Below are 72089 nucleotides of genomic sequence, written 5' to 3'. Positions count from 1 at the left end.
GCAAACCTGTCCTTTTAAAAAACAGAACACAGCATTAGAACAGAGGAGGAGAAACCGGTTGGCCATGAGAGATCCGATTTCTAGATTGCTTTCGATCAGGGCAGAATCTCACGTTGAGTCCTGACCCAACAAGTCACAAAGTTTATAAAAAAATTAAAATTACACACATACTCATACACACACGTGTGTGTGTGTGTGTGTGTGTATTGCCCTCCAGATGTTTTGGATGACAAAAAAAAATCTCTCTCTCGCTTTCTCTCTCTCATATTTCAAGAAGACTTCCTTACTTAGCCAGCCACGATTTCTATCGGAATTCTGTTTTTATAACAACTTTTAATATGGTATATTATTCTTTTTATTGTTTTACCTTTTATTGGTCACCGCTCCAGAAGCTGTTGTGATGTGGAGAGGCATATAAATGTTGTAAATGAACTCCCATCATCCCTAACCACTGCCTGTGCTGGCTGGGGCAGATGGGAATTGTTGTCCAAAACATCTGGAGGACACACCAGATTGGGGAAGGCTGGGATAGTGTGATAAAAGTGGCCTGGTGAACAATGCGTTTCAATTCCCTGTCAGGTAGAAAGTGCTTTACAGGATGGTTGTGGAGATAACTGGATAACGGGCATCATCAGATGAGCATTTTATCTCATACTTGTTACTCCCCACTTACAGATGTTTGTGGGTCCTTTTGACAACAACGTCTGCCTGCCATGCGTCTCCCGCTCCTTCTTGCCTTCTTTCCGTCTCAAAATAGACTCCTTTAAATCTGATTATTTTTTTTGAAACGGAACATGCTGCCACTTCCTGCTGTGTGGAGGAAAAGTGGCGTGATAAAAACAGCCCTAAGTGGGCCACATGATCATTGTTTACTTCCTCTTTCTTCCCCTGTGTAAAGAAAGAGGGAGTATTGTAGGGCAGAAGTGACGGTAAGGAAATGCGATTTTCCCCCATCTGATGACGCTCAACAACTGTGGATAACAAGCTCTTATGGATGCAATCCTAAATTCCATGGAGGAATAGTGGAATGTGTCATAATAATAAGTATTTAAGAAGAGTTTTCACTTATACGTATTAAAGGACTAAACTTGAAGGTCCCAGAATTGTACCATTTTGAAATACTTTTTTGGATAGTTACTGTACATACTGGGATTCTTTTTTCTTTTCTTTTTTAATAATTTTTATTTTTTAAACATCCAAACAATACAACAATACAATATAAAACAGTGCCCCATAATACACAATAATATAAATAAACAATTTAATAAACATATGTTCTAACTTAATTCCATTTAACGTAATCATAATTAACAAAAGTGTGCTCCCCCCAACCACGGGGTCTTATTCATATTTCCAAAATCTCATTACTTCCTCTGGAGGTGTTTTCCCTCTCCCCTTTAATAGTACAAATTCTAAAAACTGTTTCCATATTCCTTCAAAATCATTCGTTTTTAACATTCCTTTTCTAACTTTCATGTTACATGTTAATTTATCATTAATAGCAATATCCCACACCATGTACACTGATGGTGCTATATAAATAAATAAATAAATAATAATAATAATAATAATAATAATAATAATAATAATTTCTTTATACTGGGATTCTTAAGGGTACAATCCTATGCATGTTTAGACAGGAAAAAGGCTATGCGGGCTGGGGACTGCTGGGAGTTGTAGGACTTTTTTCTGTCTAAACATGTGCCTTATGGGGATTTTGGATTTTCAACAAATACTTAATAATGGGGGTCACTCAGGGCTACTTCACACACTGCATTTTTTTCGAGCGTACATCTAAAGCCAGGGTGGGCCACTTGTACCTATCCAGCTGTTGCTGGACTATAGCTCTCAACATCCCACCCCATTGGCTGTGCAGGCTAAGGCTGATGGGAATTGCAGTCCAACAACATCCAGAGGCTCACAAGTTGCCTGATCCAAGTTATTTGAAGTATACACTGACCAGTGTAAAAGCTGAGTGTGGCAAATAAGTGCATCACAGAGTCATGTTTACCACAGAAATATGAGTGTTGGCTGACACTGAGTGGGAAATTTGGGCTTAAAAAATAAGAACGTTAGAAGAGCACCCGTTGGATTGTATTAGAAGTCCATTTAATACAGCATCCCGCCTCCCACGCTAGCTAGGCAGATGCCTGCCACAGGCAAGGGCATGAGGACAAGAGCACTGTGGTCACCTAGCAACTGGAATTCAGTGGCACACCAGCTCTGTATGTGGAGATTCCATATAGATACTATGACTAATAACCACTCATGAGAAAGACCTGAAACAAAGACTTGCAGTGTACCCTCATGTCATTGTTGGGTAATAGGAACAACTCGCCATGCTTCCAGACACTAGGCGACAATAGAGAATGTCCTTGTTGTCTGACCAATTCCTTTTTCCTGTTCCCTCCCCTTCCTCTTCCTTTCCCCTCTCCCTCTGCAAGAAGCAGCAAGTACCATGCATCTCTCTCCCTGAAGGGAACAAGTAACCATATTGCATGTCTTCACTCACTGACACTCACACACCCAGCTTTAGAGGGTGCTTGTAGTAAAACACTTTTAGATCGTCATCTCTGATGATGTGTATAAAAGCAATAATAATGTAAGTTGATTTGAACTTCTTTTCAACTGACTTTAGCCTCTATGTATTGTCTCCAATCGTGTGTTGCCATGCTTTCTCTACATAGGGCAACTCTGCTGTAAGTCACACTAGACTTTACAACAGTTCTAGCAGAAGTGCTCCTGTTCAGGGTTGAAGCCAACTATGCCTCTCCAGGATATTCCATGCCATTCCCCTGTTTCTGGTTTTCTTTTCCAACTGACACTCAAGGCCCTATGGCTGCTAAGCATGTTCAGCCCTCATTGGGCTAGGGTTTTTGCCATCTATCATATATCAGCAAGCCTTTGGGTTCCACCAAGAGAGCATGCTGATTCCTCCATCTTGTTTTCCAGGGGGGCAGTTTTGGCACCATTTCTGTCAGCATTCACCACCTGAGTTCACTAGTATAGTTATTGATATCCATTCATCTATAAGAATATATACAAGTTTGCCTATTAAGTATGAAATAGCTCTCATGCAGGAGAACAGTTACTTATTCCACAGTTACCCAAGATTCTGTACATGTTATTCATGTAATGTCAAGCTCTTCAAGAGTTCCGTGGAAATAGGTTCAAAAGAATTAAGGCTCCCATACAGCAAACAAACCATTTATTGCTTCAATTCGAATCCAAGTCAGGTACCAGCATACTCTCCATACTAGGATCTGACTGACTCCCAAACCTTGATTAGTTAAATACTCTTCAGCTGTGCTGGAAAACAGTTTATCTTAAAGAAAACAGTTTATCTTAAAGAGACATTACACCACATCTCCCTGGCCACAGAGGACAGAGACACAAGCGAGGCTTTTGCAAAATTCTCTTTGAATGCTAATGAGAATAAGGGCTCTCCAGAATTGATTCTGCTGCATACTTCTCAAATTTGTATGTAACTTCACTCTACTTCTTTGTATGTGTAAAGTCTGGTTGGTGACCATAATAAAGTTGATGAATACATACCATTGGCTTCTAGGCCACCATACTTTGGGCCAGCTTTAAAAATGTGCTCATTGCAAGTACTGTGGGTACCACTGAAATTGTGGGGAAGACAAAATTTCAGAACCATTTGGAGATTCCTGCTTTGGCAAAACACCCAAGGAACTTTGGGAAAAGCCAAAGGCATTTTGGTAAAAGTAGTCAAAATTATCAAGGAGTCATGCAAACATCTAAATTTCCACTAAATCCTGCCTACAGTGAATTTTTGAGGTATATTTGGAGGTTTTCATAAAAAGGAACACCAGAGGTGCCCCCCTTCTAAATAAGACTAGCAACATTTCTCAAGCTGGCTTAGCCATCCCTTGTAATAGGGAATCTCAAGCTGTGGCCTTGTTTATTTGTTTATTTATTGCATTTATATCCCACCTTTTTTCCTCCAAGGATCCCAAGGTGCTGTACATAATCCTCCTCCTCTCCATTTTATCCTCACAGCAATAACCCTCTAAGGTAGGTTGGGCTGAGAGTCTGTGGCTGGCCCAAAATCACCCAGTGAATTTCCATGGCCAAATGGGGACTAGAACCCGGCTCTCCTGACTCCCAGTCCAACACACACTACACCACACTGGCTCCTTAACTCAACCCAGTTTGATAGCAATGTTCTCATAGGATAGTGAATCCCCTTTAAATACTAGTTATTTTCAGTATTTCTGATAGAGCTACATTTTTCATTTAAGTTGTGTTGCAGCATTTCCCGTGGTTTGTGGCAATCATGGGTTCAATTACATTTTTAAATAGCATTTGATAAGATTGGCTTAACTTGCTCTCCTACAGCTCTGCGCCATCAAAGAAAGGTCCCGTTTCTGGAGAAATCATGGCGGAGTCTTAACAGTGAGGTTACAGAGATCATGACCTTTTGTGGGAAACCTGCCCAAAGGTTATGGTTTGCATCACAAACGTCACGAACATGACAGACATAACCCTTGTTCGTGATTCCCCCCCCCCCCGAACCCACCCTTTTATTTAAGTGTTTTTAAAGAACAGCCTCTAGCTTGTAACATTAATCACTGATTGGAAGTTTACATAAATGTAGAGGTGGTAATCTAAAACCTGCCCCAAATTAGAAAAATGTGATGGGGAAGTAGTTAATGTGGAGTTGGAATTTTTCTGATTACACTATTTATCAGGTAACATTTCAAATAATTAAACTGAGCTGTGAGGAGAATTGAAGGAGGATGGTTAAGGTCCAGCCTGGCGGTTGTGTTTTGTTTTAATCCCCGAACTACAGAATCAGTATTGGACCTAAAATATCACATATACACGCAGGGGTGAGGAGTCTATGTAGAACAGGCCATAGAGACATCTGGAAAGGAAGGGCAACTTTTCAAAATGTGCCTTCACAAAAGGAAAATGACATGCATTTGACCAAGGGTTGCCTGGAAAATTAGCAGCAAGTTAACTCCATATTCACTGGAAAGACAGGGACTTCATATCAGATCTACAAAAAGCCTTTCTGGAATAGATTCAAGACACTGAGCTACACTTAACAATCATTTCTTTTACATCAGATGCCTTTTAACAGCACTAAGGAACAAATACAGAAATCTAATATTGGACATGGGATTACTCTGCCTGTCAATCATTCTAGCTTGTGCTACTTGTATTTAATATTGTTGTTGTTGTTGTTGTTGTTGTTGTTGTTGTTATTGCAGTTTTCTGGATGCTAAGGCTAGAGATAAATGATTGATTGAGCATTAAACACAGTACGATAGAAGCATTGTTGCTTATATTATGCAAACTTGGTGTGTGGGGTGGGTGGGTTCTGTGGGTTCCACTTATGATCTCTGTCAAACAGGGCTTTATTTAATTAATTGTGGTAGAGCACATGTTTTGCTTGCAAACCTGAGCATCTCCAGGGTATGTGGGGTTTAGGGTTGTTGGGTTTTTTTTGTGGGGGGAGGTAAATAGGGCCACTTTGGTGATGGGAAAGCCCTGCCCAAACGCTGGTGAGTAGGGATGGGGAGAAACAGTGATTCGACCAAAAATTAATGAAATTGGCTCAGTAATTTGAGGTTATTATTATTATTATTAAATGCCCCTCTTCCATGCCAGGCCTGTCTCATATAAAAGTGTGACAGCTTGGAACAGTCCTTTAACAAGTTTTTAAAATGTTGTTCTTGCCGAGAGAGGAATTAGAGTGAAGATGGCACAGAGAAATATTCAAGAGTTCCCTTTTGATATGTTTTCCAGACAGGAAGTTGTATACTCTGTGGTAGATGGCAGCTCTTTTAGAAGGGACAGGAAAAGTAAGTTCTGGTTTGGTAATCTTCATATGAGACGTTTGCGTAGACGTCCTTCTTTTGAGGAATTCATACTTAACAGATGTGTCCCATGATCAGTAATGATGTAGTGCAATGTCACAATTTGCGCTTGATGCTGCTGATTATTATTATTATTATTATTATTATTATTATTATTATTATTATTATTATTATTTGTATCCCGCCTTTTGCCCAATACTGGGCCTCAAGGCTTACAAGCAACAAGTAGACATGGGTCAACTCACAAGAGATTTCCTCTAGCAATACAGTAAGACACATATGCTTGCACAAGACAATAATGGACCAGGCCATCATGGGACCAGGCCATCCACTCCACCTGGACTTGGGCCTCAAAGACCAAGGGAAAGTGTGGGTTTTCAGAGGGTAGGTTGTCAGCAAGCACAATTTGTGACATTGCACATCATCACCACTGAGCATGAGGCACATCAGTTAAGGCATCAGCCTTAGCTTCCAAAATCCTGGCTTGGTGGAACTTGAGCCAACATGAGATAGCCTTAACTCTAGACTTAAAGTGACAAATGTTTTTTTTAAAATCATTATGTATATAGTAGCTTAGATCCAGTTTGGCCATTGTGTGAACAGAAGGGCTCCCTCCTGTCAATGGAGTCACTGGGAACCAGTGGAGGCTCTCCACTAGAGGATGGGGGCGAGAAGGCGATTTTCCCCCATCCCCCTGCAACCCCCTGTGTTACTCCGGAGGGTCCCACAGAGCAGCTTTTCAGGAGACACGGGGTGCTGCAGGAGGAAGAATCCTGAACATTGCCTCCCCACCTCCTTCCTCCAGCACAGGTGGAACTTGAATAAAGCATGACTCTGGATCCAAGCTTATGTAAACAGAAACTGAGCCAAGTAACAGTTTCAAAAACGTTTATCTGTACTCTTCCACCTACAGTATCCTGGTATGGAACATATCTGGTGAGTGCTTATCTTTTAGATGTATCACAGTATAGGACATTCTTCATCAATACCAGAATTCTTAACTGAACTGACGATAATTGAACATGTATGAATGTGATGAACATTTTGTTGGCAACGAGAACTTCTCATCTGTAGGTTTTTAAAAGTTTTAATGTTTTAAAGTTTTTAAAACTTTTAATTAAATTTTAAAATGTTTTTAAAGTTTTAAGGATTAATGTTTTTATCTACAGTTCATTTAAATACAGACATTGCATAATGATCAATGGCCTGGGTTGCAACTTTCCTATCTGACCATGGAAGACAGAAACATTTGGGTAACACTAAGGGGAGATACTTGTCCAAAAAGTCAATGAAGAAAAATTCAAGAAAATTGGCAATGCCTCTTAGATAACAGTTTCCACAAAATGAAAATTAGATCATTCATTGTTTGCTTCATCAATACGATTTCAATCACTGGTTTGATAAATCTGTTAGAGTGATTGTCACTAGTGATGGCACCGCAGGAGTAAATTTTGGTCACTCATGGGAAGACAGAGTTGAAGTTCTGTTTTCTTAATGACATTTAGCAATACAGTAGAGATCACCCAGCTGTTGTATGTAGTAGCTGTGTTGGTTACATCATCTGATGCACTGGAATTTAATTTGGGTCGCAAAAAGATTTTTATGAAATTTGATGGAAAAGGGGGAAATGTGTGTTAAAACATTCAGCTATGAAAATATTGGAAAACATTATGAAGCATGTAGTACTGCATGTACAGATCCCTTTGTTGATCAACAAAGAAAGCATAGATGAAAGAAACAGGAACCGATGAATATTCAAGTTACCATCTATTCTTGCAGCTGGAAGCTACATTAGGTCATAGATTCGATTGCCACGTTTTGGTTTTGAAAATTGTCCATTGCAGAAGTGGATGTATTACCTGATATTTATAATAACCATACCTACCCCAAAAAGACATAAATCCAATGATCATTTCAAGTAGTATGTTAAACAGTCCCATTGTGGTGGGTTTGGATCAGTGTTGCAACATAGTTTGAGAGTTGGATATAATGCATCGGAGAAATAATAATTACAACAACAACAACAACAACAACAACAACAACAACAACAACAACAAAATTCAGTTCTATACCGCCCAATCGCCAAAGAGCTCTGGGTGGTTTATAAAAGATTAAAAACGTTTTTAAAAAATGTAAAATATAATATACAAAGTATTTACATACGGAAACAAAAAAACAATTTAAAACAAACACCAATAAAAATCCCAGGACTGGTTAAAACATTAACCTATGCTGTCAAATGCCTGCCAATAGAGAAAAGCTTTCAAAGTCTTCTTCACTGGGGAGTGTGTTTAATAATTGGAGCGAGGGGAAAGTATGAAAAAAGCCCTCTCCTTTGTTACAATCCCCTGAACCTCCTTTGGGGGAGGCACCTGGAGGAGGACCTCAAGTAACAATTGTAGTGCCCAGGTGGGTTCATACGGGAAGATGTGATCTGTCAGATATTTCAGGGACTTGGGTAGGACATAATATAACTAGCTATTTAGATTGACTGGGAGAGCAATTCTAAGCTTCCAGAGAGGGTGTCTAAGAAGCTGCCAGACGTTGCAGACCTTCCTTTCTGCTGGCACAGACGGAAGTCTGCAGGCACAGGAAGTCCACTGCTAGAGGCCTCCTTGTCATGGCGGCTGAAAGCGCCAATGCCATTGCTGTCGCTCCTCTGCCATTGCTGCTTGGCTGCAGTAGCAGGCGAAAAGGGGCATTTGGGGGGCAGATTAGGGGAGGCTTTGGATGCACAGGATTTGAAGCCCTCCAGTTTTTCCAGTGAGGAAGAAAAACTACATGGTTCCCAATGGGAGGGAATTTTATTTTATTTTTTAAGACAGCCAAGCACTTCAAGGGGGAGAGGACGTAAAAGGATGTTCCCTAATTTCTGTCCAGAGAAGGGTGAGCCTGACAGGAAGTGATGTTCCTCTGCAAAGGACTTCACCGCCCCTTCCCAACTTCCATAGGATTTCTCTGCCTGAAGAAACTGATGAGATGCCTTGAATGTAATTGGAACAATAAACTTGGTGTCTTAGACAAGCTCTTATATAAACATTATGCAAAATTAACCAAAATAGATGCCAAATTAACTAAAATAATTTGAATAAAGTGCAGAATACCACAACATGCAACAGAAATATATATATATATATATATATATATATATATATATATATATATATATATATTTTCAAGGTTAAAGGAGGGATTGATACCAAGAAAAAAGAAAGAAAAGAAATAGTAAGTGTTGATCCTTTTTTCTCCAACATCCTCTGGCAGGAGTGTTAAACTCAAATCGGTTAGAGGACCAATCACCCCAAAGCAATAGTGGTTGGTTTTTACAAAGCATCATTGATGGTGCACTAAAGAAGCCTTAAAAAGAAGAAGTGGGCATTGAAAGTGGAAACAACACATCCTTCGTGAAGAAAGCATGACAGACAGTTAACTTATTTATTTCTATTTAACACACTGCAGGCTTTCTGATTTTACAGCATTACATGTTTTGAACCTTTTAGTAAAGTGGAGGTTTCTCATTTCAGTCTAACTGCTGTTAATTTGTTCCAAATGTTAACATTGCAAATAAGGTCTGGTTACCATCTCGACATTGAGTCGATAATAGGAACAGAACTGATCAGCATCTGGTTTAGTTCAGAGTACAACACACCGCCTAATACTGCAAAATTTGGATTGGAAGATCCTGGCCATTTCACGACCACCGAAAAAAAAACACAAAAAAACCCAACAAGCCTGAACAGCACTCACATACAGTCATGTGTCATTATTTATTGCTTGATAGGTTTGCTAAATATGGAATATCACATTACTAATTTTGCCAAATTCCACAATACATAAACAGGCCAAAACCTCTTAACATAAATTATGGCAGAGCTGTCTTAATGATAATTTTAAAAATCCACAGAGCTTGCTTTTCGGAGTTGGAAAACCATTTAAATGCATGTGTGCGTACACACACACACATACACACACAGAGAAAGAGACGACATTTTCAAGTTTCGAATTTCACCCTCTATCGTACACAACTCCAATCACATGTATGAAAATATGCTGGGCACTGCCACTTTGTGAATAAACATGAAAATGGGTTTAACCATGAATCCAAAGATAATCTGCAAATTAGATTTTCCCCCCACAATGAAGTGTACCATAAGAATATAAAAACTGTTCTGCCTCATGTAATTCTCATTTTTGAAAAGTTCCCTGAGTTCTTTGTTCTTGCCTTATTTTTAAGTTTCCAGTGATCAAAACAAATGAATCTACAACACTGTCTAGATTAATACAAACTAATAATAATAATAATAATAATAATAATAATAATAATAATAAATGTATGTAAAGAAGTTGACCAAATGAGTATGCTGAAACTTTACTCCTGTTTCTCTGTAGCCCCTTTTTGACTACAATACAGCTGGCACTCACCAGCTGAGTTCACTTTTAGAAGGAATTATTTTACGCACACACACACACACGCAAACACACACACACACACACACACACACGGGTTGTCATTCAGCCAGTGTGCCCAGCACATGCATAACTTAAGCACTTCTGTCACACCATTCCATAGCTTTATTCTTGATTTGACAACAGAACAAACCAGCAATTTCTAAATGAAAGAAGATATGGCTAAAATGTTGGGTGGTTCCCTTGTACAGCTAACCACACAGCGATCCTTCAACACCAGCATGATTTCAAAAGTCTACGTTCAAAGAAACATTCATAGGCTGGCAATGACAGCTTCAAGCGTTATGTATATATATATCAGAACAAAAAGAAAATCCAATAACAGCCTGTTGGACACACGGCTTGTCAAGCTAAATTAAGGAAACTAACCCAAGGGAAGCCTGATTGTTGCAGATTGCTAACTTTTTGGTCTGTTCCTAGAGGAGTTATCAGGCTGGCTACAGATGTAACGTCCGAGCACTAAAGCTCTTTACTGAAAAAATCCAGTACCTTTCATAGATAATCCTTTCTTCCACTGGTAAATCTTAGTATGGATGCCAGTGGGAAATCTGGTTTTGTGTATATAGATTGTAGGTAGTTCTTCTAGTGGCTCAAGACACATTCTGAATTATTTAAAAAGAATCAGACTTGATTCTGATCCAGCAAAAGGGAAGCAGTAATGGTGGCCAACTGGATGGTTGTCTATAATAGTTCTTCTGCCATTGAGTCCCAAGTTGCTCCTTCTTAGTGGTATGGTATCTGACATCTAATTTTGCAGGCACAGAAAGGTACACATTCTGCACAAAATGCAAGTAGGGTGCTTGTACTGCAATTGGGAACTTGCAGCTTGTGCGTTGTAGACTTCACATCTACAACGTCTTCAACTTACAGTATGAACAGTTCTCATGGCAGATTTGACCATTCATGTTTGGTGCTCTTGGATGCATGTCAGAAGCGAACAACTCCATTCTTGCCAGGAAATTTAATTAGCTTAAACTCGTCCCTCCCTTGTAAAATGTCTGAAGCCCAAAGTATTATTGAAACACAATGCAAAGCAAACACAAATGCCGTCACAACTGAAATTTGGCCAAGAAAAGAATCTTCTGCCATAGCAACTGTGAGATAATGGAGAGAGAAAACGAAGCTGAAAAAACCATATATATATATATATATATATATATATATATATATATATATGAGCTATATGCCACACTTACCAATGCATCCAGTGTGTATAAAGGAATACTACTTAATTTAATTTCTGCTTTCATTCTATTATGGCCCGAGGCCAAAAGTTCAGCTAAGTACCTTTAAGGAGATATACGATATTTTGTGGGTTTTTATTTTAATAGGTCAAGGCTACAATCCTATGCACACTAACTTGGAAGGGAACTTTCGTCTGACTAAACATACATAGTCTTGGGCTGCAATTGCTTAGGGAGGAATCTTATGTCACCCAGACAGCATCGGGGGTGGGGGGGATAAGATTGTTCAGTTTCTGGGCTCTGGCAATGTCTCTGTGCTTGGAAATAGAGCATAGGGATGGGGAAAGGGTGTTTCTAGGGGCAGGGTGAGAAGGAAACTGGGGCATTGACTGTACCTTTCCTATGGCTGCCCCAGCCTCCTTCCCTCCCTCTCCCAAGTATCACTGCTAGACGGGCAAAATTGCCCTGTCTAGCAGAAATGCAGGGCGGCTGGAGCACGGAGGTGAACATCATCTTGGCCTTACAGCCACCCTGTGTTGGATACTTGGCAGCTTCGAAGGGTGCTGACTATCTTAACAGTATTACACCTTTAGGGGCTTAGCTTAGCAGAGTATTTTTTCCCCAATGCATTTGATGGGGGAAGCTGCTTAAGGTGGACCATAGTTCCCAAGTTTCCTATTTAACTCAATAGATATATTTTTTTTTCATTTTCCAGTGCAGTTCTATTTGCATTAAAAACCATATATTCTTGTTGTACCTGGTAATCAGTTTTACCTTTTGTTTCAGCCAAGCTACACATTATGGGTTGGATCCAGATTTATGCTGGATCAGCTGCATTAATGGAAGGGGACTTCCCCACCTCCTATTCATGGCAGCCCCTGCAGCTCCCTATGCTGAAGGGCGGGGTGGAGTTCTAGTGTGTGGAGGAGGGGAGGGTCCTCAAAAGTCAGGGAGAAGGAACCTTCTGTAAGCAGAAGGTGGATCTTGGATCCAACCCTACATATTGCTGCTGCAGACAGAAGACCCCCCTCAGGTTAATGCAAACCCTGAAAGTTGCCCCTGAAGGCAAGACAGGCTGGCTTTCTGCTGGAGAATTCCCTACAGCTGCAAAGGAGCCCCTTGTGTAAGTCAGCTGTCCTTGGCACTAGGGTGGCCACAAGAGAGGAAGGACAAAAGATGATAGCAACTTGCATAAAACTTGCAAATGCTATTTTACACATTGAATATCCTCCTTTATATGTACAGATGCAAATTTACAACTAGTTATAATTGAAAAAGAAATACAGTACATCTCATCATAGGGCAGACCTATGTACCTGCTTATTAGGTCTGCTGTCCAGGTGCTAATGGTTGATGGACATTAAGAACATAAGAGGAGCCATGCTGGATCAGACCAAAGGTCCATCTAGTCCAGCACTCAGTTCACACAGTGGTCAACCAGGAAACCACAAGCAGGACATGGTGCAACAGCACCCCACCCCCCTGCCTATGCTCCCCAGCAGCTGCTGCACATAGGCTGACTGCCTCTGATACTGGAAGTTGCACTTAGCCATCAGGACTAGTAGCCATTGATAGCCTTCTCCAGGAATCCTTTTAACGCCATCCAAATTGGTGGCCAACACCACATCTTGTGATAGTGAATTCCAGAGTTGATTGATTGATTGATTGATTGATTGATTGCATTTCTATACCGCCCAATAGCCGAAGCGCTTTACAAATTTAAGGCGGTTTCCAAATTTAAGACAATTCAAAACAAAACTACAGTATAAAACCATAATATAAAATACAATATAAAAGCACAACCAAGATAAAAACAGCAGCAATGCAAAAATACAAATTTAAAATACAAATTTAAAACAGCAAAGTTAAAATTAATTTATGGACTGTTAAAATACTGGGAGAATAAAAAGGTTTAATGATGTGCTGCTCCTTCCTTTTATCTGTCCTGTATTTCCCTTTACATTTTACTTTTATAGGAGTGAATGTTCTTGTTGCGTTTTTTAAATTCATTGTAAAACGCCCTGGCATGTAGAAAAGTGGGACAGCACATGATTATTTAAAATTAAAATTATACCTTTTGAGATGAAATATAATCCCCCCCAATTTTAAATTTTATGTTTCTTTTGCCTGTTTCAAAATGTGGGGTTTGAGCTCATTCTAAAACATTATGCTGCCTGAGTATTGTAAAGCAAAAGCATTGCAAAGTCACTGGGAGATAAATCACCAGCATGGCCAACTGCATTATTAAAGCAAATTACATTAGCTTAGAGCTTATACAGTGAATCCTCCTAACTCTTTTATTTGTTCAATTCAGTTTCCACTCTGGGCGGCTTACAAAACGTTTATTTATTTATTTATTTTACATTAAAGAAACAAAATAGAAATAGAACTCTCCTCTTTCATGATAGCTCCAAAACATTTTGCTCTATGGCAGTGATTCCAAGGAGCTTACAATAAAGTTACACACGTTCTTATTTTGAGAGACTAGGCTGATAACTCAGATTCTTTAACATTCCCTCTTCTTGACTGGGTCCAGCCTGTCCTTTCCCTCATAGCTGCCAAAACATGGGGCAACTTATAAAGACATCTCCTCCAGGATAAATACGTTTATACACACACTGTGATCCAATGTTTTTCTGCCTCCAAAAATAATGCTTTGGGATAAACATCACATGCAACAATCCATGTATATTTTACATTCCAGGACAGTGGTTTTATATATTTGTGTTTTAGCAGTTTGGCTTCTTCTTTAGTGACGCTGACCACCATCAATAGCTTTTAAAATAGGACTTGCGTAGAAATCCGAATTAGGATCAAATGAACAAACAGAATTCATGCACCTTCATCCTGTAGGTGGCAGAGTTTCCCAATGATGTTTACAGAAGCATGCAAGAAATCCGGTTTTCCTTTTAAGAATTCTATACGCTAATTTTCCAAATAAAACCATCGCAGCTGAAATACAACAGGAGTAGTGCTCTCATTTCTAAAGCTGTATTTTTGCCAGCTCTCATATACTTTCCTTAGGACCTTCCTGGACGTTTAAATAAGGAAATAGCTGATATACAGAGGGAGGGCAAAGGTCCAATGTGAAGAGCACAAGGAGCCTAGGGGTGGGCACTGCAGAACCCCCACTTGAGCCCCCGCCCCAATTATCTTTCCCCACTGTCCCCAAACATTTTTCTCTTCAGCCAAGCTCCTAAAGTGGCAGGAATCTCAGCTGGGCAAAGCGATTTTCGGGAGGGGCAAGGAAAGAAGTGGGCAGTGCGGGTTCTTATCCCTTCCCCAAGCACGATTTTTCCTGTTAAAATCAGATCTTCCACCACCGCCACAGTCCTTTTCGGGATAATTGGTGTAACTCTGTGTAACAACTCATGGAGTTGTTGCCATATTAACCACTAATAATTAAGCTCTCTCTCTCTCTTCCTCCACCGCTCCATTGTGCCTGGGTCCAGCTCCAGCTGAGAGCCCCTTCCCTCCTGCTACCAACTGTTGCTGCTGAGGTCATAGGAGGGAAAGAAAGCAGCTGCTGGACATTGCAACTAAGAATTAAGTGCCTGAATTTGCTTTTTTCTTTTCCTCCTCCCTCCCAATCCCCTTTCCTTTTGTGTCATTTTTTTTAAAGATTGTAAGCCTGTGGGCAGGGACTGTTCTAAGAAATATTTTTGTAAGCCGCCTTGAGAGCCTTTTTGGCTAAACGGAGGGATAAAAGTATAATAATAAATAAATGCATTGTAAATCTGATGCTCAAAGTAATACATTTTATTGTCATTCTGTGACTCACTTGCACAGGTTTGTTTTTTTATGATCCTGTTATGATTGGCTGTTTCCTCTGCTTGTGCTTAAGCAGATAAAGTAAAACAAAAACTCATCAAAACTCTATTATAATTCCAAGTGTCATCCAGTCCAGTACATAAGAGAATCATGTGAATATCGTTTGCGTGTAATTTTATTCAAAACCTACATATCTTGCGACCCTCCAAGCTGAATACAGCCTAGCAGCCATGTAAAATACCTGGAAAGCGCAAGACAACTTCTGTTTTTGCACTTTGACAGGCAGTAAAAATAGGACATTCACCAAATCCTCATATTTCTGTCAGAATATTTTTAGCTTAGTTGGTGCATATCTGATTTATTGATTCATTAATCTTTTCTCTTATGAATGAAAGGCAGTATAAAAATACTTCTTTGAAATATAAAAAATACTTTAAACTTTTTTAAAAATATCAAGTCTTTGGAATATTTCATTAGTTTCTGCAATTGCCTGTATCTCACATCTTATTTACACCCATCATGATCACATTGTCAGGACTGCTACTGGCTCAAGAACTGGACAAATTCAGACACAACACTAAAACCACAAGTTTGGCAGTATGTGAATGACTCTTTAAATACCCTTAGACTCACAGAATAACTCCTCTCCATCTCTCTGCACGCCACAAGCTCCCTCCATCTCTGGTTGGCAGCAAACTAGTTTGCACTTGCACTGCAGATGAGGGTTGAAAAGCAGAGTTAAAGTGTTTCCAATTCTGATTTGCAAGGACCTCCCCCCCCCCTCATAATAATAATGAAAATGGTTTGCTGTAGGCCAGGGAGGGAGAAAATTCCAGTGCATAAAGGGGAGGATAGACATGAGTGTTTCTGAGGGTCCTTAAAGGCTTGCTCACATACCACAAAAACTATGGTATGGCATTGCAGTATATCTGAACTAGCCCAATGTGTTATGTCCAAGTCAACTGGTGCCTTTCCTAACTTCCCACATTTCTTCTGGAACTCAAGCTCAGTAGCAAATATGCTATTTTAGCAATTGAAACAAAATCACCAACTTTCTTTGGTTACATGTATGATTCCCCGCACACACACACCCGGCACTTAAATAATAATAAAAAAAACTATTTAAAACTGCAATAGCACCCTGTTGAAGCATCTCCCACCACGCTCCTTGCCCATACCAGTGAAAAAAAATGCAAAATTTTTGCTCATCTCTGCCACAGTTCCAACAATAAAAACCAAGCTTCACTGTCTCGCTGGCAGGAGCTTGGAAGTTTTAACACAACGGTAGCGTTCATACTGAATTCCAACAGTTTGCTTTGGTGCTGTATTTAGTCCTGGATTTGGTCCTGATCCTAGAGAACATGCATGTGTCCTAGAGCTAGAAGAGAAAGCATTGCTTATTCTCCCTAAAGTGCTTCTGTGCTAGAAAGCCAGTAACAGGATCAATAACTAGTAATATTCCTTATACAGCAGGAATCCACTAGTGCAGCTGGGGTAGAAATTCATGGCTAGGCTTTTCCCCTTTGAGTCTACCAAAACCTATTTTTCTAGACACTTTGGAAAGCTTTTATTCAAGGAACAGGAACAACGTCTAAGACTGAATAATTGTGACCTGAACCCAAGTGAGCAAAATTAGATTGTTTACTACAAGGTGATTGGAGTAGATTCAGCACTACTTACGCCACTGTGTAAACAGAGTGCTGGACAAGATGGACCCTCAGTTTGATCCAGGATAGCACTTCTGATGTTCTTATATTCATATTGAAAAATACAGGTAAATATATATATGCTCTTGTGTGATGGTAGTGTTTTTCCGCATGTGTGTATCCGTCCGTTTGACCTCACTTTAAACAGTAATTCTGGCATATGGAAGCCATTGTTCTCAAGCTCATGTGTAAAACCAAATCCAACAGCCATTGCAGGCCTGGGTTGGAACCATGCATGCTGACTGAACCATGCGGGAACGAAGACTGTATATGTGATCTTAGCAGCAGCACGGAAATAACCATAAAAGCAACATCTCCTATACTGACAGGGCATCATTTAAAAATTGGTACTTAACCCCACAAGATCAAATGTATGGACATACTTGTCAATAATACCTTACAATAAAACAGCATAGCAATAACCTTGATATTAATATTATTTTGCAATAAAGAACATTCTGGCACAGTAACAGGTCAATTTTTGTTTGGTAGTATGTGTATACATTTAGAATTGCTTCATCAAACTGCTCTATTTAGAACATGTTATGCACCAGATGGTATTCATTTTTACACACAGGTTTCCAGCGCCTCTACTTGCGTACAATAAATCATTCCTCTTTATCATCACTAAAGTTTATTTTTATATCAGGTTATAGCTTAAGCATTTACTATACATACAAGTTATGAAGAGACGGATGTTCAATAAAAATTTACTCTTTTTATTCACTTCAGTGGCTCGTTATCACAGCAGCAATAAATAGGAATCATATCTTTATAAAACACATTATTTAAGATAGTCACTTTCACTGACATGAAACTACTGCTAACACAACTATGAATTTAAAATTAACATAACTCTTAGATGAGTGGTGTTTGGATGTGGAGCTAGAGAGAAAAAATCTATCGCTGGATAGCTTTGCTATGGTTTATGACTGGGTGATCTGCAAGGCTTCCAACATGTCTTCTACAGCTTTCAGAGAGTACTTGGTCTCCTTCTTACTACGACCAGCATACTAAGGAAATAGAAAGATTACATTCATTTTATAAAACATGCAATGAAAAGTCACCACAAGTTACATAATAAAGTACATTGCAAAGGATTATAAATTCTAAGGATTACATCAGCCAAACACACATAAAGATTCTAATCTTTTACTACACAATTTTTTTTTAAGCCTCTGTAACATTTGACTGTAAAACTATCCATTTTAAGGGCCCGTTCTTTTGTAGCCCACAGACTAGAAAAGCAGTGATTGGCAGCAGGAACATCTGACAACTAAGAGGAAGCTTGTAGAAATCAATAATGTTGCTTAACCCGAAGTTTCTTTATAGATTGTAGCTGAACCCAGTTGAAGTCTTACCTCTGCTCACTAGGTGACCTTTGGTAAGGTTCTATCTCTAAGACTCAACTCCCCATCTGAAATAGGGGATTGTATTAATACTGAATTACAGTATTATTAAAGGGTTGATTTAAGGTTTATTGAAAAATATGCAGGCTGCTTTGAACACTCAGATGCACTACATAAATTTTAAGTATCATTATAATTTTAATGTCATTGGTTTTTTCCTTAAAGGATAAATATATATTTAAGATTCATTTGAATTATGGCATATATCTCAGAGGAAATGTATCGTAAATTCTTCATCAATTACTGGACAACTAACAGGATGTGCAAAAAAAATGACTGACTGACAAATTCAATAAAGACATCAAAGATAACTAAGTTCAACTGTCCAAGTTTGGATCCATACCAGAGTGATTAATGGTTTCTGTTTTCTTTCTGATGTTGCTTAAAGTTGTTTGTTTTAAAAAAAATGTCAACACTTTCCTTTGCATAATATATTAACCAGCATCATGTCAACTATCGTATTGGGTAAAGGAAAGGCCAATTAACAAAGAAGGACAACTGGTTAACCTACAATGTTAATAAAATCCTAAAAACAAAGTGAAACATATTATTAATGTTAGGCTAGGACAAAAAATACCAGGGGAATTTTCTGTATTTGAAACATTGACATATAACAGTTACATATGACTAGGTAAAACTAATATTTCTTAGTATGGCAAGATTTGGCCATGTTACCAAAGAAGTTAATACGACTCAATGTAAATTACAACGCATAGGGTTGGAAACAGACTTGGTGGTTGTCTATTCGCTCTGAAAGCCCTGCAGTGGGTACATGGTGCTGCTGCGTCGGTTTGACTGGCTGCCAGAAACTTGGGCAGACTGGCGAGGCAGATACCCGCCGGAAGCCCCATGCCCACCCTCTGCGTTGGGATTAGCTGCCGCCCTCCCTCAGCAGAAAAAGCACGGGGATTTGTTTAACCCGGCGGCAACCCAGCGCCATATAGGCAGCCCCTTGGTCATACTTGGCGCAGACCTACTGAAGCCAATGGGACCGGATAAAAATAACGTGATCTAGCCTGCCCAGTAGCTAAGCAAACCTTGCTCTGGCCTATCATTCATGGGCGTTTTATTTTTGCGTCCTTTTGGGGTTTTTTGTGTGAAAGTGGGGCTGGGCAGAGGCAATGTTAAACAGAAAATAACAGCACTGGAAAGAAGAAGACAACATCATCCAGTTTGCTGATTCCTATATTCACATACTTAATCTCAAACAGTTATGGCTGCTGACATGGAAATATTTTAAAGAAATTCTTGAATGTTTTAAAAGACCGTGTTGCCTCTGCTGGGATTCTCTCCCTCCTTGACCCACTGCTGGGATTCTTGGCTCCCCTTTCTCATCCTATTCCTCGTTTCTTTTTCCTCCCTCCCATTCCGTCACCTACCACCACTTCCTTTTCCCTCCACCACTGCTTCTGCCATCTCCTCTGGATTTCCTCCCCTCCACCACCACCTCCTCCTCCTTCTGTCTGCTTGTCTGCCTAGCCACAGGCCACAGTTGCCTCTTCCTGGCCATGCAAGCACACTTTTTCCGCCTCTTCTTGCCTGCTCGCCCACAGCAGCAGCTGCTTCTACCCGCTGCCACCTCTTCCCATCTGTCAGGCGGCCCTCCCGGTCACCACTTCTGCTGCTTCCTTCTCCCCCCCCCCCCCCTCCGCCTCCTCCCTGCTTCCTGGTTAGGTGTGAAGGTAGGGAAAAGCAGCGGCTGCCTGGGGGTTGGGGTGAGGAAGGGAGGAGTTAGGAAGGGGTCTTGGCAGGCTCTGCATTGCTGACCCCTGCAATAGGAATGGGAAAATGCAAGAGCATCCTTGAGTTGCTCCCATTCATTCCAAAACAACTGCACAGAAGGACAGCCCAGTGGATTATTCCTAAATGAACTCATGATAGCCATTATTCCCATCACTCAGTCTGGTTCTGCCCAGCAGATTTATCAGCTAAGGATACATTCTACCTAGAACCTTTCTTGTGGATGTAAACAGGAATTGCACTAGGTTGTGCAAACACATTCCATTCACTTCAAATAGGTTTTGTACAAGAGAAGTTCCTGAAGGATCATTAGCACTATACCATGTGTTGCTGTATTTTACTGAACTGGAACAACACACACACACACACACACACACACACACACACACCATAACTTAGTATGCTTAATTCCTTTTCAAATACTTGCCACAAGTTAATCTTTTTCATTTAGTAAAACGGCCTATTCTCAAAATAAGCATTAACATCTGAGCACTCAATAAATTTCCAGTTTAATGCTTTTTTCTTCAAATACTATTGCTGTCCTGCATACTAGATTCCCTGATTTATGATGTGTTCCTTTTTTCTCATAATTAACTCAATTTAGCAAATGTCTCATGACCTGTTGACAAAATTTTGTGATCAGACAGGTAATATCCCAGCTGAAACAAGATGCAGGAACTGTTAACCTGCCTTTGACCCCTTTGGATATATTCAAACTTGAGAAATCTTAACTCCACATACTAAGATTTCAAAGAAAAGGAAAGGAGGTGGAAGCCCAGATACTTACAGAAGTACAGGGCTCTAACTTCTTTAAGAAACTGATTAGAGAAAAATCTCAACACTGAAGAAGTATATGATGGTTTGGGAAATTCTTTCAATAATACTTAAAACAATTTGCCAAAGTGCACTGCTCTACAGTAACGGAAGAAAGGGGAGTTCAAAATAAGTAGCATTTTTCTATTTTGTTTCAGAATAAACCTAACGTAAGACTGTAACAAGAGGAAAGCTTCTTGTTAACTTGAAGAATGGCTCCCTTTAATGACATTGACATATTCTCCAAGTTAAAAACAAACAAAGCCAAATGATGTCACAATAAATTATAGCCTATTTGCACATCTAAATCACTTCAAATTCTAGCTAATGACCGATTATTTGCCCTATTCCAGCACTGGGCAAAAATTAAGTTGTAAAAGAAGCTTTTACCTCCCCCTTCTATTTCAAATCATGATTTAATTTTCTGTCCCAAATGGTTGTAATAGAATCACTTCACTACTCATAAACAACATATGGATGGCTAACATTAGTGCAAATTTAGCAGTGTATCCAAAAAGCAAGGGCTTCTTTACTAAACATTAATCAAACTTGCCCCTCTCTGCTAAAATATTATTATTATTATTATTATTATTATTATTATTATTATTATTATTATTATTATTATTATATTTTTTATACTGCCCCATAGCTGAAGCTACTATCACAGACACGTTAAACTAATTATCTAATTGGAGCGATAGGAAACTATATTTTGTTTTGATGTTAAGCAAATGCAACATAGGAGAGGAGACTTCAATTTTAGTGATGTAGATTTATTGCAATCTAGTCTAGCGTTCTGTTCTCACAGTAGCAAACCAGATGCCTATGGGAAGCTTATAAGGATGACACGAGGGCACCAGCACTCTCCTCCTCAAGTTCCCCAGCAACTTTCAGAGGCAGAAGGTAATATGCAGCCATTGTGACTAGTAGCCACTGATATAGCCTTACCCTCCATGAATTGTCTAATCCTGTTTTGAAGCCATCTGCTTTGGCAACCATCACTACAACTTGTGGTAGAAAATTCCATAGTTTATGTGCTGTAGGAAGAACTACTTCCTTTTATCTGTTCTGAATTTCCCAACATTCAGTTCCGTTGGATAACCCCAAGTTCTAGCATTATGAGAGGGAAGGCGGGAGGAGGAGAGAGAACAACAGGATGAAACAACAGGATGAAATTTAATAGGGATAAATGCCAAGTTCTACATTTAGGAAATAGAAACCAAAGGCACAGTTACAAGATGGGGGATACTTGGCTCAGCAATACTAGGAACGAGAAGGATCTTGGAATTGTTGTAGATTGCAAGCTGAATACGAGCCAACAGTGCGATATGGCTGCAAGAAAGGCCAATGCTATTTTGGGCTGCATTAATAGAAGTATAGCTTCCAAATCACGCGAGGTACTGGTTCCTCTCTATTCGGCCCTGGTTAGGCCTCATCTAGAGTATTGCGTCCAGTTCTGGGCTCCACAATTCAAGAAGGACGCAGACAAGCTGGAGCGGGTTCAGAGGAGGGCAACCAGGATGATCAGGGGTCTGGAAACAAAGCCCTATGAAAAGAGACTGAAAGAACTGGGCATGTTTAGCCTGGAGAAGAGAAGATTGAGGGGAGACATGATAGCACTCTTGAAATACTTAAAAGGTTGTCACACAGAGGAGGGCCAGGATCTCTTCTCGATCCTCCCAGAGTGCAGGACACGGAATAACGGGCTCAAGTTAAAGGAAGCCAGATTCCAGCTGGACATCAGGAAAAAATTCCTGACTGTTAGAGCAGTACGACAATGGAATCAGTTACCTAGGGAGGTTGTGGGCTCTCCCACACTAGAGGCATTCAAGAGGCAACTGGACAAGCATCTGACAGGGATGCTTTAGGGTGGATTCCTGCATTGAGCAGGGGGTTAGACTCGATGGCCTTGTAGGCCCCTTCCAACACTGCTATTCTATGAGAAAGAGAGAGAGAGAGAGAGAGAGAGAGAGAGAGAGACTTCCTCCTACGAACTTTCTCCATACCATGCATAATTTTATACACCTCTTTCATGTCCCCCTTACTCATCCTTTCTCTAAGCTAAAAGAATCCTAAGTGTTGTTATCTTTCCTCAAAAGGGTGTTGATCCAGACCCATGAACTATTCCAAAGGCTAGCAGAATACTGAGATGCTGGAGCCAAAAGAATAATCAACACAGTTCTAGTGCACACACAGGAATGTTTCAGGGTCATACATTGGGCTGTTTGGCTCCGGCTCATTATATGTGGAACTATTTACTTTTATTTTTGTTCAATGCTACAATTCTTCCTCTTAAAAATAAAGATCATTTGGCAAATCAACAATACATTGTTTTGCTCACAAGATGGCAACCTTTAGCAGAATAGAGTACTCATACTGACAACTCCACTCAACTGGAAGAATGCTACCTACCACGTTCTCAGCCCACTAGTTGAAGTCTTTAAGTCCTTCAGTAGTTGCAAATGCAAATATATCAACAGGCCAAACCAGGCAGCATATACAAGTCAAGCAAAGGTTTGATCTTTATTCAGTAAAGATACTTATGATACTTTTTTGCTAGAGTAGGGTATAAACTTGAGATTCTGGCCAGCTTCTAATTTACGTAATTGTATCCTGCATAGTTAAATTCCCCTTGCAGTTTTCAGCTAGATATGGTATTTGTCACTTTTCTGCTAAAATACAGCTGAAGTATGTGATACATCACAAACATATGAAGTCACAAAGAAGTTCTGACATTTGTTTTAAATATATTTTAGTTGTGTAAAAATGTGAACTGTTCTGGTAAGTATCAACTGAGAGAGGGGCCAATTTACGATTGTTTTGATCCAACTCCAACATAACTGCACAATAGCTATGGAATTGGACCATAAACTTACAAAAAATACAAGTTGTATTTTCTAATTTACACTGCTACATTTGGAGGTAAAGCATATATGGTACTGTGAGTACCTCACTTCAAAAACTGAAATTTAACAGCAGTAAGTTTAGAAATTAATATCAGTGGCTGAGATAATTTTTTAATCTATTTCATACATATACTACTTTTCCTTTCCTTGAAAGCAAACCAAACTAGCTTATAGATTATTAAATTGTTTTGTATTCTTTTTATCAGAATCGGACGATCTGTTTAAAACTTCTCAATAGTGATTAAGACTCAATTTCAACCAATTATCCCCTAAATAGTATTCTCTTTTATTAAACTTAAGCATACTGCCTTTCAGGTCAATCTGCCATAACTCTAAATGGTGACAACATCAGCCATTAATTATATTTATAGCTGAATAGGTGCAGGTGGATGCAAAAGGATTCACTAGCACGCTTCAATTAAAACTGTATTTTTTAAAAACAGACAGCTATTGTAATGTATTCAAATTCTACGAACCCGATTTTAAATAATGACAGATCAGATCAAAAGTCTATCTTAGTCCAGCATTCTGTTCCCATAGTGGCCATCTAGATGCCTATGGCAAAGGTGGTAACACACCGCCTGCAGGCCACACCTGATCCTGTTGGCTTCTAGCGCAGTCCCTGCTGCACCGAATTTTGGTAGCAAACAGCAACTGAGGCTTAAAAGAAGAACAGTTTCGCTTGAAAGCAAGCAGAATTTGTCTCTTTTTAGCCTCCACTGCAGTTTGCCTCCAAATATGCAGCAGTTGGAACACACCTGATGGGGTGGAAAGTGCCCCTGGGACCCCCGAAGTTCCATATTGATAGCCTTGTGGAAGCAATTTCCATAGTTTAACTCTGTGCTGTGTGAAATGTTTCCTTTTACCTGACCTGAATCTTCCACCAATCAGTTTTGCTGGATGACCACGGTTTCTAATATTATGAGACAAGAAGCTGTTTTCCCCGATCCACTTTCTCCCTGTCCATGCTATGCATAATTTCATACACCTCTATTATGTCCCCCCCCCCCTACTCACCATTTTTAAAGCTAAAAACCGCACGTGTTGTATGATGGAACTCCCTTTCAACAGAGGGAATTTAACTTTCCTGCCATGATCATTTTGGTTGGCCTTTTCAGAACCTTTTCCAGCTCTGTAATATCCTTTTTGAAGCGCACAACTCTACACAGCTTTCCAAGTGTGATCGCACCAAAGATTTGTATTTTGATTCCTTTCCTAACGCTCCCCCTTTTTCATAACATCCACATACTGGGCTCTACTGGGCTCTAACAAACATACCTGTTTAAAAGGCCTCTTGTAAAGCAGTGCATGTATTTTACTAGAGTTTAACGAAATACTCACCTGGTAAGCTCTGTTGATTTGGTTTGCAGCCCAACTAGCATACTTCATATTGTCTTTTTTCATCTTCGCACTTGCCTTTGAATTGGAAGCAATATGGCTGGCAGACTAGAAGAGGAAGAAATCAGTAACAGAATCTTGAAAAGTAAACTAAATATTACATACACATAGAACGTCAAACACTGCCAACAGGAAGGCGTGAGCAAAGGGATTAAAATAAACCGTTCTTCTCTCAATTATCTGGAAGCAAAGAGTGCAAGATTTTTGAAATAAGAATTTTGAAATAAGAATAAAACGGGACATTTCAGTTCTACTAGACAGGAGAGCCTCTTTTGCTAGAAGCAGAAATGGCAGTGAACTCTACCACCGGGATCCGAAAGAACTATGTAACCAGGTCCTGCATTTCTCTGCAGACAGCAATTCTCCATGCCACATGACAATCCACTTTGGAAACTTGTGAATTTTTTAAAATCACTTTGCGATGTTGCACAGGGATATTGCTGTACAAAGAAAAGCTAAAAAAAAGCACTTACTATGCAGTCACAAGTCTCAAGGTGCATCTAAAGCAGCCACTTTGGATTCCAGTCATAGACATAGCAACAATTCAAAAACCTTGGAGGCAATACTTTTAAAAAATGAAGGCCTGACTATGCATAACAATCATGTTATTTCAGTTACAAGTCCTAAAACACAAAATGTTAGGACAACTTCAAAAGAAGAATCACTGTCAACACATACACAGCAGGAATTATCTTGTTTCCAGAAAATGCTAACATTTAGGCAGCACATCCTGACTGCTGTTTCCATGGGAATTTTTATTTGATCTGGCAGCATTAAAGAATCTCCAATCTTGTTAACAGATAGTAAAGCAAGAGTCACAAATGACCTTGAGCGGCGGGGGGGAGGGGGGATCTGTCATTTCCTAAGATTATCAGTCAATATTTGGTTCTCTTATCCTGGCATCAATAAAATATATTATACTTTAATCATAAGTATTCAAATTTGTGTAAATTCTAGGACAATGCTTTTTAAGGAGTGTTAGCAGGAATTTGTATCACTCCTTAAAAAGCGAGTAAGTCGGAAATCAAAAGTTTAAATACTCAGAATGCTTTATTTTTAAAAAATAAATCTGTGCATAAGAGGTGGGTCTTGCTTGTGCAACGGAATTAGTGGGATCCACCGTTTGCAGAAGGGAATCAGTGGGGCAGAAAGGGCATAGGCACTCAATTGGACTCTGTCCAATAAGAGCTATTCTGTACATGATGACATGCTTAAACCATGATGCCACAAGCATACATCTATTTTACTCCAAGCACATACTATATATACTTTATATAATGGAATATGGCATGTGTGCAGTCATTACATGCAGTAGTATATATATGTGTCCTGCACAGAACAGATATCCATGTAAGCAGTGATAATCCTTATAACTGAAGGTAAATACTAGGAGTCAAAATATACCATCTTTTTAATGAATCTTTTTAGTCCCAATTACATTCTTCTGTTTAGCTATAAAATAATTAGTAGGTATGATCAGGCACCTTTATGCTTTAGCTTAATTTTATACTTGAAGTGTAATACCAAGCAACTAGGATATCACTACTATTTAAGACAGAATGTGGACACAAAGACATGTTTTAATTATATGGAGAGAAATTATATGTTATTTATTGACGTTAGGGTAAGTGTACTCTCTAGCTAGGGAGAACTGAACTATCCCTGAAGCATGCAGAAAACCTCCTGACACAATTTTTTCACCTCTGCCCTTGCCCAAATTTAAATAAAAATAATTACTTTTTAAGATAAAAAATAAAATGCCTTCAGACTCACCATGTAAAGTCCAAACAATGCTCTCATGTTTCGGTTGTTCAGCTTCAATGCCTGTGCAAAATACTTTCTTGAGAGTTCGAGGTTTTCAAGTCCTCCTTGAGTATATTTAACCTATTGTAAAGTAAGGTTGGTGAAGAAGTTTTATTTTAACAAACAGTGTTATTATTATATTTAATTATTTAATGTATATACCACCCCATAGCTGAAGCTCTCTGGCTGGTTTACAAACATTCTGAAAAGTTGTGGCATTTTATATTAAGCCTCAGAAATGGAAACAGTTTGGTATGATTCTTCCAAAAATGAAAATGATGTCTGGCTGACTAACGCAGCTTAAAAAATAGAAGTGTGTCAAATAACTGATGCTTAATTCAAGCATTTAAATATAAATCTCTTAAGTGGTCCATATTGAAAGAACTCACTAGAAAATATAGGGGAGAGAATGTGATTCAACTGTGGCAAGAGATGCTTAATGGGCAAGCTGTAGGTTCACAGTGGAACCTGCCAATTGGCTGGTCAGCCAGGACAACAGCTAGCCATCCATCCAGACTGTTCTAAAATACTCACCTCTGCAAACTGCTGGCAATATAAGTGGTTGTGAGGGTTAGTCATCATGAGCTCTTCCAAACAAAAGGCTGCCTTTGCATAGCTGAAGAACAAAACCAGGAAGCGATAGTCAAAAGAGAGATTAAGCAAAAAATAATAATAATAAATAAATTTTAAAAATCCAACAGCAGTTCTGGCTGAGTTCATCTTTTTTTTTAACTGCACTATCAGGACCAAAACATTTTCAGAATATCTACACTAAAAAATCATTCAATTATTATTATTATTTTTCAGAAAAAGAGAACCAAAAGTGCAAGTAAGCCAGGCTTCTGTTTCCATTCTTCTGCTGTTCGAATCAGAAGAGAGATGTGGAAACCTCAGCTACAATATGATACATGGTTCCAGAGACCACCTGAGGTTCACAATCTCACTGACTGTAGGATTCACCTCCGATTCTGCACATTACATCAGAAGGGTACAAAGAACTAATTACATTAGTTTGCATTACAACTTCCCTACTTCTTTGTAACATTTAAGTCTATGCAAAACTCCAGTTTTCTCACACACGTATTTTCTCTTGACAACATGCCTTCTGAATGCTACAAGGTACAGGAGAAATATAAATATGAACTAATAGGTTACACACAGACATCGTTAACAGTGATTCCTATAATTTCAGAAGTTTGAAAAGGATTTTTTAAAAACAAAAATTATTTAAAACCATTTTTACAGCACCACCTTGCCATTTCTGGCATCGTGGCACTTTACAATAAAAGATAAAACAATTTCCATTAAAACCCTCAACCCACATTAAAATTTGAACCACCCCTCCCCCAAGCGCTTGAGAAAGTAAAAATGCTTTACAGAGGCGTTTAAAACAACTGACAGTAGGAGCCTGTCTAATGCATGGATTGCAAAGTTACTGCCAGAAAACTGATGATTTCACAAGATTTCTCAACTATGAACAGTTGAGAGGTATAGTACAATATGCAGAAAAGGCAGCTGCCTTGCATCTATAAATTGCCCTTAAATTATATTTAATCAAGATACTACGCTATTTTTTGAATATGTCTATCAAGATCTTAAAAACATGCAACAAAAGTGTGGCAAAAGTAACTTGAATATGGTTATAGTCAAGCCTGCCTTCAAACATACATTTATCACTAAAGTGTACAGACTTTAACAAGTATAGCTCTTAAGATCTGAGCCACTCATTCCCTTAAGCCTTTCCTAAGATAAAAAGAGTGAGTGCACGCTCAGCAGCGGTACAACTGCACATTAATTCTGCAAACATGTGTTACTAAGCCTGCATTTTCAAATTTACTTACTTACTATATTTTTAGGTCATTATTCAAACAATGAAGCTGATCCAGCAAAAGCCTCTGCTAGCGGAAGAGAAGAGGGGAATTATTCCCCTTTCCCCTTGCTCACCCTGGCACTACTTTTCACGCTATCCTCAATTCTCTGGAGTAGATCTTCAAAAGATGCAGGGGGCTGCAGGAGGAAGAGGGAATCAGCAAAATCCCCGCTCTTCCTCTGGGATCCCAAAACTTTTTGCAAATGGAAGGGCACAATTGGATTCAAACCATGGTGCCCGGGGCAGCTTACAAATGTGTTAAAAACCCACAATGATTATTATAATAGTAGGAGTCAGACTCACAAGGGCAGAGTCTAAGAACCCAAAGAATAAAATAAAAGCCACCATCTTCACTATGAAAACTTTAGTCTGTCCTACAAAGGCACACCTAAAAACAGATGCTTCTTCAATAACAATGGAACTTCTATAATTTTAGAGACACTATACTAAAAGCCTTGCTACTTGTTCAAGGCAACTTAATGTTAGTAATCAGCAATATTCGGAGCAGAGCTTCATTTGTGAATCTTAATGCTTGGGGCAGTACACTGAACTCTCCACTGTGAATTCCCCACAAACATTCCTGTGTTACTTCTGAATTTGGAGCCTGGGTATAGGAAGCATTTGCATGGGGAAATCAGTAAATAAGGAAGGTTAAGCACCCATTCTGCCTACGGACTGCCCCCTGAACCCTCCACCCCACCCACCAGTACAACACTGTGTTAGCATTATAAGCATCAGATTAAAAACATCATGTTTGTCTCAAAACATGTCGTTCAACTCTATTGAACAGTTGCAGCAGTGGCCAAAGCAGTGGTTCAATGGTGACAAGGTGGCAGCAGGAGTGGAGAAGAAGCAATGTGTGATTCAATTCTGAGTCTCAGTCCCATAGAGGCTGAAATGTTAAATCCTCAAATGCAGAAACATAGTAATTCTAATACTAGTATTCCTCTATAAATAACAGTGGAACTGCATTACTTGAATTTATATCCATTACTCGTTATACTGTAACTGCTCTTGCCTTTTCCTCTTAAATTAGATGTCTATGGTGAGCAATTTGGCAAATAGGACTCAATAGCCAGGATCAACATGACTTAAATAAGCTTAATTAAGCTGTGGTGCATGCTGAGTGCTATTTGTCTAATTACTCACCTGGGCGCAATTTGTCATGTCATCCAAACCCAGGCAGCATGTCTTGCTTGAGGGGAAACAAGCCATGCTGCCTGGGTTCAGATGACACGACAAACCACGCCCGGGCGGGTAATTAGGTAAATCGCACCTGGCACATGCTGGCATGTGCCACAGCTTAAACAAGCCACCATGTGTTGTTTAAGCTGCTGTGATCATGTGAAGCAGGTCATTATGAGTTATCACAAACTCAGCAGAGAATCTGTTCACAGACATGAAAGATTATTCTAAAACTACTGAAGTAGATAACACTACTGAAAAGAAGACTGAAATGAACATGTATTTGTGCTACTTTTAAATACCTCCCCACAAAAAAGAACTCTGAAAAAACTTATTCATAGACCGTCTGCATTTCTTAATACTTGAAAAAACCTATTTCGTTATATGGTCAGGTAGAATGCATTCAGTCTTGATGCAACTGTTCAGTAACGTCTGCCATCAGTTCTATATATGATTAAGAGGGGCATTAAAATATGGTTCAAACTGCTAAACTTTTTTTTAGCCTCTGATTTTGTAAGGTTCTTTTCAGATAGTAATATCTCTTTCATACAGTCCTGTTCCTTTCTCTTAGATTGTGAGCCTGTGTCAAAGTGCTTAGTTTTTAAACCCCACAAAAATAATTATTACAATTAAAAAAGCACTGTCCATAAAATATAACTGCAGAACAAAATGACATGTTTATTAATTCATTCTTAAACAGAAAGATTTCCAATATTTTCAGTTATAACTATAGAAGCCATAAATTTCTATATTACTCCTAAGAGTCATTTTCTCTTTAGATGTCGTCAGGATAGCAAAGAAACTGTATTATAACTAGTGAATACTTCTGCGAATGTAACACAGTTCTTATATATATATACACACACTCTTGAGGTCTGCATATAAAAGTACAGACCCACTGATACTACTTCCACGTCGTTGCCTTTTGGTAGGGTAGATTTAAATCACTGATCTAGACCATCAGTTCTATTTAAATCAAGATTCCCATTTTGCAGTTCAGATATTTCCTACACACACACACACTAATTGGTTGCTATATCAATCAATGCATATTAGTTTTCAGCTAAATGGTCTTTATACTACCTAGGAACATAATCCAAAACTTTTGTTCATGGAGCTACACATCAAAAAAAAAAAAAGTATCTTCTTAGCGACATAGAAGTCACACGTGAATTCCCACTTGACTAAGAAGTTGTAATTCTTTGGTTATACAGATTTCTACTTGTCACATCTCTGTACTTAGGAGGACACATTAACCAACATCACGTTAAAGACAAGAGCCACAACTGAGCTTCAGATTGCTCTACTCTTTGCTGGAATGTAGCCTAAATGCCTAAATCATTCTAGAAACAAAATGTGGTAATTACTGAGCAAAATAGTATTTTTCCATGAGATGTAAAGTACATGTCAATGTTCTTTGGTTGATAATTATAAATATTCATATTTTACTAAAATAGTATAATTCATAGGGGGATATGGATTAAAGGATGATATAAGTGAACATTTTGATATATTTGTATTGATGTTATACTTTATTTCTAACTAGGCTATTTTTAAGAGGAAATATTTTTGTGAACCGCCCAGAGAGCTTCGGCTATTGGGCGGTATAAAAATGTAATAAATAAATAAATAAATAAATATTTAATATAAACAATTTTATAAAACAATTAAAATCCAATTTAAACAAAACCTATTCTATTTAAAAAATAACTAATTTTATCTTTGTTGCCTTTTGCAGACATTATTAACCAACTTTAGATTATTCTGCCAACTAAAGATAACACCATGCAACTGATATCTATTCCATGAAAACTTATGCGATAATAAAAACGTTAAATTTTTAGGATATTACAACATTCTGCTGTTTTGGCTATAACATACAACACAGCTATTATATATTTGTGTCTCTCTTATTTAAATAAAATGCTGATTATAACAATAAATACTGCAGTTTATATTAGACCATTTGTTGCAGGACTAAATCTGGTTACTAAAATTATGTATTAAACTCTATAGGCAATAAAAACGTATGTTATCTCTGTGAGAAAGAGAGGCTGTTTTTTTGTAAACCCAATGATAACAGCTGCCTTTTCTCCTGAGTATCTCATTATTTTCCTATTCTCTGAAAGGGAAGGAAGGAAACAACATGGTACAACTTAGGCCTGGGCCGAAAAATAAAGACAGGCGGGGGAGGGGTGGAACCCACAATAATTTGCCTTGGGATGAAGGTTAGAATTAATGCTGTGATATTAGAAAACTTGAACTAAGGCTTGGAGCTAATCCACTCACTTCGGGATTTCCTCTTGTCACTAAAGCAATAAAAACCTAACAAAAACGTTAAATATCCAATAAGAAAGTTCCTACAATGCTCAACATTCTTAACTGCATGCCGTCTTTTACCTAGGAGACCAAATACCCTTATTTTAAAGTCACAGGATTTTTTCTTAAAGAAAGCAGTAATGTATGCTTTCAAATCATGTCTTTAGTATAGCTCCTCACTGAGGGTCCTAAACTTTAAATACAGTTCATGCATTTCATTTCTTAAGTTTACAGTTTTGTACTTATATCTAACAAAACAAGTTAAATATTGCTGGTAACTTGCATGCCCCAAATGTGCCTATTTAAATTAAATTTGTCTGGGAAGTAGATGAAATGTATTCTTATTAGCAATTAAAAAAGCAGCAACCTTCTCCCCCACTTAAATAAAAAATACGAAATGGATTTGGCAGCTAGAACAGAATATTTATATGTATATTATTTGTTCTACTAAAATAAAATTGGGTATTTTCCAACAAAATGACTTAAAGAAACAGTCACTAAGATCTCTTCTTTTCATGTAAAAACATCCCTCAGTCCTTTGCAAAATGTGCTCTGCAAATAACTTACTCATGTTCATTGATGTAAAGTTCTGCAAGTTCATGCCAGGCTTCTTGGTCACCAACAAATCTAACCAAACAGAGCAAAAAAACATTTTGAAAACTGAAGGATTCTATAAAATGAACAGCATGGAGGCAAAGACATAAATTAAATGTAAATTCCATTTTAATTAAAAAGATTTATCAGAATAGCAACACACAATACGTATTCTTATAAAACACTCACTGTTCCAGATACTCATTCAGCTCTCGGATGGCTTCTGCATTTTTCCCCTGGGCTTTTCGAATGGCAATCTTTCGTTTTCTTGCTGACTGTGGGTTGAAATTAACAGAGGATTATGTGCTCATAATTCCCTGGGTTTTTGTGAAACAGGCAATTTGACTGTGCAAATTATTATCTCAATGCCAGAGGAATTCTACTGCAGAGCAACTGCTCGGCTGGAGTTTATAAATATACCCCATGACAACCTGCTGAGAGATTTCAAAACTTTGCTTGCTATCACATTACGTTTTACTTTTCATGTACAAACTGTATGCATCATTTCATCCAAATAAGTGATTGTCCAGTTTCTGATAATTACTGAACAGTAGGGGATCCTAATCTTTATCTAGCCCAAAGTCTACCAACCTATCATTCATGTGCTATCTCTGGAATAGTCCATCCCTGGAGATTACAAAACTGTACTATAACATTTTACCAGAAGCACTTCCCCCAGGTTTTCAAGACCTTCTCTTTCTGTTTAAAAAAAACCCCTTTAAAACTAGTATTTACATAACTTCCAAAACAGAAATCTGGGTTTGCTGAAGCATGTTGCAGAGAGCATACAAAAAAGACAAGCAAAGCTGTGCAAATGATTTCTGGTGGTTTCAGTTTCCAACACACTTTCCAACACAGCTATTTCAACTGTCCCATCAACTGTCAGCTGTTCCATCAAATTAACAAGTTCATAATGGGAAAACAAATCAAAAGACACACCCTAAGAACTTTAGTCTGGGAGCACAAGCCAACAGCCAAACGACTGAGCCAACTGATCCATTTTTTTTATTTTTATTTTTTACAAACTTCATTTGCAGCAACAGAGGAGACAGTTCATCACCATGAGAGGGGTTCTTTCTTTCCACCTCTGAATGCCATTCCTTCAGAAACACACAAGAAGGGCCTCCTCAAATGGTTTGGAATTAGACTTTTCAGCGGCTGCTGCTCTATTTGTAAACCACAGTATTCCCACACAACAGAAGCTATTCAGACCTCTAAGCCTCCTACTAATGGAAACATTATATCCTTTTCTGGAGCGCATGTATAAACTGATCATTATCTTGCATTAACTCCTAGCAGACATTTGATCATAGAGGACTACAAAGTTGGTGGAGAATGTGTAATACCGAATTCTAAGGTCACCGGTATTAAGCATGGCATGCACAAGCAAACAACTTTTTTGAACTCCACACATTTGAAGTGTTCATCCCCGTTCTAATTAATTGATTTCTTAGTTAATTTGGAATGAGTGTTTTCCTCAAACATTATGAAATTGTGGACTTCATAAATCTTCTGCATTGCTATAACCAAGAAACCTCATTCGGTTTACCTTTTTAACTTCCTTATCACTCTGCCCACTTCCTAGATAACCTGGCTCTTCACATCATTTCCACCATCAGTGTGAAGGAAGCAGACCCACAGTAGCTAGGAACTTACAAATCCTATCCTCTCTGGCTATGCAACCCCGTTCCTTTCTTTCAACAATCCAAGTGAGATCTTAACCCGAGAAGTCCTGAGCCTTGACTTAGTACAGATATATTACCAGTAAGAGATGTAAAATGATGTTGGACAGAGTAGTGTGATCTGGGTTCTAGTCCCCATTTGGCCACAGAAGCTCACTGGGAGACTTTTGGCCAGTCACAGACTCACAACCCAACCTACCTCACAGGGTTGTGAGGATAACATGGAGAGGAGGATTATGTACACCACCTTGGATTCTTTAAAGAGGGAAAAAAGGGGGATATAACTGTAATACATAAAAACAAATAAAATGGCGTGGCCCCATCCTTTTGTACCATCCATCATCCCACACTGAAGAATGGGTACTCCCTTAGGATGTGCATTGGCTTAGGCCAAATCCCAAGTCAAATTGTGCTGCTTTGGTGAGATCTAAGTCTCCCCCAAGGTGAAGCGTGATTCCCTCTGAACTGACCGGAACCCAAAGCTTCACCGTCCCAAAGCTTTGTGTCCAATTTGACAATTTGGAGAGCTACATAAAGGCAGGCTGAACATCTACAACTCCCCCCCCCCCTCTAATTTGATTCTGCTTTTTCATGTATGGAAAACGTGGTTGAGTGTGTGGGTGAGGCAGAGGAATTGAATGACTGACAGCTCTACCTTTTAATCACAGGGAATGGTTTACCAGAGGGTTCTCCAATCACTGCGCTTGTAGGAAGGAATTTGAGTCTTATAAAATTCTTTCCTCAAGGATGCCCTACTTCTTGTTTTGCTATTCTCAGTTCAGCTGAGAGCAGTAACATGTTGAAGAGCTTTGTGTGAGAAGAATCACAACAGAATAAAATTTAATAGGGATAAATGCCAAGTTCTACATCTAGGAAACAGAAACCAAATACACAGTTACAAGATGGGGGATACTTGGCTCAGCAATACTACAAACGAGAAGGATCTTGGAATTGTTGTAGATCACAAGCTGAATATGAGCCAACAGTGCGATATGGCTGTAAGAAAGGCAAATGCTATTTTGGGCTGCATTAATAGAAGTATAGCTTCCAAATCACGTGAGGTACTGGTTCCTCTCTATTCAGCCCTGGTTAGGCCTCATCTAGAGTATTGTGTCCAGTTCTGGGCTCCACAATTCAAGAAGGATGCAGACAAGCTGGAGCGTGTTCAGAGGAGGGCAACTAGGATGATCAGGGGTCTGGAAACAAAACCCTATGAAGAGAGACTGAAAGAACTGGGCATGCTTAGCCTGGAGAAGAGAAGATTGAGGGGAGACAGGATAGCATTCTTCAAATACTTAAAAGGTTGTCACACAGAGGAGGGCCAGGATCTCTTCTCGATCCTCCCAGAGTGCAGGATACAAAACAACGGGCTGAAGTTAAAGGAAGCCAGATTCTAGCTGGACATCAGGAAAAACTTCCTGACTGTTAGAGCAGTGCGACGGTGGAATCAGTTACCTAGGGAGGTTGTGGGCTCTCCCACACTAGAGGCCTTCAAGGGGCAGCTGGACAACCATCTGTCGGGGATGCTTTAGGGTGGATTCCTGCATTTAGCAGGGGGTTGGACACGATGGCCTTGTAGGCCCCTTCCAACTCTGCTATTCTATGATTCTATGGCTTCTGCACTTATTCCTTCCTGATTCCTTAATCTCTTTATTCCCATATTCCAATCTTTTTTTCCTAAACCCTTCCTTTTCTTTTCCATTCCATCTATCCATCTTTCCGGATCTTGCAGAAGTTAAGCTTCATTTCTTGCTGTTGCTTGTTAGTCTCCCTTAGAAATAGTTATATAGGCAGTGTCACTTCCCTTTGCTCCTATTTCCCCCCACCCCCGAAAAAGGTCTTTAGTTCTATAGATTTTATTTTGAATTAAGTTTTTTTTCTCCTTCCTCACACCAAAATCAACTTTGATAGTGCCTAGGAGGAAAGTCCCTGCACCTATATTTATGAAATTTGGCAGGCCTCATCCCCTTACAAAGGATCTACTATGCCTACAAATTTCACCAAATTCTGTTAGGGATATTAGAACCATTAATGGATTTCCCACTGTACACAATGGGAGATAGGAAGGTTTGTTCATTCAGGATCACACTTTGGGCTTTTACAAGAGTTGAATTAGGGTGCCTCCAATTCACTCCAAGTTAAATCAAGCTGTTTTCCAAAGCTCTGGTTTGGTATGAACTAAACCTGGTGGCCGGTGCACAGCCCTCATATTCTCTAGTTGGAGAAACACGGCTTTTAAATATTGACTGGGAGTTTTAGATAGTCTTTCATTATTCTGAAATATCATAGGAGGAAAACTAATTACTGTATTGGAAAAGGCATCAAAGCTTAAAACATGGAAGTCTGCTGAAAGTACACAGTTCAGCAGCCACTGCACAATCCACACACCTACTACTGTTCCATTGTTACAATATATACATATTGAGTTTAAACTCTCTGTGTAGGGAACCTGTGAAATCAGCCCTCAGCTGGCATTCCAGACTTACAACCAGAAATATAAATCTTTTATGCTAAATCATGGTCTAATCAAATGATGAATTTTGGTAAAGCTATTTAGGGGACAACCCTGAATAGCACCCCAGGAACAAAGCGTTTTGTTTTGGGGTTTTTTGGATTCCCCTTCCTGAAGCTGTAGAGACACTGCTATGGCTTCAGGGGCGGGAATTAAAGATTCAATCCCTCCCCTCACAGCCACTATGGAAAAACTTATGGCGCCTGTTTTCCTAAGTCACAAAAGTGGCCTCGGATGATGTTGCAGAGGTCAAAAAGGAGGCTTCCAACGGGCAGAGAGGGGAGTGGAAAAGGGAGGCTGGGATATGCAGAATCCTATGGGCTCTCCAACCTAGTCCTCCCCATGGCACTGTGTCTCCTTTACACAGGCTCAGAAGCTGTGTAAAGAAAAAAAAACTTTAAAAAACAAAAACAAAAAAAGGATGGAGAGGCAAAAATTGCCTCCATTGCCTGGCAAGGCATAGGATACTCAGAAGCCTCCAAGAACAGGTGGAAATCTCATAGGCTGCACCCTTAAAAGATCCAAATAATCCTTTTGAAAGGAAGGAAGATCTTAGGTAATGCAACTTACTAAGCAAAGCAATTTGACTAAACCCTTCTCAAGCAAAGTGAATACTGAATAACCTGAGCTTCACATTCAGCTTACAATTTACAAACTCTTGCAGGATAAAGCCTGTCTATTTCAGTTTCATTCCAAATCAAAGTATTAATGCTGTCCTACTTTATGAAGTAATATATTCCAGTACTTTCTGTATTAAAAGAAAACAATATATAATCAGAACGACCATTTGATTCAAGGAAGCTCATTTATCTTTGTTCATTCTGTATCTGATTTATAGAATTGCAATGAGTAGATAGTAGCCCTCCCTTGATAGGCAGGTAAGAAAGTGAGAAAATGATTCACTTCAATGGCTAGGCTAGAATGCATTTGTAAAAGTATTTGGAATTTTTCTCAAAACAAGAGATTCTTGAGAACTAACTTGACATACAAGAAGAATTTCCCCCCTTTTCATTCAAAAAGTATTTGACCAGTACCTGGTCAAAATGTGTCTGCAACCCGATCCGTTTTGCTTGACCATGCAGAACTGGTGACATGGAATTTCCCCCTATCCATTTCCCAGCATTCAGAAGAACAAAACCCTACAGAGATTACTGGCTGGCTCTGTAAAGCCATCATTCTTAATGGAAAGATATAGGTCATCTTAAAGAAACACTTATGTTATAATCAGTATCAAATGAGCCAAGGTGCTGTAGTATATCCCATATTCCTTTATTAAACAATGAGCTATTCCAAACCATTCCTTTTAAAAAACTAATAATCCCAATTTAGCTCAAGAACTAATCCTCCATTTGTCATGATTTCTTTTTAAATTAGTAATAAGTAGACTCAAAGTGAAGTGAGGATTTGAACATGTGTCAACTACTGCATTTGATTAGCAAGACAGACGTAGACAGACTCTAGAAAAAGCTTTTAGTGAGAGAGGAGTTCGATGTTGATGATTCTGTTTCGAAAATGAAATTTGCTGCATTTTGGACCCAAACGTCCCTTGTGAAATATTTTAAAATGAGTAAATTTGTTCAGTTTACTTAAAGCCTTTCCCAAAAAATAAATAAATAGATTTTTCAACTCAAGATCAAGCCATTTCTCCAAAAGTAGAATATCGCAATTTTAGAGAGTCAGAGGAACCTAGGGAAAGAACCATTATGGCAAGATCATGTCGGTACAGCAGCTCATAAAATCAAGAACAAAGATCCTTACTCCAAAGTACTGGAATACCAGTGCTTATCACCAACTGCTACTGGCCTCAGGTGGTTGTGCCCTGTGTGGTAAAAGTGATCTTGCATGGCATTTACCAAGAGAGGGTAAAGACAAAATCCCTCCAGACTCCTTCCATGTTTAATAGTAAAAATGGGATTAGAAGGTTGCCTGAGAAAGGGAGATACTCCTGGCTCTCTCCCGCTTGCCAAAATTAGATCCAGTTAAATTACTGCAAATAAAACTGGTTTATAGGAACTGCCTATTAGTCATGAAAACTTAATTATGCCAAATTGATCAGGAAGGGGTAGAAGGCACAGTAAGTCTTTTACTGGAGTAAATTTTATTGGAGATCAGACAAACTTTCTAGCTTCAAGACATCTTTTTTCAGATAGGACAGGGGTCAGGAACCTCAGGGGTAGGGGACAAATCCACCCCTCCTAGAGTCCCAATTTGGGATTTTTCCTAGAGTCCCCTGGGATTTGGGGGTTTCCCATATATCCATGTCCCTTCAAATGACCTGGGCCCTTCCTCCCTGACACCAATCATTTCCTGGCTTTTCTACAGTTTTTCCTGATTCTAAAAGATTGAAATACTTCTCCAAAGGCTTACTATTGTCATTAAAGCTCCTAAGTAAGAAGTTTAGCTACAATACATTGTGGTGTTTTTTGCATTTTGGCCCTGCTAACCACTGAAATGTGGTCTCCAGGAGCTTCTCCTAAGTTGAACTCAGCCCTCTGGCTGAAAGCTTCAGCACACCTGAGATAATTTCCAAGGACTTACGAAGAGGACATTGGGCAATCTTTTTTTAAAAAATGAGTAAAGTACACACATGAATATTTTAAGCCAGGACTGAAGCTAAGCTCACATAAAACAGTACTTGCTTTCAGCCAGTGTGGTGTAGTGGCTAGAGTGTCAGAATGGGAGTCGGGAGATCCAAGTTCTAGTCCCCACTCGGCCATGGAAACCCACTGGGGGACTTTGGGCCAGTCACAGACTCTCAGCCCAACCCACCTCACAGAGTTGTTGTTGTGAGGATAAAGTGGGGAGGAGGAGGATTATGTACGCAGCCTTGCATTCCTTGCAGGAAAAAAGGTGGGGCGTAAATGCAATAATAAATAAATAAATAAATATAATCCCTATTCAGACATTGTAGTCTTCAATCAACATGTGAAGGTGGGATGGACACACACACACTGCTGATAAGAACACTAGTCCCTCCCCCGCCACACACACACGCCAAATTTCCGGGGCTCTAAATAGCATAGGCAGCCTACCTAAGAAGAAAAGGTCTCCCACTTCAGAAATTATCCCTCCAACTTGTGGAGGGCAACAGGGATGACAACATGTGGAGCGGAGCAAGCATGCTCAGCTTCCCCTCTACATGTTGATTAAAGACAAAACTAAAAATGCCTAAATAGAGCTTCTCACATGTCATTGTGTGACTTGGGGTGGTATGTGTGTGTTAAGTTTTTTATAAAAAAACTTATCATTTTTATAAGCCTTTTGTTCACATGTTTTCTTTGCTTTGTCTGAGACAGAGAAAGCACTGGAAAAAATGTTCTTCTTTTACCCAGAAGTTTTATTATACCTTAACTATAAATATTCCTTATATGCGTTACCTGCCTCAAAACTGATTTTGCAAAACACTGAAAAGCATACGTAAGACCTGAAAAAGGAAAGTGAATTAGGAAAACATGAGAGCTGCTTAATTCTCTAAAATTATCAGCATAGGAAAAATCAGTGTTAAGTATATAAAAAAGTTACCGATGATTGGAAATGAGTGGTATCTATAACAAATGTTTCAATGACTTCCATCACAGACTTTATTTCAGTGTGTTATTGTTTTAGTTTTGGCTACTTATCATTTGTTATATAATGAAATGTGATAAAACAAATTATATATTGATTTCATACATTAAATTAAAATGTTTTAAAGGTATTATCTCCTTTTTATTAACTAGCAGGAAAAAGATGTAAAAATCATGCATTTGTATTTTTGTGTTGTTTGTATCAATGAAAGATTTTCCAGGAACTGAAATGACTGCAAACTTTTTGAAGCCTGTGTTTCTGATATAATGCCGTGATTCCAAAATACATAAGGAAGACAGAGATGGGAGACCAAACACAGAATTTATTTTCTCTCATTCACTCAATTTCCCATGGTATGATTCACTTTCATAACCCAACATCATCTGCTTTTTTCCAGCAACTCGGAACTATTTTCTGGAGAATGCTCTAAATGCAGTAAAGGTTCAAAGTGGAAATCTTTGAGACATCAAGAGCTTGGAGAAAGGAATGAATTCCTAGCCAAAGATTCAACTGTTGAGGCTAATGGAGTATAACAGAACCTGGCCATACATAAGACGTGTTGCTCAGAACTGTTTTTCACCATACGTCAAGGCTACATAACCCTACATAATACATGGACTATGACTTTTAAGTGCCCCATTTTTAATTTAGGATTGTAAGTGTCCCTTTCATATGAAAATAAAATCTATTTTAACATCTTTTTTAACCTTAAAATGTTTGCCCCTAGCTGTAGGATGTAACAATGACTGGCAATAAGATGCACTTTTCTATTACATAAGCTAAAGTTTACAACTCTCTGTACCCTAATGGAAAAAGCTGTTAGATATTAAACTTGTTTTTAATCCTTGGGCAGCCCCTATCTTTCCTGTTTGAAACTGTCAGCTCCTGCAATGCATGATTTTTACATGACTTATGTGAACAAAAGTCTATGTTTCACTTGCCAAACAAGAGAAAATGTTTAATATATCTAAGCAGCTCCATGTGTCAGCACACCAGAAGAGACTGCTTTAAACTCAAGCTTTTGCCAAGACAAACTCAGCAATAGTTTCAGTTTAAAACCATGAAGCATTTATTTTCCTACAGCAGCCATATGTACACATGGAAATAATTAACAGGTAGATGACATATAAACAACTCCAATACCTGACAATTTATCAAAACGTTTTACTTAACTGTCATTCATTAGGATACAAAATCAAACTAGCCACTCTTACCTGAAGAAAAGGCATTTGCTCAATATTAAGCAGATTTTATGAATTGTAAGAAATTTAAGTAATTGGCTGTTGTAATAATTCAATACATAGTGGCACTCTTATCTGTATTACAGCCTGAGAAATGTATAGCACAGTGGTATTGAGCTGGAAACACTAAGATTCGTATTGATGCACAACAGAAAGAGTATAAAACTACAAAGAAGGATAATGGCATTATTAATGTTATTTCAAAAGCTTACAGAAAGCCTAATTCTTTATTATTTATTGGAGGTTATACATTCTCTGTTATACTTCTGTTTTGTTGGTTGAAAACTAAAACATTATAATGCAATTCCTGCAACCTTGCAGTTTGCATTTGAATGGACTACTATTTATGTTTTGGGGGCATTCAAAAGATCATGCTTTCTTACATAGCAACAGGTACAATAGATGCTTTTATGCAAACCATATGATCCAATTCATTTTTTTGAATGGGCCCAGTATGACAACTACTCATATTTAGCATGCACAGAGTGCAGCTTTATTTTTCATCAGAATTACTACATTTGATTAATCATGTTTATACATACAATAAAATAAAATGTTTAGTTTGACTTGTGAAAAAAGTTCCAAAACTGCATACAGTTAGATTTATTTTTAGTTGGCCAAATTACTTGTTTTTTTTTAACACCAAACACACAAACAGCAACTTTCTAATTAATCCATTGACCCAGGTTGCACTTAATAGCAACAAAGGATAGGCTAGTTAACCCAAATTCTGCCATGGCCCATGCCAAGCACATATTGATGTCACTTTAAATATGCAACCTCCAACAGGTCCAATCAGAAGATGCTCAGTGACATCCAAACCTGGACGCTGTGGGTTAATTGTGGGTTAAGCAACCCCAAATTAACCTACAATTAGTTAGGTTAACTTTGGGTTATTTAAACCATGATTCACCTACAGTATTTTGGTTCAGACGTCACAAAGCAAGCTCTGACTGGAGATTGCATATTCAGAATGGTGGCGTCATGCCACCGTTACATTCCAAAAGGCCTACTGTCTTACATTAGTATCTGTTCTTAATGTTTCTTCTGAAAGGCAGCTAGACAACTTCAGTCTAGTAATGCAACCTAAGCAAGCTGGCTTTCAACATTTTAAACAACAGCTGGCCCAATATATTCTCATTATGTGAGAATACAGTACAATACAATATATTCTCTTTATGTGAGAATACAGTTATTAAGAGTCTCATCTTCAACCCAAATGATCAACATTCCGTTCCAACTCTTACCAGGAAACATTTCGGTCAATTAAGCAAAAGAGCATGAGCATGGGGAACACTTCCTACCATGTTTTCAAGATAGCAAAGAAGATAACTTGTTTTCTCTAACCTCTTTATAACATAGAAGACTATGATCATTTCAATTAAAAGAAAGCAGTGGCATGGTAGACGTCTGGGAACAAAGGATTGGGTCCAAAAATGTCCTTCCTAGAACACAAGGGCCTTCGATCCAGTGGATTCTCCCATGAACTGAAGAGGAAGCATTTTTAATCAATTTCCCCCTCCCTTTTGCAGATACCAGCACCACTTCCCATACTGATCTGGCGTGTCACCCAACCATCTAAAGCACATTTTATTCATGTATTTATTCATTCTTGCAATAATTTATAAACTACTTGTCAAAGTATATCTGTCGTCCCAAGTCAGTGAACAAACTTCCATTTAAAAACAAATAATCATTCAATTAAAACCTTAATACACGAACTGGGGAGAAGCAACTGATTAATCACAGCAAAAGAAGACTGAAATAACAAATATCTAAGGATGAGGCCATGTGCATTTCCTGGGTTAGAATGTTCCACAGGTACAGGGCCTAAGGCCCCAACACTGGTACTCATCAAGTCAACATCTCTTATTGATGGGCCAGAGAGCAGGTCTTTAGGAGTTTATCATACAGCCTGGCCAAACACATACGGTTATATGCAGTCCTTCAGGTAACATGGCTTTAAAGCCACTTAGGGCTTTAAAAGCCATGAGCAGCGCTTGGGCCAGAAACTGGTGCAGAATTGGTATAGGATGTTCCAAATGCTTAGGCCCTACTAGTGTTCTGGCTGTACCAACTGAAGTTTCAAAACTGTCTTTAAAGGCAATCCCACATAGAACTCATTCCAGTAGTCCAAGCTGTAATATAGTCCAAACTGTAACCAGAACGTGTCACTGTGGTAAAGTCTGCTTTCTCATCAGGGCTGCAGCTAGAAGACCAGCTGAAACTGGGAGAAGGTACTTCTGACTACTGATTTGCCCTGTACCTCCACACTGAAAGCTTCAAATCCTGGAGGACCCCACCCCCCAAATTGTATAACTGACTTGCAACTCTACTACATAGGCTGCACATCTCTATCCAATTCAGATGTCCCAAACCACAGGAACTCTGTCTTGTCAAGATAAAATTTCAGCTTGTTTGCTTTCATTCATCCCAAAACTGCCGTGAGACACCTGTACAGAACTACTACTACCTCACTGGGATTAGATAGCGTAAACAAAAATGTAGTATGTATGTTATCTGCATACTAAAATCCCATCCCATCCCAAAACATCTGGATGACATCTCTCAAGATTTGAGGTGGGGGTGGAAAGGCAAAAAATCAACTGAAAAATAGCCTCCCCACATTCCATGTGCCTCTGCTGGTTTGAAGACCTTTTTGGGGATGGAAAGGCACCATTTCAGTTATCTCTCATGGAACTAGAAGCTGTAGTAACTCTAGTTAAGCAGCACAACAATGCTTTTTCTATTCACCAAAACAACTGCCCTCTTACATAAAAACAGTTTAAAATTATTTAATGGAGCTTTAGAAACTTCATTAAGAGTTGAAAATATATTGAACTGGGTCGTTTGATTTGCCTTTTGGAGTATATAACATTTATTAGCATCTAGATGATGTGCCCAATGAGGACAAGTTGTACCATTCTACAGCAAGACTAAATACATTAATATAAGCTTAACACTGGGGGGGCAGGGGAATTAAATTCACCATCTCAGATGTTTCCCACTTTGGGATTTTACCAAATGTTCTTATGAATAGGGAAGTTATACTATATTAGCACAAAGTATATAACTCTGGTTATTTTTCTATGGTTATTTTTCTCTTCAACTTACAGTGTTGGTTGAATCTTCTTGCAAAATTCTGTCATACAGCTGGATTGCATCATCATACCTGTTGTAAGGTGCAAACAAAAAACATGCAGGTGAATTGCATATACTTAGAGCCTTTCAACCCAACCCAACAAGAGACATGTATGTGCACAGCCAGCAGAGATGTGGAGTTCATCTGGTTGTGGACATGAATTTGCATAATAATGCCCATCTGGCTAGATTAAATTGGCTGGAGGTGAATTCTAGTGTATTCAGGGTCATCAGCTTTTTGGGCGAAGGGCCACGGCTCAGTGGTAGAGCACATGCTTTGCATGCACAATGATCCAGGTTCAATCCCCAATATCTCCATGTAGGGCTAGGAAAGAAATGTGCCTCAAACCCTGGATAGATGCTGCCAGTCAGTGTCAAAAATACTGGGCAAGACAGGAAGTTGCCTTATGCTGAGTCCTGTGTTCCTATGTGAACGAGTTGTTGCATGTAACTCAATAGTAAACTATGGCAGACATGTGGCTTACTGTGTACCTGTGGATAGGGTTTTTTTTGTTTCCTATTACTGTAAATTGTCATAAGCTGCTTTGAGGATTATTCAATCAAAATGTGAGGGGCAACCTCTAAAATAAATAAAACACTTTATCATCAGTGTAAATTTCTGACCAAGATATAAAGAGAGGAGGTTCGAAATTCAGAATCAGACAATAGATTTATCTACCCAATACTATCTACTTCATTTAGGAGTGGCTCTTCAAGATTTCAGGCACCTGCTCCCAGAGGTGCCAAACATTTCAATTGGGATCATTTTATACATGCAATTCATATAGGGCCTGTTCATATAAGAATTGCATGTACAACTCCATGCCAGCCCACTGCGGATTAATTTAGACAGGAGGAGCTGTGGAACATGCCAGCCACCATTATGAATATACAAGCCCCTGCCGGGAGTTACTGTGGCTTGTCCTATTGTCTGAACCCAGGTTATTTGAGGGTTAAGCAACCTTTGCATAACCCTAAAACAGACCGAGGGGTATGAAATAACTCTCACAGCCCAGGTTTGGATGACATGACAAGGAATGGCAACCCCTGACCAGGGCTTGCATATTCATAATGCGGGCTGGCACATGTTGTGGCACCCCAAGGGTTAATTAACTCACAGTGGGTTGTCATGCCATCCAAACCAGGTTATACTCTACTGCTGAAGTATGGCCCATCTTCATCATCACCACCATCAGGGCTCTTTTTCTATATAGACAGATCCTTCTTCCTTATGTGGCAATTGTGTGTATGTAATGTCTTCAAAGAACAGCCTTTGCTTCAAAAAGATCACCAGAATTGTTTAGTAGATGTTGTGGCCCAAAGTTAGCCAGTTGTTTTTAATATACTGAGGACCTCTTTATGAACACGCTATCTGAGGCCAAGTGTTCCATTAGTGTCCATTTTATTTCTGTTTCTAGGTATCAGAAGAACATATTTTCACATTCAAAATCCAGAGCTGTGGACTAACCAAAATTAGCAAATCTTCACTAGGTTATGACCTATCTCATGAACAAGCCTATGTATAACACAGGACATCATTGAAAGAGTTGGAATGTGCTACTAAAGTTTAAAAGTAGTTGGCTGGTAATTTTTAGATACTCTGTAAGAATGTTTTTTTAATTGTACACAACGTCTCAAATTAAATTCTCTAACATTTCATACTAACTAAAGTCTGTTTATCTATCACTGACAATCCTATCTTATTACCATGTACACAAAATTTACTCCCTTCACAAAAATTTTGATTGTGGGAGGCTTTTTCAAAGCTGTGTCTGGAAAAGATTTTTTAAAATTCAGTTACCTCTCCATGGCTTCAAATCTCATGCCTGTTAACCGCTTAACTCTATGGCTCCCAGGGAATTGACGTCTCAGCTCTTGAAGACAAAACTATATTTTTAAGAACACCACAAAGAAAGAGAAGTTAAGGAACATACTTTTCTCTCAAGTTTGAAATCAACATATGAATGATGTTTATTTAAGTACAACAAACGAGAGGCTCATCTGGCAGCAACCTCTCTTAATACAACCCAAATTACCATACCAACACTTCTCCAGCAATGTTTGAGAGATAACAGGACACAGATAGAACCCAGATTTGGGGCTACAAAAATATTCTGTAGTTCAATTAAAAATATACCAGAAACTACCCTATAATTTATTCGGACCATTCTTTTGCATTTCAACCACATAATGTAGTTTGCACTCCGGTGGACAGCCTTACACAGTTCAGAAAAGTAAAACAAAGTGCACTTAATAGACTACTTAATGTTGTCTCCTAGAATTTGACTTTTGATTAAAGGAAAAGAAATATTTATGGGATAGGTCAATAGCAGGTATTGAAGGCACTTTTAGTTGGAAAAATAACTCCAACACTAACTGTTTCCAGATATTAGAAGTTCTTGCATGAAATCATTAGACTGGGCAAAATTAAGAAATCTGCAAAAAATAGCATATTTTAAGAGAGGAAAGAGACAGACAGAATATTTTATAGCTGTAAGTTCTTGATATAAAAGGGGGTCACGAAAGAGCAGATGAAGTCAATTAAGGGAACAGGAGATGTGAGTGAGTGCTAGATTAAAGAAGATCTCAAGCAGGTGCATAAAAGAGAAATAAGATTAGATTGGAGCATGAAAAATGGGAAGTGAGATATAGATGCAAAGCGAACAAAAGCTGGTGAAGAGAAGCGAGTTGAGTTCTATTCTTCAATACAAGACATGTGGCCAGTGAACTTGTCTGAGTTTCTTCTTTGTTCTCATCTCCACTTAGGCAACCCTTTCTGCTTTTGCCAGTGGGAACATCCACATTCATCTGCCATATTTTCTTTGACACTGTACATGCATGAACAGAATCATAAGGAAGCATGGTGGCCAGGTTCGAGTCGCTGGCAACCACACCAGAGAGGTTACTGTCTCAGGGCAACAGGTCAGGGAATATGCCTGGCCATGCAGTTAATTTAGTTGAACAACTCTGGAGGAGAGAGGCTTAACAAGGTCAGTGTGGCAGGCAAACTGAATAAACTCAATGGCATAATTTTGGACAGAGGTGAGGTTAACATGGTGTAACAAAGGAAGGCAAAGAAAGACACTGATCAGTGAGAGAAAGCGAGAGCATGAATCGGGGTTTCAGTAGTGGGAATGACAAGGGAAAGTGTATTTTAGAAATTTAGCCCATTGTCCCTATTTCATATCTATTTTGTTTCAAGAATGGAAAAATGGCACATCAATTTTTTTAAGTAGCATGGCATTGCAGACTCTGAAAAAATGTATTTAATTAAGGCAGCCCAAACCTGACACACTTCCTGACTTCCCCTCCCCTTGCCTTCTATTTTATCATGGGGGAGGGGGAGCAGCCAGAAAGGAAATTAATAATACTTAAATATAAAAAGGGAACTGTGAAAATGATTGTACTTTAACCCAAATAAGGCAAAGAAAATGCAGACTCCAACTTCTAACACACAGGTACTAGAGGTGGCTGCCAAACGTAGGTGATCTCACTAAAGCCATGTGCTGTGTGGTTCTCTGTGTGTCTGTGTGTGCATGTGGGGCTGTGGGAGGTGTGAGCATGTTTGCACATGATAGAGATGAAGTGGGAGAACTACAAGACCTCTGCAGGCCATAAACAGACATTATGAATTTGAAGAAACAGTTCTGAAATACCGAACACTTATATTAACAGCTAAATGAAGGTCTAACATATCTCATCTGAAATTAATGGCATGACAAGCCCCCTATTTGTTGAGTTTTCTACAGCCAAGAAATTAGAATGCAAACACTGTTTTGGAATTTGGTGTCTGGAGCTGTGGCAAAAGGCCAGTCGGAATTATGGCTATTTTGAATGCCCTTACAATTAAGTATGAGGACCAATAAAAATCTAACATTTTCATTAGGCCTTTAAACTGTTTTCAGTGTGGAGACCAAGTAGTTACACTTCTTGCACCATGCTGTGTTTCTTATAGGACACTTTGGGGCCAGAGGTTCAAACTTAAAACTCTTGCGGTGATTATTAATGTTAAAAAAAACCTGTCAATTTTGAATTTGTTGGCTTTTTCTTTAGAAAACTCATAACCATATTTTAAAAGGAGAATGTCAATGCACGATTCCTACGTATCTCTGTATTTTATGCTCGTATTATCACATTTGTTTGTTTCAACATGGTTCAAGGTAATTTCATTGCTTATATGATGCTACAACATCAGCAACACAATACTGGACTGCACTGCAACTTTGTCTCTTTGTTCTTATTGATATTCTGAAGTAACAGGAAATAAGGGAAGGTTTGATCCTTCAGCCCCACCTCTTTGCCTTCAGTCCACCCACCACTAGAAGGTGGCCCCTGAAAACGACTCCAAAATGGAATTGAGTCCTTGGACTGAATGAGGTTCTGCGTCCTTATTATAAATGCACAAAAGGACTGCCCTACTTTATTTAAAACACTCCGAAAGAGGTTCCGTATGCTAACACCCCCCATGACCAAAATGCTTGGGGTGATTGTGAGATGGAGAATGAAATCAGGGAGGCATTCAAACGGAAAAGCGTTGTAGTAATGGGTGATTTCAATTACCATCACAGAGACTAGATAAATTAAGGTTCCAGCCAAGGCAAAGATAAAAATAAATTAATTAAATGCTCTGAATGACTGCACTCTATAGAAGTTGGTCATGGAACTCAACAGAGGGGAAATACTTCTTCAAACAGCTCCTAGTTATACCATGTAATTGGCCATCGCTATAGAAGATATAGTGATGGCAAACTGATGTTTTAAAAGGGAATTACACAAATTCATGGAGGATAAGGCTACTACTCACATTGGAAGGCAAATATAATACGAGTGAAGGTAAAAACTTCTTCACTTTTTATGTGGCACCACGACTATTCCACTCCAAGCCAAGCTGGGTCTGTTCACTAATTTCCAATACTATGTTCATAGTTCATAAAACACTGATAAGGCATATCTCTTCTTGAGAGTATAAGTATCTTAAATTCATAAACAGTCTTTTTAATGCCCTGCACAAGCTTAATCTGTGCCTTTTTATTTATTTTTGAGTCACATATACTATTTAACTACTGCACAAACTTTCTATTGAAAAGTCTGTATAATTCAAGTATTTACATGCTCTTCCACCAGAAGAACTTGGTCAGAGAAGATATCACATTCCCTATTTTGTAGCTCTTCTTCTTTTTGACACCCCCCAAATTCCATAATACAAACGACATTGCTGTAGCAACCATGCAATGAAGCTGACATGCAAGACACTGACTATAGCCTCCATAGAAAAGACAGTAGATTGAGAGCTATTTTCAATCATTTGAAAAGCTGACATATACAAATAAGGTTTTAAATCAACATTTTCTTTACAATATGGTAGCTTACACATTATTTTGGCACTAGCTTGTATCCAAGTAGCTGTAAATATTTTTACAACAGTTGAAAGACCCATGATAATTATAAGCAAAAACATAGTGTAGACATTACATTTCTTTTAAGATCTTACAAGCCTCAAGGACTATTTAAACAATTAAAAAGTCCAGATTTTTTCCATAGCACTTACACCAGCGATGGGGAATGTATGGCCAACCAGATGTTGTTATACAGCAACTCTCTCATCATCTTTCACCATTGGCTATACTAGCTATGGCTGATGGGAGTTGCAGTCCAAGAACATCTGGAGGCCACACGTTCCCTACAGCTGACTTACACTCATGCTAGCCCCACTGAAGGACCAAAACTGCTAACCTAAGTGCATATTATGGAGGGTAGGTTTGTTACGGGGGAGGAAATAGATACTCATGACTACTGTTTCTGAATTTTAAAAGCAAAACACTTCAGAACTTACGGGCCTGAGCACTACCATACTTCAGCAGAGAAGTGAGGAGAGCCCTCAGTCTTTCAGGAACATCAAACATTAGAAGTGCAGAAAACAATGAGGAGGGGGAGAAGAATTGGGAAGCCAAGTTCATAAGTCATATCACACTAGGTGCCTTCGAAACATGAAAAATACATGACACAACCTTAAACAGCAGCAGCAATGTATATGGGCAGGGATGATGATTTGGGGTTGGGGGCAACAAAAATATTTTGCAGTTTGCATGGTGGGAGAATTCAACAGACAGAATCAAATGCTGGCCTTGCTCGTGTGGCCAACCCTGCCACTTCTGGTCTGCAAGCAGCCCCTACCGCTTGCAGAACTGTGATTTTGCGTTTCTGAAGGCAAGCTGAATTGAGCGGAAATGCTTGTTTCGGGCAGGTTGGCAAAGCTCGCATAAGGCAGCTCTGCAGACCTGGCCCCTTCCAGTAACAAGCATTTCCACTAGGTTAGGGGCTTGTCTCTGGAAGCACGGAAGTAAATTGTCATTCTGCAAGCAGTAGGGGCTGCTGGAAGTGGCGGCCCTGTGTGGACCAGAAGCAGTGGCCAACTCTTCTAGTGGATTGGCAGCATTGAATTTTGCCCAATTATCTCATTACAGAACCACTGTATTAAAAAAGGATGTCTAGCTCCCAAAGTGCATATTGTTGTACTATCTAGAAGAGCCTATTGCATCTTCCTAAATTTAAGAAATGTACTTTTGTTCACACGAGGAAGCCTCTCTGGTTTCTACCAATTGCCCTTTCTCACTGCATCCTACACTATTCCCAACCCCGAGGAGCAGCTTTTGAGGAGGCTGCAGTGAGAAGAAGAGGATGGAAAATAACCCTGCTACACAAGCAGAGCTCCAAGGCAGTAAATCTGCATGAAAAGTCAGTTGGTACACTTACCAGTGCCAAGGCATCCCGACTGCAGTCCAATGCAGCAATCATCACCTGTTCATATATTATCCAGACTAGACAACACAAAAATACACCAGTCATATGAAATATAGGTAATTGACTTAAAAACAGCTACTAACACCCACGTAGTAAATAAAATCAGTTACATCCTCTTTTGTATATTTATCCAAACCATTTCTTACGGAGCCTGTCACAATATGGCTCAAGTTTAATATCTACTAAACACACTCAAAAACCCTATGATTTGTTTATGTTGGGCATGTACATTTACCAATGGATCCCTATTGCAATGCACTATTACTAAACCTGAACAGCTACTCATTATACTAAATCAACTGTGGCAATGTTCCAGAGTTCCCTCTATTTGAAAAAGCGTTTGGTAGAACAATTTTTAGAGGAAACATTTGTGAATGCAAGTGCGCTGCTGTTCTTCCATTTTTCATTTAAATAGCCGTTTTACCAAGATCCTAAACTACTACTTGAACTGAATTCCAAGGTTCCATGGAGGCAGCTTCTGAAAGTTAAGTTGTCAGAAACACTTCCGGTAATTGTGCCCTCATCTCTCTTCTGGCCTTCCTCATTATTAATCCATGGCTACAGGATTAATACAAACCCCTGCCAATATTCCAGTCTTCCTTCTCCCAGTGCATTTAAATTATTCCACTGACCAAAAATGACCTAATCTGATTAAATAAACTATTTTCAACTCCCGTTACGTTGACGGTGAACAGCATTCAAGAGGAAAGACATGGGAACGACATAGACAAGTATATAAATTTATGGGACATGCACCTATTTGGAATTGTTCAGCGTAAAAAGCTGGACGCATCTGGAGGCTCACAGACTGCCCTGAAATGTAGATCCATCTTCCATATTACACAACAGTCACTCTCTTTGTCTTTCACTATTTCAGACTATTGCCTAGTCTGCAGAACCTTCCAACTGCCTCCTAGCAGACTCAGGCTCCCAGCACAGAACCATCTCACCCCCAGCTGCAACATCTTTTTGGGACTGGGAGCTTAAGAGGCAGGCTCCTTTGGGGGCGGGTGTGCCACCAGCGGGGTTGCCCCCAAAGGGGAGGACACCAAGGCGAGGGCCTGTCCCCTTGCTTGTTTGTTTTGTTTTCTTCCCCTACTGACTTATAATTTTGTTGTGTATTTTAAACTTCTTTTTTTTATATTTCTTTTCCTAAGTTTTAAAATGTATGTTTTAAACTTTGTAATACCACCTTAAGGCCCAGTATTGGGCAAAAGGCGGGATACAAATAATAATAATAATAATAATAATAATAATAATAACAACAACAACAACAACAACAACAACAGAAACTACATAGACGAGGCTTCGCCAACCTGGGGCCCTCAAGATGTACTGTACCGCAATTCCCATAGTTCTCAGCCAGTATAGCCAACGGCTGCACTATCTGCGAGTTTTAGGAGTTGTACTCCAATACATCTGGAGGGCACCAGTTTGGGGAAGACTGACTTAAGACTATGACAACAAAATGGGTATGACAGCAGGAAACACAAGTAAAGTTCATTCATGCTGCCTTCTAGAATAATGACACGCACCACAAGTGGGCACTATTAATCAGACAACAGTATTATTGTCTGTGATTATCAACAAGGATTAAATGACTAAAGTTTTTGTTTTATTTAGAGTCAGAAAATTATAATAAATCCATACTGCAATTCACAAAATGAAGGTCAATGGTAAACAGTACATTCAAATTTCCTGTTGACCCTAATGCCGTTTCTACCATCCATAGTTTACATTAGGTTCAGGAAGAGGGCAGCATCTGTAAGCTAACTTCAAACTTTCACTGCCACAACAATAGAATAAATAAGGAAATGACTGTGATGTACTATTATTATATGCAAGTTCCATGTGTATATTATTCATGATAATCTCTGGGCAGGGGAGAGCTCATAATTATGAGATGTATTAGTGACATCTTCTGGCAACATCCCAGAATGAAAATCCCCTGGTTCAGTCTTAAAAGAAATGAACCCATTTTAGAAATATTGCTCTTTTTATTTAATAATTTAACTGTTACTGAGACCAAAACTTCCTAAAATTAAATAAAGAAGGGTACACCCATTATGATCTTTGAGACTTTTGCCAGAAATAAACTTCTCATACTGTCTGAATTAGGTTAACTGAGTTATAGGAAGGAAAGAAAGAGAAAGTAGAATGAGCTCATTAAAAACAAATCACTGATACTTATTCCCTTCCTGCCTACATAAGAGCCTTAGTCAACCTTATACAGTTTTCTTGCCATAAAACACTCAGATGCTTTATCCTGCACATATATATAAAGAGGTATTGCATTATTGTGACTTTCTTTTTAAACAATTCCCTTCTGGTATAAAATACCGTGTGCCAAGTTTCTGTCTAGGGAGAATTAGTATTGTGCACTCACGACACCCCCACCCCCAAATGATTCAGAGATATTGCATGTAATGAAAATCCAGGCACGCCCTAGACTCTCATGCCCAACACTATAATAAAAGGAACTCTTATATTGATTCCACACACTGAAGTTATGGTTCAATTTCAGGAATAACCTTTTCTCTCCATTTCAAACTCTAGCCATCCCTCAGAAGAGTGAAGGCAACCACTGAATGAAACTCGTCCAATGGTACTTGGCCAAGGGTTCTCTCAAAAGTATTTACATGACTAGTGGCCAGGCTATACATCCTATTAGGCATACATCTTCCAGCCTACACCCTTCAGTTGGAAAGCAGATCAAGAGTCAAGAATATTGGCACATGTTGTGCTTACAAAATTTATGGGTGGTACTAAATTTATGGGTAGCACCATTTATCAGCATGCAACAGAAAAGTGGAGTAAAAGTAAAATAATATAGAGGATGTAATAGAGGAATCAATAGGATAGTAATAAAAACAGCTGCATTGAATAAAGAACGCTATAGGTATGAAGCAACTTTAACCTACTGTCATCGCCAAGCTTAGCAGCATATTCATCAATTAATTCTTCTCCAACTTCTACTATCTGCTCACTGTTCCGATAGTTCTCTTCCCTCCATTTCCTCATTTTATCTCTCATCTCTGAAAGACAAAAGTAAATAAAATGAAGATTGCAGCCAAATGACAATAACTAATGAATATTTCTAGAATGGACTGTCCCCTTGAAAATAATAGTTAACCATAACTTTAACTTTAAACCTGAAACTTTGAAATCATATTTGGCATAACTTGCAGAGTAAACTATTTATATATTGCATTTCTATACCGCCCAATAGCCGAAGCTCTCTGGGTGGTTCACAAAAATTAAAACCATTCAAAGTATAAAACAACAGTATAAAACCATGATATAAAATACAATAAAAAAGAACAAACAGACTGTATTTGTTAATTTTCTGGAAGTAGCTAACAAATCTGTTGGACTGTTCACACGTTACACTATTCCATGATGGGTGACTAGCTATGCAGGGTGGCTTATTTGCCTCTCCCCCGCTGCATGGTTAGCACATCTGCCAGATTCTCTCTCTCTCCCCCTCATCCCTCCACCTGCATCCCAGGGACTTGGCACCAGACCCATTCTTGTTTGCTGTCAACTGCCCCCTTCTCGGCTCCAATCGCAATCTTGATTGTGGTTGGAGGCCTTTAAAAAAAAAATCCTGCGCCATTTTGCACACATTTCCCCCCATGCTAAAATTTGGATGGGGCAGAAACCATCCCCTCCCCGCAACATGGGCCCTTGAGAGGGGTGGTGGCGGATTTCACCCTCCCACATCCTATTTTGGGGACAGGGCACCTTTAGATTCCAATGTAATACAATGGGCACTTTTAAATCCCATTGGATTGCATTGGAATCTAAAAGTGCCCCATTCTGAAAAGTGGATGTGGGAGGAATTCAACCCCCAGCAATGGATCCTCTTGCCTTAGGAGCCCATGGAAGGATTTATTTTACCCCCTCATCTGATTTTCAGGATGGGGCGATTTCTCCCCCAGCCCCCTTGTACTCAAAACAGGCCCAGGAAAACAGGTGGATGGGTGTTAAAGCCCCTCCAACATGCCATTCGGGTACCGTTGGAGGGGCTGTCGCTGTCAAGGTGAAAAAGGCATGAGCAGAGGCTTAACTATAATTGCAGCCCTGCTTGGCAACAGCAGCACGGGTTTCTGCCACTCTTGCCAAGCAACTCGCTGCTGATGTCCTTAGCCCACAATTGGTTGGCATTTCTGAGTTCGCACAACAAGCCGACCCACTGTGGGTAAAACTACCACTATTGCAGATTGTGAGTTCTCAGAATGGGTTGTTTGGGAAATGTGTACATTCAGTTGGAATGTCAGTTTTCTGCTATGCCTCTCCCCCACAAACTTTGCACTGGTTGTAGGCAAAATGTAGAAGTGGAAGCCTGTTTCTCAAGATTACTGCTTTGTGATTGGGGTGACTGATCTTATTCAAAGTATACGAGGGTCTACTAATTTTGAATTACTGCCTTTTGGGGTGCTAAAAACACACTGGAGTACAAAGTCTTGAACTTCAGGCCTTTCACATAAAGAGCTGAACAAGAAAATTTCTTAGCGTTTGCTCTGATTATGTTTGTCGTAATGCTCATTGGTGATTATTGCTCAAGGTCCCAATGCAATATTTGGTTGCATTTTTCAGTCACTTTGGGAAGTACCTCTTAATGTTAAATACACAACTGAATATATTGAGAGTCTTGGGCAGTTTCATCTTAAAAATGCTATTTATTACTTCTTTGTATCAGCTATAATAGCATATGACAGGACATCTTCCATTTTCCACTACAGATGCATCTGGGAATTCTCAGATTGTTTTCAGTTTTCCCATAAACTAAAGATTATATGCCATTGGATCCTCTCTGCTTTTATTTTGTTTTATATTTCTATTTTATGTGAAATATTGGAATAGCAGTTGATGCAGATATTTTCCCTATTATTCCCTAAACTAACAGATGATACAGAAATGTAATATTACCACCGAAATTAATATGACAGCATTTATGTACATATTTTACAGATCTTTTTAACTGAATGGCCATTTCACTTCATGAACATTACATCATCTTCTATTAAGAGAAAAAGACCAAGAGTGAAATTTTAAATACTTATTAGTACTATATTTATCAAGTTTTCAAAACATCCAAAATTTATTATAGCAAAAAATATAGTATGAGAACAAATAATTGGCAAGAACAGAGAAAACACAACTGCAAGAATAACATAACCGTTCAGGTTGAAATGTACCACTAACTGAAGAGAAAGACCATGTTTCTAAGCTTAAAAGTGCTTTTATAATGGAACAGATCTTGAAAGTTATCCAACAGGTCCTTAAAACCATCTTGCACTCTAGAGTCCTCTTCACCCTTCATAAATCTTGAAGAATTTTTTTTCAGATTAGCAATTTTATATGATGAAGGAAGCTGTAAGCAACTATATAGAAACCATGAAGAAGAAAAGAATGCATTGGGTTCAGTTTAATATTTTACTATTCTGTTTATTAAGGACATGTAAAATGCAAAATGTCTTATAGGATTATTTTTTAAATGACATCTTTATATAAAAATACACAACTCTGAATTTGTTGGCCTTCCTGTCATTTCAAAATGTACCAGTTAACAAAACTGTCAGTTTTAGATTAAACAAATTTCTTTCTACAGTCCACCCCACTCCTACCCCACATATGCTTTCATCCACAAAGAATGATCTCAGAGCTCTCTTTGGGGAAAAGAACTGTTACTGTGCTACATTTTATTTTGAAAGTCAACCAAAACCACCACAGGGTTACGTTTCATGTGCCTGAGTAAAACTAAATGGTTCCTGACTCAAGACGACCCCTGGAAATTAAAAATTAGACAGAAAAAAGTGAGTGAATATCAAATGTATTATAGGGACTGACAGCCTAAACACACACAAAATAATGGAAGTTTTCTCCATTAATTTACTTGGCAACTATTAAAGTCACTATGCCAGTATAACTTTCAAATGTAATAATGACTCAGTATCAAAGTATAGAATTTCTACTGATGGAAAAATAGGAGGAGACAGGCCATGTTTTGTCACTTGATCACTGAATATAAGAAAATAAGCGCATTATATGCCTGGCAGCCCAATCCCTGTGCATGTTTACTTAGAAGGAAGTCCTGTTCTGTCCAGTGGGGATTATTCCCAAGTGAGCCTGTATAAAATTGCAACCTAATGCAGATGATTTATTTTGTAGGGTGACAGGACCAGCTTCCTCCTTGCCAATATGGTGGCACTAGGTAGCCAGTCAACATTAGTGCAGCAACTTTTATTCATGATTAAGTTTCAAAAGCTACTGAATAAACTGAATGAATAAAGAAACTCTTATGAAACTAATTCCTCTACCCAGTGCCAAATTCTGTATTTTCTTCCTGCACTTGCATAAAACATGCACAACCATGAATACTGCCTCCAACTTTCTGAAAAAGGTATTGTCTTTATATAGCTTCCATAGACCTTAACACAATAGAAGGTGCAGGAGACATGTTTTATTTATAAGATCAAACTTGGCTTTTATTACTAGCAAAAGCTACTCTATTAACAGCATAATTCCATGCATGTCTATTCAAACAAGTAGTTAAACAAATATTAAGAGAAAATTAGAAATAGGTAATAAAAGCATCATTGAATTATGACGATTTAGATAACATTTTTGAACAGATCCTTGTTCACTCTATAAGTCACAAAAGTGTCACATCTGACAAGCGATACCGTACCTTTTCTGGGATAGTGTTGTTGTTTTTAACTTAGTTCCTATAAAATGGTATCTAAAAAATTAAGACAAGGTGCCCAAAAATGTAGGGTGGATGATTTTCTATTTCAAGAATTCCATCTAGGTATCTATGCTGGACCAGTGGGCGCTTGATGATATCATCCACCAATCATGGCAAAGCAAATGCATATCTACTCAGAAGTAGATCCACTGAATTAAATTGGTCAAAACCTGAATACAAGGTACAGAACTGCAGCCTAAAACTATTGCACTAATGATTTTAAAAATATTTCTGCAAGACTGGGCTACATAACACAGGCCAGATTCACACCAAGCAGGATATAACACTTTGAAAGCTGTTTGAAAATGGTACATGGAATGTGTCTTGGGCCCCAACAGTTGTCAATCCCATTATAAACCTTTATAAAGCAGTAGTATAGATTCTGCTGCAATGCATTGGGATATTTTAGCTGCAATTTTCCAAGGAACTTACTCCTTGGAAGTAAGTTCCACTGGATTCAATTGCATGGTTATGCTGACGGAAGCAGTTCCTTCAGCAAAATTGGGTGAGGACAATTTACACACACACACACACCCAAAAAACCCCATGCACCATGAAAAACTCCTCTGGAGGACTGGGAAACCCTCCGACAGAGTAATGTGGTGGGGTGCACAAGGGAAGAGAGCAAGACAACGTCCTGTTCTGCTAGTGGAAGAGAATTTAGTGGATTTAATCACTGAAATTAATAGGACTTACTTCTATTATTGTTAGGATTGGACTGTATGTCATCTTCCTGGATCCTGTTAAAATTGTTGGAATATATAGAATCACAGAAAAGAAAAAGAAAAAGCAGAAAAGCATGTGGTTCAGGCCCCTTCAAATGAAGAGCTCTCCTATCCATTTGGCCAAAGCAAGTTTGGCTCTCATATTAGAAAAAAGGTTTTAAATTACTAGAATTAATCTAATAATTTTAAGAGCTAAAGTCAGCAGTAGAATTCATTCCATATAGTGCTAACCAAAATGGGATTAATAGAAGTGACTCAAAGAACTTGTAGAAGATGCCATTTTAAAAAGGGTTGTCTATTGTGCCTGTAATGCATCTGATACAGCACTAGAAAATACTGTTTAACTAAACTGGATTCACATGCTGGAAAACCCGTATGTAAATTTAAAAATTGTAAAATGTGTTTGCAGCAAATACATCACTCCCAAGTAAAAAAAAAAATCAACACATTGGAAACCTGCCATATGATTTACACACTAGTAAAATTTTAAGTATGCACTTATGATGAAATAGAGCAGTGCCGACACAATTACCATGCTATAACTCAGGATTCACTTCCATCTGTTGATTATTATTTTCGTATGTAAAATGAATCACCAAAGAAGTTCTTCTTTTTCTTTTACTTGGAATTTAATGGTGGATAAAGGCCAAAAATGCCCAATGTCTGCCACCTACTGGAAACCGGAAAAACCCACAACTAATTCTCACAAGTAAAGACGCCTGTAACTTTAGCAAATGTCCATTGCATTTTGAGGACCACACTTCTAAGATTTTTAATTTGGAGAACAGACTCCAAAGAAAACTCTGCAACCCCAAATCTCTGGAGCTCATTAATAAGAAAGCCTGGTTCTATACTATATATCAGATAGTCCCAGAGAATCATCAAAAAGAGCAGAATAAGATTTTCCCAAAACCAACAGAATGCTTATGTAAAGTGCAATGTCTGCTCAGAACCTGAAACACAGCAACTTGCTAAATCCAGCCATGTTGCTCAAAAATCTAAAAGCCATTCAGAGCTGGACAGAAAGAAAAAAAACCCTCTATCCAACACCCCCACTTTCCCACCATTTCTGCCAATCTTGTTTTGATTTCATGCCGAACCAAACAAGCAAGTTATATTCACCAAGCAATTTATTCAAAACATTTTCAACCTCTGAGCTGGTTTCCATGCCATTAATCACTTGATATTTGAAAAGAAAATTCACAATCTAACTCCAATTTCATTGTATACACTATTTATTTTATTATGACAGTTCACCACACTTAATCAATTGCTCGTTTACTCTTTATAGAATTTCTTATTTACAATTATGCTTCAATTATGACTGTATAGTCATAAACATAACGAAAAGAAACCTAGCTTTTAAAAAATTATGTGAACATTACAGAAAGTGTCAAATTTCAGTAAAAAGAAAGCTAATGACTCTTTTATATGCAGTTAAATAGAGATCCAATTATTCTGCAGCTTGGATACTGGATTAATGGATTGGTGGAAGATGCCCTAGGTAGAATTCTACGTTATTTAAAGCTAAGTGCAAACTATCCACAAAGGAAAGAATTTCAAAAATCAAAAATGCAAGAAAATAAGTTGCTGCTATACTTCATAATATAAGTATTATAATATCAGTACTACATTATATATTTAAAATATCCTCATATATTATAAAAAATATCCTCAATCTCACTCATCCATAAAGAAATTCCTCCCATTAAACATAGTGGGACTTACTTCCCTGTAAATACGCAAAGGATGTCTAAAAGAGCCTTCAGACTCACCACAAACCCATTATTTTCCATATATGTATATGCTTACAGCTATGAGAATATACTGGGCCAATTTGCACAACACAACAGCTCATCATGGGTTAATTTACCTGTGAAGAGGTACGGCATTTGCTGGCCACCATTATGAATATGCAAGCCCCAGTGCCATGGTGCCATGGCTTATCGTATTGTCTTAAGTGTTTATTTGAGGGCTAAACAACCATCACCATCACCAAGTCACTAGTGGAAGGAGCAATCCTATGCCCCCTAGACATTTTCTGAGGAGTCATAAAATACCACGAATTCCTCTCTTGGAGTTCAGAGACAGTGCTAAGATCTTGGAAGGGGGAGTCAGAGATGCCATCCTTCAATCCCATCCCCTCACAGCCACCATGGCAATTACCCTGCGAACTTGGAAAATTGGCCTCAGAGAGGGGAGAGAGGGGGCATTCCTTCGATGGGGAGGGAAGGGAGCATCCTTCACTCCCATGCCAAAGCACTGTTGCTAGACAGGCAAAAAGGACCTTCTAGCAAAAAATGAAGGGTGGAAAACAGGGAGGAGAAGATCACCTCTGCAGGTTAGAAGCTTCGGAGGCTTCGAGTTCAGGGGCTTTCGATCAACGAGGGTGCAATCAATAGGACTGCACACTAAGAGCATAAGCTAAAAAAAAAAAAAAGGAAATCCCAGGTTCTAGTAGACAGGAAGCAAGACACCTTCCTCCAGTCTCAGCCCCTCATCTGCAATATGGGAACAATTACAGACATGGTTCATACCTAACGATAGGCCAAGGTTCCGGGTGCTCGTCGATGCTGCTCAATAGTTACCTCTGCAAGTAAGAGTAGCTAAACAAATCTTCTGTTGCCAATTTAATGTTATGTGTGAACTCTGGCTTGCATATCCCCTGACATGCCAGAGTTATAAGCCCACTGGATGTGAGGCACTTCAAATGGGCAAAACATTATTTAAGCAATATTTAAATGATTATTAGTCATTTCATATGATGAAATAACTATCCATAATGCCTAGCAAGGTACAGCCTAGGTAATTGTCAGACCCAGCTCTCTTGCAACATTAGCAGTCAAACATGTGTTTAAGAAACTGTGACACAAACCAGAGTCCACGTATCAGAGTCCTTCGTGAACCCACATTCTGGCCCAAGACCCCGCCATCTGGAAGCACCCATGGTGCACACACGACGAGAGAAAAAGACATACTTAAGAACTGTCTTTTCTCAATTCTGCACTTCAAAATAGGCAAAATATTTAATCACTGCATCCCCCATCATCCCTTCACATCAACATTAAGGGCAGGGGGCTGGACCTGCTATGATTTAATATCAGAGCAGGTCCAAAAGGCAGTCCTTTTAGAAAAATGTAGCCATGGTGGGTGCAGAGAGCAACAGCTCAGAAGAATGGGGAAGAACTTAACGTTATCTGTACATGTAAAAATTCCTTTCCCGAAAACATGGGTGATGATTAAAAACATATCTCACATCCACCCTCAGTCCAGATGATGTGAGAGTGCACTGCAATAAATATGTTAACAGTGCAATCCTATACATGTCAGCTCAGAGGTGAGCTCCGCCGAGCTCAATGGAACTTCCTTCCCAGTCTGTACAGGGCACTATAATATCCCAGGGCCCATGAACTGGCCATGAACCACTTTTTTTGACACTGGGAAAGACAACAGGGGTAGGGAGACAAGAATAGCTAAGGATGTGCAATTCATACATATTTAGGCTTGTTTACGGTTGGGGATAATGATGGAAGGAGTTAAATCGCAGCCTTTTCAGTAGAGGAGAGTTTTGAAGAGAACTGATGGAAATTAACAGGCAAGTATAAGGGCACAGGCTCCTACTTCTCAGCCCCAGGTTTTATACCCACACTCTCCAATGAGGATTAGAAACCCGAGTTCATCCATAAACAAGGCATAGGGGTGTGTGGTTAAATTTACCTTTATAGTTCCCTACTTGGGACTCCGACTGGACAGGGAGACACTAGCCTGGTTCAGACAACACGCTAAACCATGCTGCTTAACCACAAAATGGTTAATGGAACGCCCTTAACCAATTTGTGGTTAAGCAGCATGGTTTAGCGTGTTGTCTGAACCAGGCCTATGAAGCTGAAGGCATTTAGGGCGCAATCCCATGCAAGTTTAGACGGAAAGAAGTCCTAAAACTTTTAGCGTGGCTGGCTGGGGATTTCTTCTGTCTGAACCGTCATAGGATTGTGCCTTTATAGGGTTAACTAATCCGAATTATGCGTAAGTCATCTTTGAGAATACGGCCCAGGAAGGGCTCCCTGCGCAATTTCCCTTTGCTGGGGCTGCAGCGGCTGAGGCGACGAGGTTTCGCCAAGGGAGGGGAGGCGAGGGGCCAGACCAGGCCTCAGGCACGCCTCTGAAGCGGCGGGCGTCTCCCTCACAGAACCACCGCCGCCGCTCTTCCTCCCGTTCTCCCGTGCCACCCTCCTCACTCGACGGCCGGTGGGTTACCTTCCCAAGTCACATCGTACATATCCGAGACCTTCGCCATCTTGCCCGGCTCCCCTACGCCGCGGATGCCGCCGGTGCGCCCGGCTCACGTGACCGCCCAAAGCCCCGCCCCTAGCGTCCCTGCTAGCAATCACGGACGAATCTGAAGCTGATTGGTTGCGGGCGCGGAGGGCGGGAAGAGGGCGGTCAGTCCTCTCTGGCGGACCTAAGACCGCAGCTCAGCCGGAGGAAGGAACTCGGCCGGGTTACGCAATGGCGGGCTGACCTCGGTTGCCCGCGACGAAAGTGCTGTTATATTCCGGGTGGCACAGGGTGCTGTGTGAAACCCGGAGGGGAGGAGTGACTCCAGGCTAGGCTTCCCCGTCCTAGAGCCAGCCTGATGTGTTGGACTACAACTCCCATCACTCGCAATGACCATATTGGCTGGGAAAGATGGGGATTGCGTTCCCATGCATCTGGAGGGTACCACTCTTAAGTAAATCCGCTCTAGGCGCCTAGGGCAGCCTTCCTCCAGACCTATGAAGGAAGGTTGCAACAGCTGGGATTGTGCAGGTTGGGGAAAAGGAAGCTAAGGTGTGTACAAAACGAGGCATGGTGTGGGGAAGGTGGATAGGGAGGCATCTTTCTACCTCTCTCATAGTACTAGAACCTGGGGTCATTATTATTATTATTATTTATTTATTTATATAGCACCATCAATGTACATGGTGCTGTACAGAGTAAAACAGTAAATAGCAAGACCCTGCCACATAGGCTTACAATCTAATCCTACGAAGCTGATTGGTGGGACTTTCAGGACAGGTAAAAGGAAGTATTTCTATGGGTTCCAGTTGCTAGGGAACATAAGCGGGAGGGTGCTGTTTATTTCTTATTTATTTATTGCATTTATATCCTGCCTTTTTTTCCTCCAAGGAACCCAAGGCGGCATATTTTATCCTCACAAAAACCCTGTGAGGTAGGTTGGGCTGAGAGTCTGTGACTGGCCCAAAGTCACCCAGTGGGTTTCCATGGCCGAGTGGGGACTAGAACCCAGATCTCCTGACTCCCAGTCCAACACTTTAGCCACTACACCACACTGGCTTTCTGTTGCACTCATGTCCTGCTTGTGGGTTTCCTGTGGGGAGCTGGTTGGCCATTTTGTGAACAGAACGCTTGAGTAGATGGACCCTTAGTCCAATCCAGTACAGCTCTTCTTATGGTTCTGTTGGCTCTCATCATTCCCAATGGCAATACGATTATTCCTAATGGTCTGGGAATAATTGGGAGTTCGAGGACACCAGGTTGGGGAATGCTGTTCCTGGAGGTAGACAGTAAATGGTGGTGTCTGTCCCTCCAAAAACATATTTACTGCAACCTGTGACATCTAACCAAAAAAGCAGCATTGCCCTCCTTCTACCTTTGCATATTTGGGCTCCCCTATTTATTTTACTTATTTAAAAGATTTATATACTGCCATTCAGCAGAGCTTTCTAGGATAGTTAACATGCCTTTAAAGTCCGTTAGCAATGTATTTTCTTTTGCACACCTGTTGCTATTATTGTTATTTCCACTTTCCTCCATCAAAGATGGACCCAAAGTAGGTCATAAGAATCAGATAAGAACAGCAAACAATATTGAGTACAATAATAAAATACAAATTCACATACAAACTAACAGTCAGAACATAAAAGCAGCAGAAAATAACTGTTTCCAACCAGTAACTCTACTTAGCAGGAGAATAAAATTATCAGTAATATATAATATAATGTCAGAAGCCAGACAACTAATAATTAAAGGGGTACATGAGCATACCTTTAGTTAAGGTGAGTAAAAAGAACAGGTTCTGCTGTTATAAGGCAGCAAGCCTATATATGTCTTTAGCTTTGTTCTAATCAATAGTTTGTATTCTGTTAAGACTAGAACCTTTTTGTATGTGTGAACCTTTATATATGTGCCTATATATACCAGTTGCTAGGGAACATGGGTGGGAGGGTGCTGTTGCACCATATCCTGCTTGTGGGTTCCTAGACAACAGCTAGTTGGCCACTGTGTGAACAGAGTGCTGGACTAGATAGATCCTTAGTCTGATTAAGCATGGCTTTTCTTATGTTCTTATAAGCCTCAAAATTCTATTGCTTATTAAAAAAAATGACACCTGTTGAGCTACCTGATGAGATCTATGCATATAATAGATTTCAAATCGATGATAAAAATTAGAGCAGGTACAGCATTATTATTATTATTATTATTATTATTATTATTATTATTATTATTTATATAGCACCATCAATGTACATGGTGCTGTACAGAGTAAAACAGTAAATAGCAAGGCCCTGCCGCATAGGCTTACAATCTAATAAAATCATAGTAAAACAATTAGGAGGGGAAGAGAATGCCAACAGGCACAGGGTAGGGTAAGCAGGCACAGGGTAGGGTAAAACTAACAGTGTAAAGTCCGCACAACATCAAGTTTTAAAAGCTGTAGGAAAAAGAAAAGTTTTTAGTTGAGCTTTAAAAGCTGCGATTGAACTTGTAGTTCTCAAATGTTCTGGAAGAGCGTTCCAGGCGTAAGGGGCAGCAGAAGAAAATGGACGAAGCCCAGCAAGGGAAGTAGAGGCCCTTGGGCAGGTGAGAAACATGACATCAGAGGAGCGAAGAGCACAAGCGGGGCAATAGTGTGAGATGAGAGAGGAGAGATAGGAAGGAGCTAGACCGTGAAAAGCTTTGAAGGTTAACAGGAGAAGTTTATATTGGATTCTGAAGTGAATTGGAAGCCAATGAAGAGATTTCAGAAGCAGAGTAACATGGTCAGAGCAGCGAGCCAAGAAGATGATCTTTGCGGCAGAGTGGTGAACAGAAACCAACGGACTGATGTGAGAAGAAGGAAGGCCAGAGAGGCCAGCAGAGGCCAGCAAATTAAAAGGTGCTGGAAACTGATACATTCATTCTTTTTACTACAATTTGTAAACGGGCATATAATCTATCAAATATCAGTGAAAATGACTGATGTCCATTCTTCAGGTATGTTAAGGAATACAATCTTTCATTGGTTTGCTGAATTTCTGAGCACTGGTTCAAAAGTTATTAAGGGTTTCATGTCCCATTAAACCTATGGCAGCAACTGCTGGCATAGTTATACAGTACGTGCTCAGTTTAATTTTGAAGCTAGAATGATGCCAGTACTTCCAATCCCTGAAGAATGATTCTGTGTTACAGAAGGAATCTAGTGAATTTCTATATGCAATGTCTATTCCTTTTGTTATGGAATGTGACCTCTTAGATTCAAACTACATGTGGATTGAGAACCTAACTTGGGGATAAGGAACATTTAACCCTTTGCTTCCACACCTGTAATTCACATTGCCAAAAAGTGATTCAGTTGTAATGTAAATTGCAAGTGCTGGGGTTTGGGGGATCTGGATTGGGACCACAGCAGAGGACAAAAGGTTAAAGCCCCCTGATCCACACTTTAGGGTCCTGAGACATAGCGGGTCCCATGCATTTACTTTTGAGTAAAAAGCGAACAAAGGTCATAGCTACTAACTACATCTTTAAAATATTGCTGCCCAGTTTTATTCTGGTTGTACTTTTATATTGTGTTTTCATAATGTGGTTTTAGTTTTATACTTGAAATTGTACTTTGTGGTTTTAATTTTTGTGAATTGGCCAGAGAACTTCGGCTATTAAGTGGTATAGAAATGAAATAAATAATTAAAGTAGCATTTTGTTTAATTCTCAGGGAACTTGGCATGGAATGCGCAGCTGGGGGAACTGAAGGATCAGAGCCTCACAGTACCTTTCTGAAAGTAGAAATGCAGCACAACAGCCTTAATCCATGCTTGTCTTTCAGTCTGGTGGCGGGGAAAGAAAATGTGCAAACAGGGCCATTTGGCTGCCTTTCTGAAGGAAGTAGTTCACTGCAAGGACCATGATCCCCGCTGTTCCTTTCTCTGTGGTGGGAATGGGTTGGGCAGGGATCATGCCTCACTCTAAGGGTATTCACACATTACACTGCATGTGTGTTCACACAATGTACACTCATTCATATGGTTGTGAGAATCATTATAGCCCTATTCAGGGGTAAGCTGCAAGCAGGCAGAATTTGCCAAATTGCACAACATCAAGGCATGTCTGTGACAGCATCAGCCTTAGCTTCCACTTTCTGGCTTTGCAGAGTTTGAGCCAACATGAGATAGCCTTAACTCTGGCTTAAAACCTGCACATTTAAAATCATTGGATTAGTATGTGATAGTTATACACCCATATATTTGCACATGTTATGTCAGAGCAGTTGTCTTATCGCAACCTTTTGAAGCCTACTGCACAGTTGTTTGTACTGCTAATGTTTCAGACACAGACATACCACCGCTTATTATTTATTTATTTAGAATATTTATATACCGCTCCCCATTGAAAAATTTTGGAGCGGTGTACAAGGTAAAATGAAAATAAAAACAGAATAAAACAGTTAAAACAAAATTTAAAAAGAAGCAAAAATCAGAAATCCAAGGCTGCATGTTAAAGAAAGGCTTCTTGGAATAAAGATGTTTTCAGGAGGCGCCGAAAGGAGTACAAGGTCGGAGCCTGCCTGACCTCCAGAGGCAGGGAATTCCACAGTTATTCATGATTGATTCCACCATGTTCCTCTATCATGGTTGGCAAGTACAACATATGCCACAAAACTACAGGATTTCCAGTATTTTTAACTGGTTCCATAGCAAACTGTGAAATAGCAGTGATTTCATCCTTGGAACAAACTTCTACATGTGTTTTTATCAACATCTTGCATAGGTATTAACTCTCACTGTAAAATTTCAGAACACGTCACCCGCCCACTATCTAACCTTTTGTTGTCTCACACACGCAATGAAGCCCAGCACGTGAAATCTCCTAAACTTTTTAGTGTTGCACTATTGCCCATTCTACATTCTCAAACATAGATCTCCCTTACCTAATATATCATAAAGCAGGGTAAAAAATTTCTCAGATTCCTATTGCATGCAACCTCTACTCCCTATTGAACAATTTCTCAAAACTGCTAAATTTCCATACTCACCCATATACACGTGCTAGTAATTGTGACAGGAACTTGTACCAAACCTATGGACGTCTGTCACCTTTATACTTTCTGTTTCTGTAATTAGTCACACACACCCCTTGAAATCTCTATTAACATTTCATTACCAGAGGGCTGTTTCAGCCAGCCATATTTAGGGATTTTATATTGAATGCTTTTCCCCACCACCCAGGTGTAAAACTGAGGTGGTGAAGCCTTCAACTGAGCAACCCCCTTCTTTTTGCTAAATAACGATCTTGAGCCTATGGTGATGATGATGTGCACAGAACCTTCATCACAGTTTGAAAAGGATCTCCTGAAACTGTTTGCTCAGCTGAGATGAAGAGCACATTGCTACTAGGAACCTGCTAGGGCTGTCCCACACTTTACCCCTGGGATCTTCAATTTGGTGCCCGTGGACACCACAATGTGCTCCAGCACTATCTTTATTTGGGTTCAAAAGAGTGGTTTTGTGTTTTGGAGTTCAGACTTCACCTTAGTGGTTAAAAAAAACACACCAGCTGCTCTCTACATACTGGTACTACAGCGCCACAAAGGTATTTGGAATACAGGGAGGGAGCTGGGAAAGAAGGAGGGAAACAAACAATGCAGGGTTTGATAAAAACAAACCATGGTTTATTCAATCATCTGCCGGACAAACCCTGGGTCGGACAACAAGCCATGGGTTAAATAAACCATAGGTTAGTGTTATGCAAGAACCAGGTCACTTTTATTCCTGAGAAATCATAGAATAGTAGAGTTGGAAGGGGTCTATAAGGCCACTGAGTCCAAACCAAATGGTGAAAGTCAGAATGTGTGGTCACTTTGCGGTACAGAGCCTCGTGTGGCGCAGAGCGGTAAAGCAGCAGTTTCTGCAGCTGAAGCTCTCCCCACGGCCTGAGTTCGATCCCAGCGGAAGCTGGTTTCAGGCAGCCAGCTCAGGTCGACTCAGCCTTCCATCCTCCCGAGGTCGGTAAAATGAGTACCCAGTTAGCTGGGGGAAAGGTAATAACGGCCGGGGAAGGCAATGGCAAACCACCCCGCTATAAGGCCTGCCAAGAAAACTTCAGCGAAAGCTGGCGTCCCTCCAAGAGTCAGTAATGACTCAGTGCTTGCACGAGAGGTTCTTTTCCTTTTCTTCCTTGTGGTACATTAATCAAGCTGATTCTAATTCTGCCCTGAAGATGAGGGGCTAAACTGATGGATTTGGAACCTGTAGATGGAAAGTCACTTTGGGATATGATTTGGAGTGGAGAAATGACAAGGAGAGAAAAGATTAATCACACACATCCTGCTGTTTTTTCACTCTACCTTGCTGTCTCCCAAACCTGCTTTTCCTTTAGAACTGTCATCAAGGTTCTATTTCACATATTCCCAGGTAACGTGCGCATAGCCCTATGTAAGAGGGCTGAGTGGACAGAAAAGAGGATGAGCTGTCCCAGTCCCTCCATTTCATATTATTGTGCCTGCTACTGGCATCCTTGTTGACCTTGTAATACAAAGAGAAGTTCAGAAGATAATAGGCCAGAATGGTAATTGATCAGTTTACCTCTTTTATAGGTTACTCATAGCACTGATTTTGTTGATTGGCACAAAGACCCCCTCAGCACCATGACCATTTTTTATTGTGCCTGGCACATTGCGAAGGAAGAGGTGAAACCCTGTGATCCATTGAATCACTTCATTTTTTCTTCTAGTCTTCAATGGACAAAGTTTGGAGCATGATGTGGATGTGTAGAGTAAACCTGTCTGTGTTATAGAGCTGGAATGTCATGATAAAATTGCCTTCTGTTTTCTTATGGCAGGATTGGGCAGAAAGTAGGTCTCCAGATATTTTGGACTTCAACTCCCAGCATTCCTGACCATTGACCATACCGGCAGGGGCTTCTGGGTGTTGAAATTTGAAACATCTGGAGAGCTGCCTTTACTTCTATCTTATGGGGTCCTGAAACATAAAATGTTTCCTTAAAATTAGCTGGTTCCACTAAGTCAGGGGTGGGCAACTTATGGTCTTCCAGATGTTTTAGGATTCTTCACATTGGCTATATTGGCAAGGGCTGATAGAAGTTGAAGGCCGAAATATCTAGTGGCCCACAAATTGCCCACCTCTGTGCTAAGTGAACAATATACAGCTATCCTGTCTAGTGATTGGTGAGAATTTAATTTGGTTCATTTTTTTAAAAAAACTGAATTTGGGAGAAAGTGAAACTTATAGATTCATATGGATTTCAACCTCTGTGTATTCAACCACATTTGTGGTGTTGAATTGGGGTTGCCATTTCTTTTCTTTTTCTGACAGGCTTCTCATCTTTAACAGCTGCATGGTTGATAATTTAATTTAGTGTGTATATATGCACCAAAATGTGCAAATCTTTGTAAACTGCCCAGAGAGCTTTGGCTATTGAGCAGTTTGGAAATGTAATAAATGAAATGAAATTTATTCATAAAAGGGACACACATAGTGGAAAAAGTGTGGCAGATTGTTCCATCCATAACTGGTCATAGATCAACCAATAGACAGAGCTTTTGGGTGTATATTAACCTGTAGTACAGCCATATGAAAGTTGGAGCCATCACAGAAGAGTCTGTATTTGGCATGAGCAGCAACAGCACTGGCATAACTTTCATCCTTAATGGAAAAAGGAACCAGATTGTGACTTCATTAATTAACCACTTCCATATGAAAGCTCTTTTCCCAGAGAACCAGACGGAGACCATGTAATTCAGGGCTCTCAAACGTTGTAGCAGCTTGATACTGCCAAAATAGAGTAGAAAACAGGAGATGGAAGATCATTGTTTCTGCACTATTTATTATTTATTAAAACATTTGTATCCCGCCCTATATCACAAGGATCTCAGAGAGGCGCACAAGTAAAATTATACAAACAATATAAGACAACAAATATACAGTGCTAAAAACAAATTAAACTATTAATAAACTAAACCAGAAAAGCATTTAAAAACAGTAAAACCAATTATAACAATGTGCAGGCTGTGTGAATTTAGCCATCAAAGGCTTTTGTTAATAAGCCATGTCTTAACTTGGTGTCAAAATAAAGCTAATGCCGGCGCCAGTCGGGCCCCCAAGGGGAGGGCATTCCTCAACAGGTAGGGTGTCACAGCAGAGAAAGCCCTCTCCCATGTCCCACCATCGCATATGTCTGGTGTTGGTGGGATGTGGAGGAGGGCTTCTCCAACAGATCTCAAATCTTGGATAGGCATATATAGGGAAAGATGCTCCCTCAAGTATCCAGATCCCAAGCCATTTAGGGCTTTAAACGTCATTACCAACACCTTGAATTCCGACCGGAAGTGCATAGCAGCCAGTGCAATTCATATAAGACCAGTGTTATATGGTCGCTA

At 39.4% G+C, this 72089-nt stretch overlaps 1 protein-coding gene across 2 annotated transcripts; it reads right to left on the bottom strand.

Moving 5' to 3' along the window:
* Positions 1 to 17675: 17675 nt before the first annotated feature.
* EMC2 (ER membrane protein complex subunit 2) lies at positions 17676 to 63785 on the bottom strand. 2 transcript variants are annotated; one of them, XM_063131054.1, is made up of 11 exons: positions 63705 to 63785; positions 54880 to 54993; positions 51911 to 51975; positions 46959 to 47044; positions 45131 to 45188; positions 33204 to 33289; positions 32988 to 33047; positions 27581 to 27662; positions 27017 to 27127; positions 25187 to 25291; positions 17676 to 17990 (listed from the first exon to the last, which is right to left on the bottom strand). In XM_063131054.1, exons 2-11 carry the CDS (start codon positions 54989 to 54991, stop codon positions 17904 to 17906), a joined length of 852 nt encoding a protein of 283 aa, XP_062987124.1. In that variant the 5' UTR covers positions 54992 to 54993; positions 63705 to 63785; the 3' UTR covers positions 17676 to 17903. The 2 variants fall into 2 exon arrangements, with proteins under 2 accessions (XP_062987124.1, XP_062987123.1); XM_063131053.1 differs by having other exon boundaries at positions 63692 to 63780.
* Positions 63786 to 72089: the final 8304 nt, after the last annotated feature.

Source organism: Elgaria multicarinata, chromosome 7 (assembly GCF_023053635.1).
Source record: "Elgaria multicarinata webbii isolate HBS135686 ecotype San Diego chromosome 7, rElgMul1.1.pri, whole genome shotgun sequence".
Classification (NCBI taxonomy): Eukaryota; Metazoa; Chordata; class Lepidosauria; order Squamata; family Anguidae; genus Elgaria; species Elgaria multicarinata.
This window is presented reverse-complemented; position numbering and strand designations above follow the sequence as displayed.

Bases quoted from the DNA above. Each gene is read 5' to 3' on its own strand.
- EMC2 (XM_063131053.1), bottom strand. From the start codon at position 63,731: ATGGCGAAGGTCTCGGATATGTACGATGTGACTTGGGAAG. The intron at 51,976-54,879 runs GTAGGTTAAAGT...TGTGTTGTCTAG, and splicing joins TGCTAAGCTTGGCGATGACA to TCTGGATAATATATGAACAG. The intron at 25,292-27,016 runs GTGAGTCTGAAG...TTCCTCTTCTAG, and splicing joins CATTGTTTGGACTTTACATG to TCTGCCAGCCATATTGCTTC.